General features: G+C 38.1%; 7 protein-coding genes across 7 annotated transcripts; 3 read left to right on the forward strand and 4 right to left on the reverse strand.

Moving 5' to 3' along the window:
- Positions 1–16,825: 16,825 nt before the first annotated feature.
- On the forward strand, positions 16,826–20,420 carry LOC137729831 (transcription factor bHLH62-like). The gene is made up of 8 exons (XM_068468875.1): positions 16,826–18,071; positions 18,396–18,623; positions 18,729–18,794; positions 18,973–19,041; positions 19,166–19,237; positions 19,315–19,518; positions 19,714–19,798; positions 19,902–20,420. The coding sequence occupies exons 1-8, from the start codon at positions 17,124–17,126 to the stop codon at positions 19,937–19,939; spliced, it is 1,710 nt and encodes a 569-aa protein (XP_068324976.1). The 5' UTR covers positions 16,826–17,123; the 3' UTR covers positions 19,940–20,420.
- A 7,423-nt stretch (positions 20,421–27,843) lies between these two features.
- LOC137727763 (probable xyloglucan glycosyltransferase 6) lies at positions 27,844–31,672 on the forward strand. The gene is made up of 5 exons (XM_068466579.1): positions 27,844–28,755; positions 29,062–29,370; positions 29,922–30,212; positions 30,292–30,405; positions 30,593–31,672. The coding sequence occupies exons 1-5, from the start codon at positions 28,030–28,032 to the stop codon at positions 31,226–31,228; spliced, it is 2,076 nt and encodes a 691-aa protein (XP_068322680.1). The 5' UTR covers positions 27,844–28,029; the 3' UTR covers positions 31,229–31,672.
- Positions 31,673–32,143: 471 nt separating this feature from the next.
- LOC137727764 (peptidyl-prolyl cis-trans isomerase FKBP62-like) lies at positions 32,144–35,779 on the reverse strand. The gene is made up of 13 exons (XM_068466581.1): positions 35,472–35,779; positions 35,286–35,372; positions 34,505–34,765; positions 34,336–34,410; positions 34,156–34,236; positions 33,870–34,064; positions 33,691–33,783; positions 33,436–33,611; positions 33,202–33,324; positions 32,970–33,116; positions 32,757–32,884; positions 32,542–32,662; positions 32,144–32,434 (listed from the first exon to the last, which is right to left on the reverse strand). Exons 1-13 carry the CDS (start codon positions 35,614–35,616, stop codon positions 32,384–32,386), a joined length of 1,683 nt encoding a protein of 560 aa, XP_068322682.1. The 5' UTR covers positions 35,617–35,779; the 3' UTR covers positions 32,144–32,383.
- An 8,157-nt stretch (positions 35,780–43,936) lies between these two features.
- On the reverse strand, positions 43,937–44,806 carry LOC137728339 (F-box/kelch-repeat protein At3g18720-like). The gene has a single exon (XM_068467151.1). The coding sequence runs from the start codon at positions 44,804–44,806 to the stop codon at positions 43,937–43,939; it is 870 nt and encodes a 289-aa protein (XP_068323252.1).
- A 1,137-nt stretch (positions 44,807–45,943) lies between these two features.
- Positions 45,944–48,790, reverse strand: LOC137728794 (peptidyl-prolyl cis-trans isomerase FKBP15-2-like). The gene is made up of 6 exons (XM_068467560.1): positions 48,656–48,790; positions 48,510–48,553; positions 47,854–47,916; positions 47,048–47,138; positions 46,377–46,481; positions 45,944–46,248 (listed from the first exon to the last, which is right to left on the reverse strand). The coding sequence occupies exons 1-6, from the start codon at positions 48,720–48,722 to the stop codon at positions 46,169–46,171; spliced, it is 450 nt and encodes a 149-aa protein (XP_068323661.1). The 5' UTR covers positions 48,723–48,790; the 3' UTR covers positions 45,944–46,168.
- Positions 48,791–50,950: 2,160 nt separating this feature from the next.
- On the reverse strand, positions 50,951–52,922 carry LOC137729855 (pentatricopeptide repeat-containing protein At3g25210, mitochondrial-like). The gene has a single exon (XM_068468902.1). It carries the CDS (start codon positions 52,893–52,895, stop codon positions 51,666–51,668), a length of 1,230 nt encoding a protein of 409 aa, XP_068325003.1. The 5' UTR covers positions 52,896–52,922; the 3' UTR covers positions 50,951–51,665.
- Positions 52,923–55,189: 2,267 nt separating this feature from the next.
- On the forward strand, positions 55,190–58,036 carry LOC137729357 (probable glucan endo-1,3-beta-glucosidase A6). The gene is made up of 3 exons (XM_068468291.1): positions 55,190–55,431; positions 55,519–56,817; positions 57,463–58,036. Exons 1-3 carry the CDS (start codon positions 55,377–55,379, stop codon positions 57,498–57,500), a joined length of 1,392 nt encoding a protein of 463 aa, XP_068324392.1. The 5' UTR covers positions 55,190–55,376; the 3' UTR covers positions 57,501–58,036.
- The last annotated feature ends 12,751 nt before the right edge of the window (positions 58,037–70,787 follow it).

The following is a 70,787-nucleotide window of genomic DNA, read 5'->3' on the forward strand; positions in this document are numbered from 1 at the left end:
ACTTTTATGAATTATAAAGACGAATTCATATATGATAAGCTAAAAATAAATAGAAAAAGAAAAGAAAAGATTTTATATAATTGAAGTCGTAGAGGTGAAAATGGATTACCGATTGTCGACTACCTGACACTTTTTTTGCTCTACTTTTATTCGGGTTTGGACTGACAGCGTAAGATAAAATTACATAGACAAAGTTAACGAGGCGTTCTAGAATTTATATTATCAATCTTACTTAATGGGATAAAGCTATGTTATTGCTTTTTAATAGAGAATTCAATTTACTGGGTAAAGCTAGGTGATGCCAGCCATCCTTGAGTAGGCATAAGGGACATGAATTCTTTCATATTTTTGTTGTGGTCTGGATGTTTTACGCCGCTGGTTTCACTACTTCTGGTTTTGGGCAACCAATGAATACAAACAGAGCAAACGAATAAAGTCTATGTATAATTATATTAATAATTTACATTGTATATTCTATGCAAAATAATTTACCTGTTAATTGATATTTTAACACAACCATTAAAAAAATGAAAACATATACATCAAAGCACTCCACTAGCATCACCTGTAAACCAGTTAATTAAACTAAGAAGCTCTCTCTCTCTCTCTCTCTCTCTCTCTCTCTCTCTCTCTCTCTCACTCTCTCTCTCACACATGTGTGCTTCAATTTTCTTTCTTCGACATACTTGTTAATTTTTTTAGGATAGTTATTAATTTCTTTTACTTACTTTGGGGTTTGGTTTTATATTTAGCCTACTTTCTACATGTAGTGCTAAGTACAAGACAAGGAACAGACCAGAAGCAATAAAAAAGCCAATTGATTACGCAAATGATTTGCTTGCTTACACAATGTAATTAGACTTTGTTCATTAACATAATTATATATTTTGCCCTTTACAAACCAATACTTACATTTCATTATTATATTCTCTTTTCCTTTTAAAAAAAATAAAAAATAAAAAATAAAAAATAAATTGGAGGAGTGAACCTACTCTATACCCGAGCAGGACATACTCACATCAAGTAATAATCCAATTATCAATTTTTATGTTATTTAATTTACAAATTTAATCTCCTAGCATTATCCTGCATAATTATATATGATGATTAGAGAATTACATTATATAACTTTGTGTGCTTGTCTTGCAATTGTGCAGTTAAGACAAGGCACCGGCCAATCAAAACAAAATGATTCGTATGTTCATTCGTGCTGCATAAGTGTGCTTACAATATGGGCATGTACAAATTAATGCCACAAGTTTTCTTTTAATCAGTAAGCAGGTTTGTCAGCACTTCCTGTTTGTTTATAAACGAAGCCTACATTAGTTTGAGTCATTTGGCCTTACATAGAAGTCATATATTTAATTAGTTCCTTAATAAATTAATCAGATATAAACTTAGATACACACACACACACACACACACAAATAGACGTAATATGGTCTTCTTGGCTAAAACAAAGTTAATGCATAATTTGCTATCACATAAGTATATCTGAGTGTGGGGTGTGAAAACTCTTAAATCTGATGCTTATTTCAGTACCATAATCAAGTTTTCTTTTATATAAGCGATGTTCACACTAATGACATGTTTATTTAACAAAAAATGGGATGAAGAGGCAACCGGAATAGAAATAGGGGAAGTACCCTAGTTGATCCGATTCTTAAATTTAGGGTATTTGATTAGGAATTTTAAAGAAAACTTACAATTTTCAGTTTCATACGTATTTGTAAACACATGGAAAAGCTAAACAGTTAAATGATTCTCATGCCTTGAAGCTGAGTTTGTGGGATTTTTTTGGGTTTGAAAATGGCTTTGGATAAGGGTGCTAGGAGGTTACTTGTGGAATCTGACCCTATTGTTTTAGTTTCATTCTTCAAATGTGTTTTGCATGATTTGAATCCCTTAGCTTCTCAATTTGATCGACGTGATTTAAGTCATATTTTATAGGGAAAAGAAAATTGATGGTTTGACAAAGCTGAGTTTTTCTTTGGATCTGTCTTGTATTATGTTGATCACCCTCCTCCTTTAATTGTTGGTTTACTATTAGATGATATTTATGTTGTTGCTAGGACTTGAGTTGTTTGGGTAAGTCCCTTGGGCTGATGTCTTTCTTTGGTTAGCGATTCTACTCGGGCTTAAGGTCCCTTTGTAACAAAAAAAAAATGGTAAATTACACATAACTACCTCAACTATTGGTCATGAATAGTTTCATACCTCGTCTTTAAAAAATTTCAATGATACCTTATCAATTTTCTGTCAATTCCTCTGTTAAATGCTGACGTGGCATGAGGCGGGGCCCACTTTATATTAAAAATAATAAAATATTAAAAATATTAATTAAAAAAAAACAAAAACAAAAACGAAACCCAGATCCCATCACCCCCCCCCCACAACCCCCATTTTCTCCCTCTCAAGCCTTCCACCCACCTCCCTCTCCTCCACTCTCTTCACCTTCCCTCCCATTCAAAAAAAATAAAATAAAATAAAAAAATCAGAAACAAATCTGAACCCAGATTGTCTAGATCGTCGCACCCCACCCAACCATTCCTTGCCTGGACCACCTCATACTTCCCATCAAAGTCTAACCACCTCATCCTTCCCATCGAAGTCGGACCACCTCAATTGTTTTTTTTTTTTTTTTTTTGTTAAATTTTGAATGGGAGGGAAGGTGAAGAAAGTGGAGGAGAAGGAGGTGGGTGGGAGGCTTGGGAGGGAGAAAGGGGGGGTTGCGGGGGAGGTGGGGGTGGGGTTCTAGGTTTGGAAAGAAGGTTTTTAGTGGAGGGCTGGACGGGAAGATGAAGATGATGAAGGGGATAGGGTTTCGGGGGTTGGGGGGTGGGTGGCGGTGATGGAATCTGGGTTTGGTTTTTTTTTTTTTTTTTAATTCATATTTTTAATATAAATTGGGTCACGTCTCATGCCACATCAGCATTTAACAGAGGAATTGACAGACAATTGACGGAAGGTATGACATTGCAACAAATTTGAAGATAAGGTATGACATTGAAACTTTTTAAAGACGAGGTATGAAACTGTTAATAACCTAATAGTTGAGGTAGTTCTATGTAATTTACCCAAAAAAAAAAAAAAAATCTTATACTTAGATATAGTAAATGCAGGAACTCAAAAATCAAAATGACTCCCAATAATGGTCTCATAAGTAAACATTATGCCCTAAATTCATTTAAAATACATGGACAAGGATTCAAACTTAGGTGCCAAAGGAGAGCACAATGCTTTGATTAACTTAGCAAAACTCATTTTTACAAAAAAATTAAAAAAGTTTTGGCAAACAAAATACAATGTGACAACTTTTCTAACAACCTTGCATTATTAGCAAACTAATCATTAAGCTGGACTTCTACAAACTGTTCTATACTGCTTGTATGACACTTTATTTCGATATTATTGCCCAAAAAGAAAAACTTGATATAAATTCAATTATTTGAGCAACTATTAAGAATAGTCTAGTTTATTAAAATAAGTCTAATCCTTTAAGTTTAGGATTATTTTATTATCAATAATTATCTCTTTAGTGACAAGATTCATTATAAAAATTAAATTTCCTTCAAATTATCTCTTTAATTATTTCTTCTCATTTTTTTATTTGTTGTTCTTGTTCATGTTCCTGCTATAAACCCTATTTATAGATTGTATTTTTAATTTTGTAATCAACATATATCACAAGTTAATTGTATTTATCTACATGTATGATAGATTCCATTTTATAATCAACATGTATCACATGTTAATATGCCTTGCTTGTAGGTATATTACATTTTTATACCATTTGGTTAGGTGTTATATGCTTAAAGGTATAATATACATGCATATATTTGTTACTTGAGGGTTTTTTTTTTTTTTTTTTTTTTTTTTTTTTTTTTTGTAAGGGAACAAATTAGTGGCAAGCCACGGTTATCTACCCCTTCCGGGCCCAGATAGGCTATGAAGAATTTCATCTTACTCGTGGCCACAGTCAAGTAGACTCACTAGCTCGAAATTTGTTACTTAAGTTAGGGTCATATGTTCTGCAAATAGATTTGTGTTCGTATATTGATTTTTTGTCAGAGGATGTTAAGTAGATTTATTGGAATTAGAAGATGTATGAAATTGGAAGATTTCAATTTATCTTGAAAATTAAAAATAGAGCAAATATAATACTGGACTTAACATACTAACCATTTTTTTTTTGTGAACCCAGATCTAAATGTCCCTTATAAAAATGATCATCACTGGAAACAATCTGTCTCACTTAGGAAAATAAAATCTACATTGCTGATAACATTCTTGACAAAAGAAACTAAAATGAACTCTAAGAACAATCGTATAAAGCTACAAACACTAGTACAAAAACATGTTTATGCGACAGCAACTTGCGCGACGAAGCAAACTTCGTCGCGCAAAGTATGTTTGTGACGCAAAACACAAAACATTGCGCAAACGGCCTTTGCGCAACCTCACTTTGTGCAACAAAGACTGCCATCGCACAAAACAGCTTTGCGCGATGTAGGTACACATGTGTCGCTCAAAACTGTTTTGCACAACGTCAGTCTTTGTCGCACAAAGGCCGTTTGCGCGACGTTTTATGTATCGCGCAAGATTTTGGTGCCAAACCAAGAATGCTTTACCTTTTTTTTCCCAACTTTGCGCAACATAGGTGCACTTATGTTGCGCGTTGCGCAGCGTAGATGCACCTGCAACGCGTAACGTAGGTGCACCTGCGTCCTGCAAAGAGTCAACGACTTTTTTAAAATCACTTAATCAGTTTGGGAGGTCTGCTGCAAACCAGCTACAACAGCTACCTCCTTCCCTCATCTCTCTTAAAAACCTTCTCCAATCCTCTCCCTTCCTCAATATATTCTTATCTGGTGAGCAATTTGATTTTGTATCCGTAATTTTTAATATTTATTTTTGTTTATTCTCCCTTCGATCTTCATCAACTCTTCCATCCTTTTCTTTGTTCCTTTCTCTTCTTGTTATTAAAGAAAACAAAATAATAACAAACATTATCAAGATTCAAGGTGCTAATTAAACCATCAATTTTCTCAAGAAAAAATGACCAAGTAAAAAAAAAAAATTGATACTAAATAGTTTCACATGAAATACAAATGCTGAAAAAATTAAGGGAAATGTCCCAGTTTGCACATACCACCACATCACGGCTCATAAGGAAAACAGAGTTATTAAAAAAAATAACTTGCACGACCCGATAATGGGGTCGTCGCGCAAACATACTTTGTGCGACGCACCAACCAATGCGTCGCGCAAAGTATGTTTGCGCAATGAACAAACTGCGTCGCGCAAAGGGTTTTTGTGGTCCACTAGTATAAATATTTTAAATTGATGATCGAATTAGTTCATTGTATTTATATAGGATCAAGGAGTATAGCTGTAAAAAAATCATCAAAATCGGAGTTAAAACTACCGTTAAATCGTGATTTTTTGTTTATAATTGTCAAAAAGTTTTGTCCCGTTACTTGATCTCTAAATGTTTATTTTTTGCAATTTTTGGCGTATGCGATCTCGAAGTATACAAACAAGTTTGACGGTTGGATCGTTGAATTTAGTTTCGTAGAATGCGTATCCCATCAAAACAATAGATTCACCAACACTTAAGAGTTTATTTATACTTTCATTATGTATAACATAAGATTTTGTGGTATCTAATAGTGTAAATATTTTAAATTAAAAATCAAATTCATTCATTGTATTCATATAGGGTCAAAAAGTGTAGTTGTAAAAAATCATCAAAATCCGAGTTAAAATAATTGTTAAACCATGATTTTTCGTTTATAATCGTCGAAAAGTTTTGTCTCGTTACTTGATCTCTGAATGTTTGTTTTTTGCGATTTTTAGCGTATGCGATCTCGAATATACAAACAAATTTGATGGTTGGATCATTGAAATTAGTTTCGTAGAATGCATATCCTAGCAAAATGATAACACTTAAAGTTTATTTATACTTTCATTAAGTATAACATAAGATTTTGTGGTATCTACTAGTGTAAATATTTTAAATTGAAGATTGAGTTTGTTCATTGCATTCATATAGGATCAAGGAGTGTAGTTGTAAAAAATCATGAAAATCGAAGTTAAAACTACCGTTAAATCATGATTTTTCGTTTATAAATGTCCAAAAGTTTTGTCCTGTTACTTGATCTCTGAATGTTTGTTTTTTGCAATTTTTGGCGTATGCGATCTTGAAGCATATGCAAACAAGTTTGACAGTTGGATTGTTGAAATTAGTTTTGTAGGATACGTATCCCTTCAAAACGATAGATTCACTAACACTTAGAGTTTATTTATACTTTTCATTAAGTATAACATAAGATTTTGTGGTATCCACTATTGTAAATATTTTAAATTGAAGATCGAATTTGTCCATTGTATTCATATAGGGTCAAGGAGTGTAGCTGTAAAAAATAATCAAAATTGGAGTTAAAACTATCATTAAATCGTGATTTTTCGTTTATAACCGTTGAAAAGTTTTGTCCCGTTACTTACTCTCTGAATGTTTGTTTTTTGCGATTTTCAGCGTATGCAATCTCAAAGTATATACAAACAAGTTTGACGATTGGATCATTGAAACTAATTTCGTAGAATGCGTATCCCATCAAGTTGAATAGTATATATATTTATTAAGTAACTTTAAATTTATTTATTTTGTACGTACAATACTTAAGAAATTAAATGGTATGTAAATTTATTAAGTAGCCTTAAATTTATTATTATAGTTCGGATTGGGTTTTTGTTAGAAAAATAGATTATTGTGGGTTTTATGTAAAAAAAAAATTGAATTTGAAAAGAGTAAAGTCACATTTTTAGTAAATTTTATAATTTAAAAAGGGAAGTGTTATTGGCACTCCAAAAATCTCATTATACACTCCTCACAAGTGTATTTTTCTTTCCAAATATAGAAAGTTTGGAGTGTAGAATGAGATTTTTGAAGTGTCAATGACAATTCCCTTTAAAAAATAAAATAAAATACATACATACATACACATATATATATATAACTAGTGCGACGCCACAGTGTGGTTGTTGCGCAAACAGTCTTTGCACGACGTCATAATGGATACATGCGTCACGCAATGGGGTAAAATTTTGGCGCTACAATTGTAAAAATTAGGTGCTGCAATTTTCAATCATCTAGACAGCTCTCTTTCACTCGGTCTCTCACTTCCCTCTCTCACTCCGGTCATCTTTGTCTTCCTTCATCTGCCACTTCCTCGAGTGATTTTCGAAGACGCTGGACATCCACCTCATGCAATACAGTGCATGAGGAATTCCTCGCCGTTACCCACCCATCATTAGACGAAGGTAAAGGTAACTGGGTAATTAGGAAACCCTAATTATCATATATACACTTAATTTAGGGTTTTATTTGTTGTTACTTTGTTGTTAATTTAAGTGTAATTAGGGTTTTATGTGGTGAGTGTTGCAGGAATCTGTGTTTGCTTTAATCCTAAATTAGGGTTTTATTTGAAAGCTCTGTGTGTATTGAAAGCTTTGGTTGCAAATCTGTGATTTTTTTAATTGGTTGTGGGGCAAATGCAAAGCGAACTGGGCTCAGGAAAATGGTGTGAAGGAAAGCTTTGAAATTAGATATTGCTATTATTATGTGCTAGAAACTACAGTACCCTTTTGTTCCTCCTCTGCACACTTTTTACAACTACTTTATTTTCAACATTGTACCTCATGGTCCAACTTTTGGAAGTATCTTCACACAGCTTGTTTTAGTTTTCAGACTAGATGCTAATTAATGTAAGATAGAACTTGTGGAAAGTAGCTTGATCTTGTGCATATTTAGCATAAGCAGAACCCTTGCAAAACATGGCATATAATTAATAGTGCAAAGGTGCAACTCTTCTGGTGTGATTTGATTATTTACTAGCGTAACTGAACCGGCGATGATGGGGTTGATTAGGCTTTGTTGTCTTGTCAAGTCGGCCAAAGGAATTTGCAATCCTTTTAGAAAAACATATGTATATAATATAATACATGTAAGAATTAGTGCATTCCTATAACAAGTTGGAGATGGACTGGAACCAAAAGCTGTTATGTTCCACTATGAGGAGAAAGAAATGTATAACCAAACTTGTAAAGCAAGCAAATGAAAATTACTAAATGAGAATTTGAAAATAATAAATCATGATAAGAATTTGAAAATTACTAAATGAGAATTTGAAAATAATAAATGAGAATTCGCAATGCGCCTATGTCGTAAGATACACTTTTAGGATTAATAATTGGATTAAGGCAGATTTCCATTATATAAATCATGTACCAATTGCCAACTATGACGACCTTTTATCCTTTCGAACTTTCTCTCTACCTTAGCTGGCTAGCTATGAACTTGATGATATTATCATGATGTCAATCAATTTAATCATTGAATTACTGCTTTTATTTCAAATGGTAGCTACAAGCCAAACTTGATAATATTATCATGATGTCAATCAATTTAATCATTCCATGCACTTAAGCTTTCAATTTGCTTTGAGAACTATTAAATGTAATGAACTTTGGTATTGCCTTTGTTACCTTAATTTGTATATTGCCTTTGCTTCCTATATCTTCTCTGCAACCTATTGGAGTCTAAGTGAGAAATGGCTCATTTCTTATGTTTTATCACATGGTAGCTCATTTAGAACAAAGAGGGTGTGCTTTACCACAAGGATATTTGTCTTGCAAAGTAATACTTTCCCATCCAAAAGTTTGGTACGTCCTGGAGTCCTCTCATGTTTTCAATTGCTCTAAATTTTTATTACTTGGTCTTCTCTGAGTTCTATTTCCCTCCAAATTGCAAGTGTTTTGTTTTCTCATGTTTCTTGCTTCGAACATTACTAGTGAACAACGACTGATTCCTAAACATTTCTTTAACTATCAAGGGGGGCGCTTAAGAGGGTTTGACATGTAGGTGTAGATTTTTTGTCCCCAAGTGTCTATCTTTGCCTTTGTTTCCTATATCTTCTCTGCAACCTATTGGAGTCTAAGTGAGAAATGGCTCATTTCTTGCATTTTATCACATGGCAGCTCATTTAGAACAAAGAAGGTGTGCTTTACCACAAGGATATTTGTCTTGCAAAGTAATACTTTCCCATCCAAAAGTTTGGTACGTCCTGGAGTCCTCTCATGTTTTCAATTGCTCTAAATTTTTATTACTTGGTCTTCTCTGAGTTCTATTGCCCTCCAAATTGCTAGTGTTTTGCTTTCTCATGTTTCTTGCTTCGAACATTACTAGTGAACAACGACTTATTCTTGAACATTTCTTCAACTATCAAGGGGGGCGCTTAAGAGGGTTTGACATGTAGGTGTAGATTTTTTGTCCCCAAGTGTCTATCTTTGCTTTCTCTTTTTTAGAAGAACTTGTTGCTTTTCAATGATCTGGTATTGTGATTAATGGGAAGCAAATGTGAGGATGAAATATAATTGCTATTTAATACTTGTTTGTGACATGTGGTTTACTAGATGTCACTTGGTTCCATTTTCTATTCTGGTTTGCTCTGCTTCTGTTTTTTTGTTGGTTAGTAGATATAGTGGACTAGGATTGGTTACACAGTGTAGACCATAACTTCCCTTATGCATTTTGAGCTAATTTATTGATAAGGATTCCATATGCATACATCTCCTTTCTGTTTCCCCACTATAAAGAATCAAATATCTCTATACGTTTTGCTACTGATTGGTTCAGACTGGTTGATGCCCTTGTTGACATCCAAGTTCTATCTTGTATGTGAGTCGAAAAGGAATTTGTTGGGTGGCATCTTTTTTACTATTTTCTTCTTTCCACATGTTTCTTGTGTGAACTTTACAAGAACCTCTTTTGATTGATTTTCTTCAAGTACTACTACCTTTATCTTTTTTGTTCCGTGTAATTTTCAAACCTAGACCTCATGCCATCATAATCACATGGATCATTCCACATGATTCATTTACTAGAACACTAGGATTTTCTTTGTGTATGAGACAAACAAACAAAACATTGTAGGGTTGAAAAAAATATGAATGCAAAGACCTAGAATATTACTTTGTATTGATTGAATCGAATACCCGTTACTTTGTTTTTTTTTTTTTTTTTTTTTTTTGTTCTCTGAAATGATTTGTTTCAAATGCACGAAAGGATTAGTTTCTAATGTTATATTTGTTGGATTGTGAAAATGTGTTGCGGGTTGTTAATTACTGTTATTTTACTGTTTTAAGTTTTTGGGAAATGATATACTATTAGGGGAGGTTTTGCCGAATTTTTTGTAGAAATTTAAGCTTAGGGTTTTCACCATTTATGTTTTTTTGGGCAGCTAAAAAAAACACCTGGGGCCTAATCGAATGCAGAAGCTGGCACAAGTGTACATCTGTCCACCTCCTTGATGAAGATTGCGCATGACTCGCGACATCGTGGAGCGGCTACCTCACACAGCATAGCAGTGTCACTACTAGTTATGGTTATGTTATTCGGCATTGTTGTCATGTGCAATTGTAGTTTTTTCTTTTTTGTTCGGACAACTTGTGTCACATCCTAGCCCGGGACGAATCACTTCCTGGGCCCGCTCCACCACCGTAGCACGATATTGTCCACTTTGGGCTTACCATCCCTCATGGTTTTGTTTTTGGGAACTCACGAGCAACTTCTCAGTGGGTCACCCATCATGGGATTGCTCTAGCCCCCTTCTCACTTAACTTCGGAGTTCCTACGAAACCCGAAGCCAGTGAGCTCCCAAAAGGCCTCGTGCTAGGTAGGGATGAGAATATACATATAAGGATCACACCTCTGGGCGATGTGGGATGTCACAACTTGTATGTACATTTTCATATATTTTATAATTAAATATTTTTTCTTGGTTTATTAATTATTGTTTAGAATTTAATTACAATATTTATTAAAAATTAAATAAAAAATATTTTTGCCAAAAAAAACAAGGGTTTACGTGACGAAGAAGGAACATGAGTTGTGCAGAGTGTCTTTGCGCGACGAGGTTCGTACAAACCCTACTATCACTGCCTTGGCGAGACAGTTGGTGTGCAACCAAGGTTTTGTTGGGTTAATTTTTGTGTGACGTTTTTTGACTTTGAATAACAAAGGACTTGCGTCGCACAAACTATTTTTTGTACTAGTGAAACTTAATTACTAGTGCTCATTAACTAATTATAAGATCTCTAGCTCAAACTGTCTTTTGTACTAGTGAAACTTAATTACCAGTGCTCATTAACTAATTATAAGATCTCTCCCATGTTAGCAAAATACATTTATTATAAATCATGAGAAATATATGATATCTAGATTTTTCTGCATATTTGATTATAATTAAGGGCATGGTCCATGTAAAAGGGAAATGAAAAAGTGAAGCCTACCTCTCCAGTTAAGTTGAACATAACAGAGAAATTATATACTGCACATTTGTCCCCAATATCTTCCCCTCACCAATATTAATGTTCAAGGACAATCTTGCGTTGAGACCTAGGACGGTGGAGCTGCCCGGTTTACCATACCACGAAATTGATAAATTAAGTAGCAGAAAATTTTTTATTACATTAATTTTGACCAGATTAATTAATTTCAAAGTCATACATGACAATTATATTACTAATTAATTAACTAGCTCCCTGGCTTAACTAACCTAATAATACTACAATTATTTTCATGGTTATTTATGTTGCAAGTGTAAAACCAGGCCATGTGATGTACCAGCGCCATATATTGGTGCTAATATTTTGTTCCATAGATAATATTTATGTATATATATGTAAGGGAATTGTTATTAGCACTTCAAAAATCTCATTCTACACTCCAAACTTTCAATATTAGGAAAGAAAAATACACTTGTGAGGAGTGTAGAATGAGATTTTTGGAGTGCCAATAACATTTCCCATATGTAATATAAATTGTTTATCTCTTTTATATATAATCTTAGCTTCAATGTCAGAGGCTACTTCAAAACAAATATGCCATTCTCAGATGTCGGTTCAAATATTAATCGAAATGGTATCCAAAAATACATATAGTTAGATGCATCATAACTATGTTCCCATACAATGGCTAGAATGTACATCGATTGATCGGTAGGAGATTCATAAATGAGCAGTCAAATATATCTGCATCTGCTTGGCCCGGGAGGGTAGGCCAAAAATCTCATGTGATGCACATTTTTTGTGCCCTAAATTGTGTGGGGAAGGTGCCCAGTTATTGCATGCGATGCCAGGTGCCGGGTTAGACAACGAGATTCCTTGACCTTAACTGGAAAATTTTGGGCGATCAAAGTCCAAAAAGTGGTTTTGCCGCATGCATAAATGGATGCTATCCAGTTATGGAGATTGTGGCGTCCAAATTGAAAGACACATGCATGGAGAAAATAGACATAATGACGATGATATATCAAATATTCTTATAAATGATTGAGTTACTGTTTTTAACTTAATAAGGCATAGTACCTAGGTAGATCGAAATCTAAAGCGGGTTTAGTATTTCTTTTATATTGCTCATGGAAAATGTTTCTAAGGTTATGATTTGCTCATTGATAATTGTCAATTCTTCGGCATCTTTTGTGCATGCGGGGAAAAATGTGAGTCAAACAATGCCTAACATGTTGACGGATCAAAAATGCAACTCAATGTGCTAGTACAATAACTTGAGGACTCCTAGTTTGGGAACGATGTCCAAGTTCATTTTGGTCGATTTGGAATACTGATCGACTCAAATCCAACTCGTTTTTAACATTTTGAGCTCATGGTTTTACAACTAATTAGGTTTACGATGTCAATATGTTTCTCAAAACAAAACAAATGAGAAGCATAAAGATTGGCAGTGTACAGTTTTGGGCAAGAAGCGATAGCGATGTGAATTTGTTAATGACAGTGACAACTAAACCTAATAGAATGCTAGTTTACTGTCTATACAAACCTAATACGATGCTATGGCCAAAAACAATCATGCATGTCATCATCTATATTGTGTTGTACATGAGATTAAACTCAAGCTTTTGCTAGCAAAATAGAGACTGAGTGTCACTAGACCAAATAATCATGTACAAAGCAACAAAAACTATAGTGAACAACAGGATGACCGTACCTTTTTACCATTACAAAGGAGTGAGTAATTCCTAAGGAAGTTACCAAATTTTGGTGGACAAATGTGTGAAGTAATTAGAAAATAGTAGGAAAAGTTTCAATTCAACGCCTCCAGGCTGGGAATAACTTAACAAGAAGAAATGCTTGAGCTTCTTCCATTGTATTTCTTGGAAGGTGGGTTGATGTTGGCCAATAAATTGAGTCAGGCTGAGAAGTTGGCCCCTTTATGTGAACCCGACCAAATCCGGGTTAACCGTTGAATTGCTCTATTTAATTCAATCATTGACCATCTCAAAACATGTTGAAGAATATAGTTTTTTATTTTCCAAAAGACGAAAAATTAAATTAAGCAAAACGACAGTTATTGTATTAGCATTTTAAGAAAAAGTACAAACTTCAAATAAGGTTTTTTGAATTAAATTTGAAAGATCCTCAAATAAAAAAATAAGGCCACCTTGGCCAAACACCTTATCAGGTGATCTTTGGGTGTGAAGCATGAGAGACTCTGTGCACAAAATTGCAAACAAAACCAGTAAGGGAGCACTAATTTGCATACAAGCAATACGAACTCTGAAGAGAAACTGCAAAAGAAACAAATAGTGACTACTACCATGGAACTATGTGCTCAAAACCACCAACGAAGCTACCAGTTGCATCAGAATGAACTCCACAAATGCCATCATGAGATATGAACAAAAGGCACAAACCCAAAAGGGCATCACAAAAATTTAGAAAACTCACATCACAAAAATTTCAGCCTCATCTCTTGCCAAACCAACAAAGAAGGAGGATTTTGGATTGAAGTGAAAAAAAAAAGAACAAAAATAAGTGATGGAGATCTAAAATATAAGCAAATTTAAACTTAAACTTAACCACCACAAAGGGAACTATTATTGACCACAATGAGTAGAAAAATGAAGAGAGAGCGGAGCATAGGAGAGGAGGAGAAGCAGAAGTGCTTCTCCTTCCTTCTCCGGTTCTTCTCCTACCGCAACTTTTGCTTTAAAAAAATTTTGGTTAAGTATGAACTGGGACGAAATTAATTTAACCTTTCATCAAGAAAGTAAATGCCAATGTAACTGTTCAATAGAAAAAATAGTTAATTCAATTTTATTTTTAACCCAAACAATCCCTTGTGTTGACCCAAATGATTGCAGATTAAAAAATTTGGTTTCTTAAAAATTACATTAACAAAGGGAGAGGAAGAGGAAGAATTAAAAAAAAAAAAAAAAGGAGGGAATTGGAGAATATCTACATTGAAATTAGCCCCTTCCCCCTTTAAAATTTATATTATTTTAAACTACGTGAAATTAGCAGGTCCAGCACATATGTCACGGATGATGAATTTTCCTATTTTTAGGTACCAAAATAGCCCCCCAATCACAACCAAAGATTAACTAATATGGTCCAATTGGCATCCATACCTGATTATAGGGGATTCTCTCTATAGATTCGGATAATTACATCAAGAGTGCTAAATTCTTTTCTTTTAATAATTTGATTAAGTATTAAGGAGACATGAAAGTCTACCATAAGATAAGAGAATTCGAGCTTGACGTTTTATCTTGTAAGGTATTGGTGCAATGTAAGAAGGTATTATAATATTTTTTGAAGAATTCATGTTTTACGTTTTATCTTGAAAGATGACGGTGTAATTTAAGAATATTTTCCAGCTTAATATGCCTAATGTTAGACAACTATTGTATTTGACTTAGAATTCTAGCATTATGAAGCCAATTTGGTTGGAAGAGGAAATCATAAAAAAATAAAAACTCTGAGTGCTTTCAACAAAGTTGGAAATGGAAAAGCCAAAAATCCTTTAGAATCCAAGCCATGATTAATAGTACCCCAAAATGGTCCAACCCAAAATGATTATCATGGTTTATGTACGTGATTACATGCGTGTGTATTATTCTACCTACCAAAAGTTTTGTCTTTCACTTTGTATCAAAATTTTTGCGTTCATTTAATATCGTGTGGCAGAGCTATAATTTTTTGTGAGAGATGGTCTTTCATATATGTATTAAAAAAAAAATTAAAATCTGCAAAATACTAAAAGACCCGTTAAATTTAATTGAGAGAATCAAAAGAAGTGTATAATACAACTAAGTGGGTGGTAAAGAGCACAATAACCAGTAAAGAATTTGAAATTTATAGAAGACAGTACAAAGAAATTTGGTTTGAATTGTTTGACAGAAAAAATAAAGGCAAAGAGGAGGGCTACAAATAATAGTTGATTAGGTTGTTTTAGAAACATTAAAGTCGATTTTAAAAACCCATCCTTGAATTTCACTAAACCACAAAGTCAAAACAAACAAAACCATTAGAAAAATATAAGACACGGCATTATTCGACTCAATTTTTTTCTTGAGGACAATTCATCTTCTTCCTCATGTCTCACGGTTCTACAACTGCATGCTTAAAGTCGCTAGAAATTTCTTACACAGTGATCAGGATGCGTCCAAAATCACTCTGTTATCTTAGTGGCCGAGCCCTTGACTCGTTCAGAGTTTTTTTCAGTGATTTAAGAGGCCTCTAAATCTCTACTATTATATTAGTTAGAACGCTGCTCCAATTGATGACTAAAGTTGGAGCATGGACGGAGGGAGGGAAGGCCTAGTGGGGGCACATGCCCCCTCTCATCCCATTTTTTTTCATTACAAATTATTCAATTAATCATTTCCATTTTTTTTGCTTTGCAGATTATTCAATTAATCATATTAAAATAATGAAAATCTTCTTTTAGTTTTTAAATGTCCCTCGGTTTTGTATATTTTTTTTACGCACTAATGTCTAAACCTTGTTGAGTTGCATGTATTTAGTTAATTAGTACAAATGAGCATTAGATTGTCAACAATTGAAGACAAAAGTAGACAATAGAGTAATAAAATTAGGCATTTTGTAATTTAATTTTTTCAGCATTTGTAAAAGAACTAGCTTTATTTGTCCAAAAAAAAGAGCTCAAATTTTTTTAAAGTGCCCCCTCTTAGTTAAATTTCTAGATTCGTCCCTGAGTTGGAGTCACGTTTTATGTCCCGATATGAATAGAATTCTCCCGTCTCAACCAAGTTCCTAAAAAACAAATACATGAGTAATGAAATTTTATAAAATTAGAAAACAAAAACCGAAGAAAAAGTAGAAGGCAGGGTGAGACTGGCAGTGGTTCCCAGGCCCTTGTTCCAGGGGCAGTGGACGCGGATTTGCTTACATCGAGAGGGGAAGTGGGGACAATTACGTCCAAGGCCCGGCAACCATCCTCCTTCCCGCCTTTTGCGGAGGCAGACGAAGTAAAATTACCATTTACTCCTCCCTTTAACAACTTCAAACCAAACACTCAAACACATGTGTCACTTTAGTACCATCATCTGACGGTATCTCTGTTTTATAATAAGAGTTTTTAAGTTTAAATTTTGTGAATTACTAGTTTGATCCTGATTTATTTCTCATATTCTTTGATGTATATATATTGTTGTAACGAATACATAAATTAGGAGGACATATTATATAGCATGACTACAATTACAATAACATCTCGTGAAAATAATACAATATTATGTGGACAAATTTACAATGATAATATTCTTTTATTGCGTAAATCTTCGTAAATTAGAGTAGTTTTAAGACGACGTTCTGTCGACACACTCCCAACTTAAAAACCATAGCACAAAAAGTCAAACCAACCTTCGTCTTTTTCCTATCCCTCTTTCCCCTATTTAACTTCTTCACCCCCACAAACCCACCCCCTTCCCCTTCGCCTCCTTCCCTTTCTCTTTTTCTTTCTGTTTCTCTTCCTTTTTTTTCTGTCTCTCTGCTTTTTGCTTAAGCTTTTTACACACCAAACCATTCACTCATTACTCTCCTCCTCTCTTCCCACAATCTTATATATCCAAACCCCACATTCTTCTCTCCACACCCAAATTTTCACTTCCTCTGCTTCTCTTTCCGAAACCACCTCGTCGCCTTTCCGAAAAACCGGAAGAAAAAAAAAAAAAACAATCTTTTCAGCTGCAGCATTATAAAGTTTCAGTCTTTGGTTACCAATTGACAATTTGGCGATCATGGAGAATGATTTTTTCCTAAATGCCGGAATCCCATCTCCGCTTCTCTTAGAACAAGCATCCTCAATGCCGGCATGGCGGTCTTCATTCTCGACCGCCGTGGACATCCAGGCCGCTGCCACGGACCGAAATTGCGCTTTGGAGCAGTCCCCGGACTGCTTCTACAATCCCAATTGGGACAACAAGTCAACCGACCAGAACATCCACTTCAAATCAGCCCTGAGTTCAATGGTGTCATCTCCGGCGGCGTCCAACTCCAACATCTCCAACGAGAGCTTCGTGATCAGGGAACTGATCGGAAAGCTCGGAAGCATCGGAAACTCCAGCGATCTCTCGCCACATTCCCAGTCGTTGCTGGGAATTCAAAATTCTTACATGGGTAGAAATGGAAATGCAAGTGCCAACACTTCATGCTACAGCACCCCGTTGAACTCGCCGCCCAAGTTAAACCTGCCCGTTCCGGATCACCATTTGGAGAAGGAAAAGCAACACAATTTAGCAAACTCCATGGCCTTGAATTCCAGCCTGGCGGATTTCTCTGCCGACCCTGGATTCGCCGAGAGGGCGGCGAAGTTTTCATGTTTCGGAAGCAGGAGCTTCAATGGCAGAACATCACAGCTGGGAACGAATAATAACAACAGTACTGAACAACCGCCGTTTAGATCCCATCCCGCAGCGGGAAATGGCGGCAAGCTTCCTCGGGTTTCGAGCAGTTCGTCGATTAAGGCACTCGGATCTCAGACGAGTATGCAGGAAAAGATGCGTGCTCTGCTGCAGGATCGGAGTGAACTCCCCAATTCCCGAGAGGAATCGACGATTTCTGAGCAGAAACCAAACGGGGAGATCAATTCCATGGATATGAATTCTAGGAAAAGAAAATCAGCTTCCAAAGGAAAAGCAAAGGACCATCATCCTCCTCCAATATCCCCATCTCCAACTTCCACAAAGGTACATACAATACCCATTTTCTATTATTTTTTCTTCGACGAGAAGATATTCTAAATTATACGGCTGAGATTCGAATTTGAGTGGAAAAAGAAACGAGCGGAGCACATTGACGCAATCAACTGACATAAACTGATTTTCTACATCATTTTAATTATTATAAAGCAACTTACTTTTTTCAATTCTCAACCCGGAGAGCAAGATTTGTGCTCAAAGTGCAAAGGGCGGGCGCACTGACGTGATCATTAGGCCTAAATAGAAATTTTAGATTTTGAGTTTGTGCATCATTTTAGTTAAAGCAATTAACTTTTTATTAATTGCATTCAGGGGGCTGAAGTTAACGAAAATTCTAATGCAAAGAGAAGCAAGCCAAGTGAAAACAATGGGAATGACCAAAATGGGTCTGTGAAAGCTGAGGAGGATGCAAAGGGAAGCACCAGTTCTGATGAGAAGCAAACCAAGATTGGTCCAAAGCCACCTGAGCCTCCCAAGGATTATATTCATGTAAGAGCAAGAAGGGGCCAAGCCACTGACAGCCACAGCCTTGCTGAAAGGGTAAGAAATATGGGTTGAGTAGTTTTAATTTAATTTAAATTAATTTCCTCCATTTTAATTTCTAGCTTTGTTGTGACATGGGTTTTTTTGGTGCAATTTTGATAGGTAAGAAGAGAGAAGATTAGTGAAAGGATGAAGCTTCTTCAAGATCTTGTGCCGGGTTGCAACAAGGTATGCGTTAAATACAAAGTTGCAATATTCTAAACAACTTTAATTTACAGATATATTAATTAATTAATTAGGGTGAAGGGGCATAACCCTAATGTACGAAAAGCTTTTAACTTTCTGAAGTGCATGAATGTGCCACTTTTACTAACGTGACTTCGATATTTTTTTGGCTTTTTTTTAGGTGACTGGAAAAGCACTTATGCTTGATGAGATTATAAATTACGTGCAGTCATTACAACGCCAAGTCGAGGTAAAAATTGACATTTTTCTTATCAAAAAGTCAACACAGATATCTAATTGTAAATTTGGATTGCAGAATGCAGATTCCATGTCATTTCCCTAATCGGGTATATTTCCATGTTCTTTGTATGCAGTTTCTCTCCATGAAGTTGTCTTCTGTGAACACCAGACTGGATTTCAACATGGAAACCCTAATGTCAAAAGAGGTAGGTTCATTAAAAACATAATTAAATGAATATTTTCCAACTTTTCTGAATTGTTTTTCTTTCCTTTTTGGTTTTAGATATTTCAACAAAACAATGGCTTGCCACAGCATCCAATATTCCCATCAGATTCCTCGGCACAAGCCATTTATGGACACCAACGCCAGCAAAATCCAGCACTTTCTAATGGGGCAGTGGACCCCTTGGATAATACCTCACCGTGCCAAAGCCTTGGGATGCAATTACCTCCTCTCAGTGGTTTTAGTAGTGAAGGCATTCCTCAGGTAATTAATTTTACTGTTTTACTTCCACAATATTTTAAGTTTGTCGAGGGTTCGGTCAGTTGGTTAGATTAGTTGACTATCCTTTTACGCATAAGTTCGAGTTCTCCTTTCTACAGGTTAGGTTGTTTAAGAAATATATTAATTGTCCGGTAAAAAAAAAAATTTATCCAACTCTTTCTGGTTTACTTTTACCAGTTTCCAGCATTTGGTGAAGATGATCTGCATACCATTGTTCAGATGGGTTTTGGCCAAAATCCAGCCAGAGAATCAGAATTGCTTGGTAAGGAAAAATAAACCAAAAATACAACTCCTCACATTCCTATATATAAAATTGTAAAACACAAATTCATATGATGGCAATTTTTCTTTTATACATGATGCAGGTTCAAATCAAGTATCGCACATGAAAATTGAGCTCTGATCACCATTTTGTCAGTCCATAATAATGTGGACAGAGGGGATGTTATTGTAAATACAAGATATAAAAAACATTTGAAGATTTGCATGCACTGTGCTGATACCGAGCCTTTTATCCTTTGCTTGGTACCAAACCCTTGACGTCTATTCTATTCAAAGAGAAATATTTGGTAGGGCTGCATGATTAGAGCAGCTTGATTGGGATTGCTTGGAGTCGGATGGAATTTCATATAAGAAAATCTCATACTTTTATGAGAGATGTCTTAAAGATGAAGTCGTCGCGCATCCCACCACAAGATTTTCTCCTATTGGAGAGCCATTAATTTTTCTGTCTTCCTTTCATCTTCGTTTACTCAATGTAATTTCTTGTTCCAATTTTTTTCCTCTTTTGGGGAGAGCTGTTTTATCCACTGTAAAATCCCAGAAGCAATTTCTGTAAGATAACAATGCTAATTAATTAATTAGAGGGAAGAGCTTTGTCATCATTTCAATGAGAATTTTGTAATTTTCCACAAAAGTCATGTCAATTGATCACAGTGAAATTTGCATAATCTTTTGGATTTGATTCTAATTAAACTTGGGTTGCAACTAGCTGTAGGAGTGGGGTCACTTGCTCTCTAAGAAAGTCTAATTTGAATGATTAAGACAATTGGCTATAATCTTGAGCTGGGGTCAGCCATGATTTCTGCCACATTTTGTGCTCCTGTAATTTTCACAGATTATCCAAAAACAGAAGCTTCTGTTCCCTTTTTACTGCTCTGAAAAAAAAATAAAAAAAATGAGCAGAGAGGTTAGAACTTACAAGTTAGAACCACTCCATTAAAAATTGTTTAGATTTTTTTTTTAAATTTTTTTATTTTTACAATATACAACAATACAAAGAACATCAAAAGAATCCCAGGTTGGCAGTGGTGAGATTCTGACTAGGCCCAATGAACCAAAGGAGCTTTATAATCTTCAACCACTTTTTAAATTTATTGTGTAATTAAAAAATAAAGAAAAAGGGTTGTGTAGTGGAGTTCAGGTTTGGAAAGATGCCCTTTAAAATTATCCTAATCTTTCTTCTCTAAGAGGTGGTTAGTAAAAATCCAAGTTTAGGGTTGAGCAAAAGATCTGTGCATTGCAGCCTTAATCATTTATTTTAATTGAGGGGTCTATTATTTGTCTGCAGATTAGTGTAATATAATTACCAGATGAAAAAGATGCTTTGGTGGTTTCTGGTGCATAGCATTCTGAACAGTTACATGACATATTATATATAATTTGCAATGATAGGCAAATAAATAATTACAATTAGAAAATTATAGCCTGACAGTTTTGTCTCCATGAAATTCAAGGCCAATTGCATGGAGACGTGTATGCGATTGATATTTGTTTTTGTTATCTTTTTGCATTTTTCTTTGTCAGCTTCTTTGATCCACTTTTGAAGTTGTTTCTTCGGATGCTTGCTTGCTTGTGGTGGTCTTTTCTGATTAATCTTTTGTTCCTCATGTTTTGCTAATGAGGTTGAGATAGACAACTCAGAAAATGAGAATAAAAAAAGGACTTAAATTGACATGGACTTGGCCAGTTTAGGCTGCACTGGCACCCAATTTCAATGTTCTTAATGTTAAGACTTAGCATTCTAAAAGGAACTTCGAATTCTAAAAAAAAAAACTTTAGAATTCTAAACCTTGACAATTGCTTGGTTCAATGTTTGTGAACTACGATCTCATGCAAAAGTCGCGCATAGTTTTGTTGTATGAGAAGTGCTAAGGAGATACTCTCATGCATAAATTTGGAGTTGGTTATCAATTAATCTATGTAAGTTTCACAAATCAACAATTGACAATCACTCATACTACATGCAGGCTTAGTTGACTGTCAAACATTAATGTAAGTAGTTCTCAAAAGCCCTAAATGTCACTCGCACATTGTTATTGTTCTATTTATAATTTTCCCACGCATGGGCAAGTATTGCTCGCACAACTCTTTTTTAGGCTTGGGACTTCGTTCTATAATGAGCAGCCTAGTGAGCCTACACATGTATGGTTGGTTGTTAATGGTTGCTACAAGTAGATCTTAGAATTAATCAATTCACCACGTGATAAGTATTTATTAGACATAAAGTTTATTTTCTAAATACAAGTAGATCTCAAAATTCATCAATTGAATGAATGACGTCATTGAAACTATTTCTTAGTTGATATCAGTGAGTCTCACAATACATCAATGACTAACTGCCATCCACATGCGTGTTGTGCATATGTTTTTGTCCATGTAGATAGCTGAGTATCACTAACACGACTCTTGTATAATTAGTTGTCAATTGTTAATGCAAGTAAATCTCACAATATTTGTACAAAGCTCGTTGTTGGAAAAAAATATGTGGGTGGTATGTCATAATCAAATCCCCAAATCTATGTCCATAATGGAAGGGAAAGGCTTCGGGTCTCCGCGAGATACATCTAGCTTACCCTTTGGATTTTGCAAATTGCAACCAAACCAAAGAGAAATGAGAGACCCTACCCAGCTAACTCCTCACCTAGAGCTAGAAAGAATGTTTGGAGAGATTTCAAGTCTCAAGGACAATGGGTGGCTTAAGGTCAATTATGCAGGGTGACCCATAAGTATTAGGGTAGGTGCCCTACTAACCAAGTTGTCACTATTAAAATCACTCATTTCTCATTAGGGTTTTTTACCTTTGGTTTGGTTGTGTTGTTTTTGCTTTTTTTTGGGAGAAAGAAAGAAATTGACAGTCATCATTTGCTTCACCAAACACTTGCATATGCATTATAATTTCATGCTCTCCAACTGTAAGCGTGTTTGTCTCTTTTTTTCCCATGCATTCTACAGAGGTTATTGCTTCTTGTTGCAAATTACACATTAATCAACGAAATCAAAAGCATCTTATGCCATTTCCTTTTCATAAAATCTAGCTCGGAAAGTATATAGATTTAAGTGTCACAATCGCACCTCATTTTCCTTCTCTTAATGGTGGACAGTTTTTTTTTTTTTTTTTTTTTTTTTTGTCATGGGCAAAGTGTTCAGCCCCAAATGTCAAACAAGAAACTCTTGGAGAACTTCAAACTTTTTTTTTTTTTTTTTGAAAAAAAATACCATTGACTTCCTTTTCTTGTCCTACTTATGCTATCAACTTTTTTACTTGCTTTTACTTTGTGTGTGTGTAAAAATATTTTACTTTCCTTGGCACTTCTACAAAAATTTTGTTAGCAAAAGCGATATTCTAATATACTCTAATTTATGTAAAAGAGCTTTGAATTTGAGTGCAACGAGACGGACACACTGATCTAACCAACTAGCATATAACTCAGTTTACAAAGAAGAGAAGAGAAGAGTGAATGTCAAACTCTTAACAATATGTAGTGATTTAAGAGAAGAGAAGAGAAGAGCGAGAGTCAAACTCTTATTATGGGTGCGTAACTCATGTGGGTGCGTAACTAGCTCTAACTTGTTAACACAAATCCAAATTAAAACCCTATACAACAAATCAAGTAAAACAATCTCATTGCAATCCGAACTGAATTCCAACTTTAAATTGAAGATTGTAAGTAGTAGAATTCATATACTGTGGGACTCATTGCATTCATCCCAAATATGATTAGGCAGGCATTACCCAAATGAACAACTCAAAAAAAAAAATCTGAAATTTAGGCCCTATCAGAAGTTGGGTTGTAAGGTTGCAACTCGTGTCTAGTTGGGCTGACAAACCCAAACAAGTTCGCCCTGGCCGATGAATCATGTCAGATACTTCATTTAGGGCTCAGGCCCAATTTGATCGGACTTGAGCATTGTAAGTCAATCTAGTGAGTTCATTTGGTATATGTGAAGAAACAAAGCTTATTTGGGTATTGGTTTTAGCTTAGTTAATTGTGCTTTATGCCCAATGCAGGTTTTTTTTAAATGAAGCGATATTTAAAATTACTGTAACCGCGTAGATATGAGGTTATATTAGTGAAGGATAGAATGAAAAATGGGAGCTTGGACTCAATGAGGAGCATAGTAAATTCACCACTTTTTAATCAAGATGAGAGACGCATCAAACTGTGCATCTTCATCTGCATTCGCTTCCCGCCCTTATCAAGTAGATCAATTATTTTATGAGTTACGCATTCTAATACGGAGCCATTGTTGTCAAAGAGACAAATGACATATTATTTGTTCAACCAATTAAGCAGACACATAATTCGTAACTAGATAAGACATCAGTTGGTCAATTAGTGAATCGAACCAAATGGACAAATCACAATTGGACAAATGACTGATTTTATTTTCCAACAACTTCCTAAAATTTTAAAAGTGAAAAGGCAGAAAATGATTTTCAAAGCAGACAAACCATTCCAGGATAAGAAAGTTTCCACCTTTCACCGAAATAACTACCAACAACAACAACCAAACAAAACTTTGGGGTAGAAAAGCACAAACAAAAACAACTAGTTCATTCACTGTGAGACCATCTTATTTGGTAACTATTTTCAGTTTGTAAAAAAATTAAAACTAAAAACCAAAAAGTGAAAACTCAAGGCCATCTTTTTTTTTTGAACAATCGATATTATCTAAGTTTAGCCTCACAATCGACTAGCAATAATGTGGTTCAAATTTGCCTTTGGCAAAAATCGAACCTAAGACCTCTCACTTACAAGTGAAGAGGAATACCACTAGACCGTAATACTAAGTAGCTATTCAAGACCAAATTTTAAAAACTTAAGAAAGTAGTTTTTGGTTTATAATTCTTTTTAAAACAGTACTAAAAGTAGTTACTAAATAAGATTTCAAGTTTCAATTTAAAAAAAATAAAAAAAATAAAAAGTGAAATCAAAAACTAAAACTGAAAACAAAATGGTTATCAATCGATCCCTAAAGCAAACTATTTCCAATTGATTAAGAGAAAAGGAAAAACAATACGTTTACAACCATCAAAATTTTGAGAGATTTCTAAGAATGATGATAATGGTGCTAGTAATTTACGTTAATGCCTTTACATGGTGTGAGAAAGGCCAGCGATTTAAATTGTTTTTTAGACAACAATATATATTTATAATAAGAGACGAAAAATTTTAGTTAAGTCACACAATGGATTAGTCATACTAATTTTAACCCTTCAAATACTCTTTTTTTTAGCCTTTGTGTTATGTCTAAAGTAGAGTGCCTAACTTGCTTCCATTAATAATTTATGTCATAATATGACTGGATTATGCGTTTTCACATTAGGTATACTATTAAGAAATGTATGATATTAAGATGACAACATTTTTGTACTGTATCACCTCTCTTTTTGGTCAGAAGGTAGAGAACATTCATAAAACAAAGTCCAAACGGATAGATTACATCGTAAGTAGCTTTAGAATGGACCGGCATACATAAAGAAGACGCCATTTATGCAAACAACACATAAGTAAAGGTTCCTTGCAACAATTACAAATAGTACATAAAGGGAAAAAAAAAACATGAAATAGTTTTGACCCAAAAACAAATACTCCACGAGGGCTCAAGCAGTAGGAGCCCAAAGGTGAGGGATGACCCGCTGCAGTTACGTAGAAACCAGAAGCGGCCAACACCCACATCGTCATTTTTGCACCAAAACAGCAATTGTTCACCCCTGCATCGTGCCTTAAACAAACTTACAAAACCCCAACAAAACAAAAAACAATGCTAAACTACATACCAACAACATCATAAAACTTAAAACAAAATTCAAAATTATCACTAATAAATCTGTAGACCGAAAGGAGTAGCCAAACCTCACAGCTATAACCACTGCTTGGGGACCAGTAAGAACACAGTTCCAATGCTCGTGCAGTAGGACATGAATTCAGAACCAAAGAATGAGGCAGGGCAAAGCTCCACATGCAAACCCTAAGTGTCTAGTTTCACACACCTTCAACTGAATGAGCGGCGATTTGCTCTCGTGGTGGGCAGTAGACATAGAAGCTCGGTTAGACTTCTCAATTGAAAGCGGGCAAATTGACCACAAAGGATAGTCTTGGGGTCTGGATCTATAGAATGGGTTAGGGCATTGAGGTTTATTTGAGGCAACAGAAATCTGGTACACAATAGCAAGATGGAGAAATTGGAGGATAACCAAAAGTGGGAAATCAAGCTCCCGAACCACCATCTGAGGAGAGATAGGGGAGGCCACCATCTTTAGAAAGATGGGATACGCTACCATCGTGTGAGGGATGGGGCACAAAAAACCAGTAAAAGGGAAAAACGGAAAAGAGAAAAAGGTAACAAAATGGGAGAGAGGTGAGAAGGAGGAGAAGGTAAGCAAAATGGAGTGGAAGAAAAAAAAGGCAGGGGGTGCTAAGGAAGAGAGCCGGGGTGGGGGAGTAAGGCGGAGGGGTGGTGCGGTTTGTGGGAGGAAGAGGAGAAGATGGGAGGCGGTGGGAGGAGAAGGTGTGGTGGGTAGGGGTGGGTTCGGTTCAATTTTCTTTCGGTTTTTTTTTTTTGTTTGGTTTTGTTCGTTCAATTTCAATACGGTTTCGGTTTTTTATTTTATTTTATAAAATTTGATCGTTTTTTTTTTTAATATGGAATTTAGAAAGGAGGCTTGCATTGGTAAACTAATAATAAGAAAATAGGAAAAGTAGTTGTATCTATAAATTAATCATATTCTATCAACAACCTCAATTACGAAGAAAAATGATCACTGTATCCATTCAAAAGCAAACAAATATAGAAGCTCTTTTAAGTTCCAAAGCCTTTCAAAACTTTCCTCTATAACCAATCAAATATCCTCAATTGAACCAAGTATGCTCCTTAAAAAAGCCCTAGGCTTGGTTTCAAACTTGACAACAAAGTTTTACAAAAGAAACATCATGGGCATACATTCATAAAGTGTAAAGGGATTTGGTTCGATTTGGTTAGACGGTTTCCAAACCTCCAAAACCGAAACCGAACCAATAAGGTTCAATTAAGTTCGGTTTGATTCGGTTCGGATTGATTTTTTCTTTTTTAGTTCCGTTTTTATTTCGGTTTTCGGTTTTAGTTAAGTATTTGGTCCCATTTTTTTCGATTTTCAGTTTTTTTAACCCATCCCTAGTGGTGGGGCTGTTTTAGTAAACATTGTCGCATGGTATATCACCTCTCTGCTACAAGTAAAACTTACATGAATATGTAAGCTTCACTTAATCACTATTTCTTTTTTTTTGGGCTTCACTTAATCACTTGCATTTGATAGTTGCTATCAAGGTGGCATAAAAATGTTAGGTTACTAGCACCAACGACAACGATAGAGCGTGACAATGTTAAAAATTCACCATCCAATAATTGGTACACATGTCGAAAAAAACTTGTAGAATAAAAATATTCACTTTTATAGTCGAGATCCCGAGTTTGCTCCCAATAAGCAAAAATGTAGATATGAAAATAAAAGTGAAAAGTCACGTTGGCTTACTCGCACTCGCAACAAACAATACACCACAGGCTTTTAAATTTGAGTAAATTGTAGCACTGATATTTCAACTTTAATCAAATTGAAATAATAGTTTTTTAATTAAAAATTTATTACTATTAATTCTTTAACTTATTAAAACGTATAGCTATGGTCATGTTCATCAACTTCATTAGAATTTTATTAAAATGAGTTATGTTGGAAGAATTATTGCTACAATTGGGTTAAAGTTGAGGGATCATTTCTCTAATTGGGTTAAAGTTGAGGGATCATTTCTCCAGTTGGATTAAAGTTGAGGGATCATTGGTAATGAATTTTTAGTTAAGGAACTATAACTGCACGTTTTGATGGGTTAATAGATAAATGGTAATAGATTTTTAGTTAAGAGATCATTACTTCAATTGAATTTAAATTAAAGAACCATTACTACAATTTAATTTTTAAATTTAGGCAAATATAAAATACAAAAATGTGGGAAGTACGAAAAATCAAACAAAAATGTCCGAGCAGAAAGTCCCTTGCTAAATTTAGCGCAAAAAAGCTCCCGCTCCTCCTTCAGCGCCACACACATCACGGAGTCACAATTTTACACACACAAAAATTACAGAGATCTGCGAAGACGACGACGACGAAGAAGAAGAAGAAGAAGTATATATATTTATATTAATTATTATTTAATTTAATTTGAATTACTTAAATTAATGTCTCGAGCTCAAAACCACGAGTTTCAAGAATGGTGGAACAAGCAGAGACAGACCAACCACGACCTCCTCCTCTCCTCCGATGAATCCAGCCAACTCCTCACCGTCGATATCCACAGCCCCCGCCCCGATCGTACGGTCGGAAAAGACCGGTCCCGGAGCGCCCGCCAGTTGTCCTGGGTCTGCCGCCTCAAATTCCAGCAAATCGCCGCCTCCCTCGCCTCCGTGGCCAACTCCTTCCTCGTCCTTCTCCGGACCGCCAATCGCCGCGTCACCACCCCCGATTCGCCCGCCGACTCTTCCTCCTCCCGCCTCTACCGCGCGATCAAAGTTTTCCTGATCGTCGTGCTGCTGCTGCTCTGCTTTGAGCTCGTGGCTTACTTCAAGGGATGGCATTTCAGTCCGCCGTCCGTGAGATCGGGGGAGCTGGCGGAGCTCGTGTACGCCAATTGGCTCCACGTTCGAGTCAATTACTTGGCGCCGCCGCTGCAGAGCTTCACCAATGTCTGCATCGTGCTCTTCCTGATTCAGTCGGTGGATCGCGTCGTTTTGGTGCTCGGATGCTTCTGGATCAAGTTTCGGAGAGTCAAGCCCAAGGCGGTCATGGAGTACAAAACGACGACGTCGCCTTCGTCGTCCAATGTGGAGGAGGGAAATGCTGAGAAAGTTAATTTGGAGGATTATCCGATGGTGTTGCTGCAGATTCCTATGTGCAATGAGAGGGAGGTAAGATGATGTAGGTTTCTCGTCCCTGAAACGACACCGTTTCGATTTTCTTTGTTGTGCTTCAGTTGTGTTTTTAGCCATGTAAGTTAGAATCAAGCTTCAATTTTTATCCTTTTTTGATACAATTCATGAGCTAGAAAGTCCCTTCATATTGTTAGATGTTAAAAATAAGAACTTGGCATCATTTGTTACCGTTTCAGATATAATGCTGCATTGATAGGCGAAAAGTATTTCGCATGCTCTCCGTAGAAACCCCTTTGTCACTCATTTGGGTACTGATATGTGCTCGTATTGGGTAATGAACAGGTTTACCATCAATCAATTGCCGCGGTTTGTATTCAGGACTGGCCGAATGAGAGAATGCTTGTACAGGTTTTGGACGATTCTGATGATATAGAGGTTCAACAACTTATTAAGGCAGAAGTAAACAAGTGGCAACAACGGGGTGTTCCCATATTGTACAGACATCGGCTTATACGCACAGGGTATAAGGCAGGGAATCTGAAATCTGCTATGAGCTGCGATTATGTTAAAAATTATGAATTTGTGGCCATATTTGATTCAGATTTTCAGCCGGAACCTGAATTCTTGAAGAAAACCATTCCTTATTTCAAGGTAACTTTTCAATCCCTACTAGACCACACTATTCTGATAAACAGTTGAATGTTTCGGATAAATATAGGGTTTACGTACATAGAATGGGACCATTCATTACATCTCAGCTTATGTAAATGATTATGCTCACAATACTTGAAAAACAGTGTATATATATCCATGTTTTCTGCATCCACTAAGTCATGGTTTACAATCTTCTTTAATGATGTCCAAAGTATGCAATTAGGAGCTCGCCATCATTCTCAGGCTCATACTTTGACACTTTGGTATTGGTCATCATATCTGGGTTGCCTGAATATTTCAATCACACACATGGCATATGCATATCATATGTTTTTTTAATAACCTGATCCATATCTCATTTTCATACACCACAACTGTAAGCAAAAATATCAGTTTATGTCCAACTTAGCTCTTCTTGTAATAATGTCGCCAATGTGGGGCAGTGGGAATACTAACTACCTCTTGACCTGGGATTATGTAGTTTTCAATTTCGTCGCCTAGGCTTGTTGTTTACTGGACTGAAAATTGGTTTTATATTTGTCTTGAAGGGGAATGATGATCTAGGATTGGTCCAGACAAGGTGGTCTTTTGTAAACAAGGATGAGAACTTGCTTACTAGACTACAGAATATAAACTTATCTTTCCACTTTGAGGTTGAACAACAGGTCAATGGTGTGTTTATCAACTTCTTTGGTTTTAACGGTACAGCTGGTGTGTGGAGGATTAAGGCCCTTGAGGATTGCGGTGGTTGGTTGGAACGAACGACCGTCGAGGACATGGATGTTGCAGTTCGCGCTCATCTGTGTGGGTGGAAGTTCATATATCTGAATGATGTCAAGGTGTGTGTAGTTTTCACGGTCGGAGTTTCTTTGCACAATATGAAACTTGTATTGTTTGCTGAACTTGCTGCTTTTGCAGTGCGTTTGTGAACTTCCAGAGTCCTACGGTGCATACAAGAAACAGCAACATCGCTGGCATTCTGGTCCAATGCAGTTATTCCGCATGTGTTTCTTTGACATACTCCGTTCAAAGGTATAGAAGTTCATTTTCTGTTAATTATTTTATTAGAACAGTATGAAAAAAGAGACCTCAGAATTATAACAAAAAGAGACTCGCGTGGTCATCTAAATCTCGTCAGGAATTATTTGGCTGTTTAATATAAGGGTTCTTTCCAATTTAAGTACACATGAATGTAACCTTTAGTATTTTCATATTCCAGGTGAGTGTGACCAAGAAAGCGAATTTGATATTTCTCTTCTTCCTCCTGCGGAAGCTCATACTGCCGTTTTATTCATTCACTCTATTTTGCATCATTCTTCCACTGACAATGTTCCTGCCAGAAGCTCAGCTACCAGCATGGGTTGTTTGTTATGTTCCCGGAATTATGTCTGTCTTGAATATTCTTCCTGCACCACGTTCATTCCCATTTATCGTCCCCTACCTTCTGTTTGAGAATACCATGTCAGTGACCAAATTTAATGCCATGATATCAGGATTGTTTCAGTTTGGGAGTTCTTATGAGTGGATAGTGACAAAGAAACTGGGAAGATCATCGGAAACAGATCTAATTGCTTTTGAAAGGGGGTCTGTGCCTCTGGTGCCAACTACCGGTCTTCATAGGTCAGCCTCAGAATCGGGGCTTGAGGAGCTGACTAAGCTAGAGACAACTAAAAAAAGTGGGAAAAAGAGAAGAAACCGTTTATACAGAAAAGAACTTGTAATTGCCTTTGTACTATTGACTGCTTCAGCAAGAAGCTTGCTCTCTGCCCAAGGAATTCACTTCTACTTCCTACTGTTTCAAGGGATCACCTTTCTAGTTGTTGGTCTTGATTTGATAGGAGAGCAGGTGAGTTAACTTCCGAGCAATGCTTTTGAGTAGTGTTGAGCTCTTCCCCGGAATGTCCCATGGGGTGCGTGCAGGTCATTTTGATCGGAGCTTTGAAGTCTATCTCGGGCACACTGATGAAAGGGCTGTCACTTTTAGTACCCTGCTGTTTCTGGCGGTCGGCTCCCCAAATGTAAGCAACCCCGTCGGTTCTTACACGTATTGTAGACCATAACCACAGTTTCTTCATGCAAAACTGTATGTACCATTGTTGCTGTTGTGAAGCGACATTTATTGAAAGTTGTCTCATTGATTTAGGCAAGGGGAAAAGACCCTCAATATAATTTGTAGTAGTGGATTCATTGGCTCATCCGATTTGTAGGCAAATTGTTAGATCATCACATTTGTTATTCTTTATTTTTGTTGTAAACAAATTGTGTATGATATAATAGGCGTTGCGTTATCTGTTTGAAATTTTGTTTCCAGACTTCTTGTACTACTTCCAGTGTGAAACACTGAATAAAAATGCTATCACCTCAGGCTTTCTATTCAATGCCGCGCATTGCGCCACGCATCAGCTCAGTGTATGTTGTATGGCTCTTAAAACGACCTCAACTCCGTCTTTCTCCCCCTCCGGTAACAATGGAGGCAATCGAACATCTGATCTACTCATCTCCTAACCCACCACCACACCCCACCCACAATTTCTGATGACCAAAATTCCGGTTACACCTGAGGCAAAGAATTCCGGTAATGGAGGCACAATCAAACATCTGACCTACTCATTTCCCGATCGACTGATGCCGCTTGGTGACCGGCATTCTTCCAATCAAAGTACTACCCCCTTTGTACATGCCATTTTGGGACAGAGAACGAGACGCGGACGGGCAAAGCATGTCAAAATTCATCAAGTTCATCGTAATTATGTAAAATCTCCCGGAAAAATGTTATGAGCTAAAATAATAGATTCTATCCGAAGCAATATAAGTTAGAGCAGGTGCTCAATTTGGGGGAGAATGCCCTTAATACTCTTGAAAATTACCAATAAAATCCCATGTCCACAATCCAGGTGAAGAAAGCAAATCAATTACAACTTTGTGCCAAGACCGAGTAGTCCTACAGCTCAAAAAACTAGGGATTTACTCCTTAATGACACAATATGAAGTCGAGGGCGATGCAATCCCTTTATGCCTTGCTGTCTACGCTCATGGGTTCGGCATCTTTAGCTGCTTCTTTCTGCGGAGCCAAAAAACATGAACCACCAAACGACATCAGACGTTTAAACCCTGAAAGCACGAAAAGAAAAAAAAAAAACACCACTAGGTGACCAGAAGGATGCTTACATTGCTATCAGGAGAGTCTGACTTAGTCAATTTGGCAAACATGTTGCCGTAGAACTTGGCCTCTTTTTTATTGTATTCTTTCATCTTCTCCTTCAGTGTCTTGTACTCCAGCTTCACATCCCTGTTTCAACAAAGAAACAATGCGTAAGCATTTTCACTTCTCAAAGAAACAAATTGAGAGCGGGAACGAGAATCCAGACACAAGGTGCACAAACCTGTTGTTAGGGTCTATTTCAAGAGCCTTCTTGATGTCAAGCTCAGCCAAATCCAAATCTGCCAGCTGAATATATGCCTGAGCCCTTCGGTACAGAGCCTTCACATTCCTACCCTCAAGTTCCAACACCTGTGTACATATCGACGGTTGGTCACTGTAAAAGCCAACAATAAACAGGGGAGTTGCAAGCATTTCATAAATTCATATTCCAAACCTTGGTGCACAATTTTTCAGCCTGTTTATAATCTTTCAGCTTCAGCTTGCAAGCTGCATCGTTAAGATTGCAAGCAACCTTCAACACCTTGGCCTGTTTTTTCTCCTCTTCACCAAAGCTGGTATCGTAGTCAATGTACTTCACAGCCTGCATGGAATAAGGTAAGCTTCAGTAAGCATAAGAACAAATGACAAACCATCAGATTCTTGAGCCAATATGTTTTTCATCCTACCTTCTCATATCTCTTGGAAGCTCTTGCATATTTACCCGCCTTAAACAAAGCATTCCCTTCTTCCTTCTTCTTACCCGCAGCTTCAATTTTTTCCTCAGTATTCATATCCCATGATTCCTTATCCTGAGGGTCGTAAAGACTCAAAAATTGTTAGAAAACAAAACACTATCACAATAATTTGATACCAAGGGATACATGGTGCACAATGTAATCTGAGCGGCATTATCAACCTACCTTCTCAAAAGATACAAGCTCAACCTCATAGTTGACAGTTGAATTAGGAGGTACCACAGCCAACTCCTGCTGGGACTCCAAGGAGCCAAATGCATACTCTGGTGCAATAGTCAGGAGTGCTACCTCACCCTTCTTCATTGTCCGTACAGCTCTATCAAGCCCGTCAATCACTTGCTCTGTCCAATACAAACAATGGTTCAGCACCACTGAAGGCCAAATACACAAAGAAATGTAAACAAAAGCATGCAAGTATACCTTCATCTGTCTTAAACTCGAACAGGTCTTCTCCTTCAACATGACCTTTCTTCAAAAATTCCTTCCCATCTTGCAGCTTCCCAGTCAATTTCACTACCAGACAAAATCAAGGAACGATTTAATAAAATTCTAACATGCTATAGATTGCAAGGTACTCATCCCAATGAACAAACACTTACATTTAACAACAGCCCCTTCATTTGGACGCTCATATCCCTCCCCTTCTTTCAAGATCTTCTTAATAACCTTCTTATCATCTGTCACTTCAGACACAGTTCTCCATGATACCAACTCTAAAGTGATATGAAGAGTTGTGTTTGGAGGAACTGCACCCTCAGAGCCAGAGGCAGGCTTTCCCTTGTCCCCATATCCATCTGTAACCAACATAAAGGTAAGATATACGTTTTTAACTATTGTTATTTTCGAATTTCAATAAAATAAGTATGATGGCTCAAGGCAACTCACATTGTGGTTTCACCGTTAATAGTACCTTCTCCCCCTTCTTCATTGTTTTAACAGCCTTTGATATTGCAGGACAGAAGTAACCTAATTACAATAATTAGAAGATAACAAGTCCATTAAACAGCCAAATTCTCTATTAAAAAATAAAACAAATGAATTGATATATAACATGAGAAAGGATACCATCTTTGACAGTGAATTCCACAGCTTGATATTTTGCAACAAGTGTTTTATCTTCAAGCTGCGCCTCAAAATTAACTGCATAACAAACAGGGAGGGAACGAAGTTAACAAACAAAGGCAACAGATAGTGCACGAGCAAACAACAACCAATGTCAAAGAGAAGCTTTTACCAATAACTTCATCGAGGTCTTTTGGGTTCTCCCACTTTTCTCCCTCTTTCAGGATCTTCTTGATTATACCACCATCCTTGCATATGTCATTGATACTGGTCCACGATAGCAATTCAACATCAAATTGCAATGTAGCGCTGGGTGGGATCGTTGGAGGTGATCCAGACTCGCCATAAGCCAACTCAGGGGGAATGGTAAAAAGGGCATCCTCGCCCTTCTTCATTGTTCTAATACCTTCATCCCATCCCTTAATCACTTGCCCTGCACCACAGCATCACAAGATTCACTCAGTAAGAGAGAGCTTACCCTGAACGATGATCTTATAATATCATACGATCCAAAAAAAAAAAAAAATTGATAAAGCAAGCTTAACAAGGAACATCATATTGAAGATCAATGCTACTACTGAAACACAATTCCATCTTTTTAACAGATTAAAAAGGGGGGACCTGTAACGGGGATGCCACTGTAATTGTATCCCATAGTGATCACGCAATGCCACATGCTTTAACTTTTGCACATGACATTGAGTGATTAGTTTGAGATACCATCACAGTGAAAACCCCGTTGCATGAAAGTTTTCCCCAATCAAAGATATGCCTCTACTTGTCATCACTTCTACTAAAATTGCATCGGTATATGCTAACAATAAAATTCAAGTCCAAAGGAACTGTACATTTGTGCAAAACTAACACACCAACTAATCCGAATCAGCCAAAAACTTAATCAACTTCATAAATTTCATCAGATTGAAGCTGAAACAATACCAAAAAGCCCTCACCTTGTCCGAGAGTGAACTTGAACGGTGTCCCCCTGTCCCGGCTCGAATCGAACTTAGTCCCGTCCAGCAACGTCCCAGTATAATGAACTACAACCCACAAAAACCCCCAATCAATCCCAATCCAAAAGCACCAAAAACAATTCCAAAAATCCAAAATTTCCAAAAAAAACAGATAAAAGCGCCAACCTTCGACCTCGTCGCCATTCTTGGGGTTGTCCCAGCCTTCGCCTTCCTTGAGGAGCTTCTTCTTCAAGCCCTGGTTGCCGATCTCCTTCTCCTCGCCGACCTTGAGTGCCGGCCCCTCACCGGGGAGATCGAAGTCCTCGTCCATTTTCTCGAGAAGGCGAGATGATAAATTCAACGGTTTCGACTGCGTATTACAAGATTCTGAGATTGAAGAAAATTGGGTAAGTGTGAGAGTGAGGAAGACGAGGCTTTTATGGTGTGAACTTTTCGAGTTCTAGAGCCTTCCGCAAGGGTTTTGGGTTGCAGCGCGAGACTTGTGATGATTTGGTGCTTTGTCGATTTGTTGCTAATCATGCTCCGGTGTTTAATCTGACGGCTCGGATTAATCATTCAGCGTGGACATGTCCTCCTATTTGTGGGATAGAATTTTCTGGGCGCCGGGTATTTAAGTGTTACTTTACACGTGCTTTTTATTTCTCACACAGTTTTTATTAATTTTTGTCATTGATTTTCTTCAATTCATTTAAATTAATAGTCAAAAAATTAAAAAGATGTGTGAGGGTATAAATGGCACACCCTTTAATTTTCATAATTGTTTAATTCTTCTACTTTTATTTGCAATCATTCAGAGCTTGTTTGGTACTCTACTTGAATCCAACTTTTTAAACTCAAAATTAATTTTCAGGTTTTAGGCCTTAAAAACTTGTTTGGTAAGATTATTTTAAAAAACTGAACTCAAAACTAACTAAAAAATATATTTTATTCTCTAAAAACATAAAAAATGAGTTTTTAAAGTTTTAAAATTGAAACTCACTCCTCTTTTTTTTCTCTCCCTCCTCCCCTCTCACTCCAAATATGTCTCTCTTTTCTTCTCTCTCTCCTCTTTTTTTCTTTTTTTTTTTACCTTTTTCGTCTCTCCTCCAATTCATTATCTTCATTTTCTCATTTATTTCTCTCACTCATCTTCATCTCTATCTCGTTCGATCCCCTCTCTTCTTTCTCTTTTCTTCAATCATCTCTTACTTTCTTTTCTCTTTTCTCATCTTTCTTCTTCCCATGCGACCCTCTTTTTAGATCTCTTTATCTAGTTTAGTCATAAGATTTAAAATTTTTAAATCGCAAAATCAATTAAGTTTTTAAATCCCAACAGTTACTTATAAATTTTTTCCATAAATACTAAATTTTTTCTTTTCTTACAACACCATGTTCTATACAATGTTTTATTTTCTCATTCCTATTTTGTTTGTGCTTACAAAAATGGCATTTCCATCGAAGGTGGAGTCGAAGCCGGAACCGCAGGTCGACCGCCGAAGATGTTTTCTTGGGTGGGCGTTGGAAAGTCATTACCCAATGGCCAATTATGGGCAATGAGCAAAGGTGTGCTAATATATGGAAGAAAATTCATAAAGATTATGTCAGTCGATATGGCAATAGTCGTAAGGAAGGCGCACTTACTTATGGGATGAAAGTTTTGAGTTTTGCATTAGGCAAATAGAGAGACGCTCATACGAAAGCGGTGGAAAATTATCAAAGTGGCACAAATCTTGGGGATCAAGTGACAATTTTCTATTTCTTTTTATTAGAACATAATTTTATTTTTTAAGAGAATAACTTTTTTTTTCCCACTTTATTTGTTTTACTTGATGCAAGTAAACAGTTGGTACTTAATTTTGAGCAAATCCACCAGAGGTTCAACCATTACGAATGTTGGGAAGTTGTGAAAAATTGTCCAAAATACCGAATTATTAAGAATGCTTCCAATGTTATTTCAAACAGGACGTTGCTACATGATTCACCGAAGAAGGAATTGCCAATGGGGTCCCCAGTTGAAGTGGAGTCACTGGGCTAAACTTCCCAACCAAGGCCAATTGGGAAAAAGCAGCTAGAGCAAGAAGGAATAGGGGTGACAATCCCCCTAGTTCAAGTGCATAATTCTTGGAACAAATTGTTCTACAAGGTGAGAGAAATATGGAGAGATAAAGGCTAAAGAGATGAGGTTGACAAGGAGAGAGATGCATTTTATAAAAGTCAAGTTGAGGATGCAGTGCAACTTGAAATTGATAAAAGTGATCGGGAATCATGTCCTTGAAGGTTGATAACAACGCATTTTTGAACACACAAGCATTTTGGAGGCAGCATCGAAGGGAAGTGACAAGGAGAATAAATCTTTTAAAGATGTACCACAAGGCTTGCCCTTTAATTTGACAATAAAATTTAATTTTAGTTATTCCATTCATTTATGAAAAGAAACATAATTGAACAAAGCGTTTTTATTAAACATAATTCAACAAAGCTTAAAAAAAAGCCTAGCGCCATAATTCAAGAAGAAGGCATTAATAAAAACAACATAATTCAAGAAGAAGGCATTAATAAAAACAACATAATTGTGTAGTTAATATTAAAAAAGCCAACTGAGAGCCCTCCTTGCTCTGCTTCCCCATCCCTCAATTATTTCTCTTCCTCCTGAAGCCCAAACTGCACCCCGTCGCTCAATTCTTTTCAGCCATCCCTCAACTCTTTTCAGCCTCCCTTCTTCTTCTTGCTCCCTTTTGATTCTTCTTGTTCTCTTCTGATTCTTCTTCCCCATTTGCCAATTGTTTTTTCTTTCTCGTGAAGACCGCACCACACCCCATTCCCCAATTCTTTTCAGCTTCTCCGTCTCTTTTCTCCATCTTCTTCTTCTTCTTCTTCTTCCTCCCTTCTGATTTTTCTTCTCCTTTGATATTGGTCACTGCCCACAGAGACACAGAGAAGTAGAGAAAGAGGTGGAAGGGAGACGAGATGAGGGTATTTTGGGTAGGAAAAGAGGATTCAAGATAGAGGCTTTCTCCCGAAATTCAAATCCCACCTATTGTTCGAGAGACCGGTTCCCCATATTAGATGGGTCCCACATACATTTCATTCACTCGAGTGTTGGTAAACACTTGAATAACCGGAGAGGAGTGTAATTCCCATTACTCTTGTCCTACTCCCCTTACGTAAACGAGCCATAAGCATGAATCAAAGGACAATTCAAGCTTCATAATTTTGTTTCAATCTCCAATTGTATTCTAAAACAATCTCATATGTTTAATAATTACTAAATAATTGAATTATACATTAAAATAAATTATTATAAATAGTAACAATTATGTTAGTTACTTTGCACAATAAACGGAAAATGAATATTAACAGTCATGACAGTTTACTATTTAAGTAAATAATAACTGTCATAGGTATAGTCCTAGATCCAAATCCACCAAAATGGATGGAAATGCTCTTTGAAGCATTCACAAAGAAAAAGAAAGGGAACTGGTTTATGAATAGTACTTGATGTACTAAAACAAAAGGAATGAATTCTCAATTAGCAAATAACTCACCATCTCATGATCTCTAGTTAAGCTACCATAAACTTGGACTGAACCAACTTAATTAGTCCACACTCTGTTGATGTTGCCACTCTCATTTAACACAATCAGTAATCCAAGAGGTTGTTGAGAAGAATCAAAATGGAGGATTCCATTTGCTTCAAAGTAAATACGGGTGCCTTTCAAGCCTTTGAAATCACTCGCCAGAAAGATCAAGGCAGAACCTTTCTTTCCTATGAACACTATCTGGTGCCCTAAACTTTGTACCCTAAGGCTGGAGCGTCATTCTCTGGGTCAATCTTGTAAACTACAAAAATCATTAGTCCTCGCGTAATCATCATTTCCATGATCTTTCATATAAACGTCGTGAAAAAATCCTTGAACTGATGTATCAACAAGACTTCATCGTCGGTTGTTGATTCTAAAATATACGAATAGTTCTCACAAATTTATTTGCATCATACTGACCAAATATGATAGAATCCTTCATCTGATGGATCAACAGGATTTCGTTGTGGGTTGTTGACTCTATCAAATATGACTCGTGTCTGTTTTTGAAGTAAACACCAATACTGTTAGACAAATAAGGAATATGGTTGGAGTCCTTGTTTAATTGTATATAATATTATTATTGGAAGAATAAGCCGTCCTACAGCCGTCAAGCCGTCCTACCTTGTCCTACCTACACACTAGCCGTCCTACAGCCGTCAAGTCGTCCTACAGCCGTCAAGCCGTCCTACAGCCGTCCTACCTTGTCCTACAGCCGTCCTACCTTGTCCTACCTACACATTAGGACGGCTACCTTGTCCTCTACAGCCGTCCTACCTTGTCCTACCTACACACTAGGACGGCTACCTTGTCCTACCTACACATTTGTATCATGTATATATATCCTTATAATCTTGTAGAGAAAAATTAATGAGAAAAAAGCATTCTCTTCCATATTTTCCACAAAGCATTCTCTTCCATATTTTCTACATGGTATACAAAGCAGGTTTATAACCCTAGCCCTAATTTTTTTTTTTCGGCAGCTTTCTCTGCCGTTCCCATGGTTGTTCGTGACCCGTCCCAGCCCTCCTCTGCTCGTCCTCCCCTCCACTGCACCTACTGCAATTTTGATTATCATACCCGAGACACCTGCCATAAACTTCATGGCTATCCAGTTGGCCATCCCCTCCATGGCCAACCGTGGCGACCACCGCGCCGTGCCACTGCTTCCAGTTCTTCCCGCAGCCATGCACCTTCCAGTCCTCCCCGGCAGCCACGGTTTTCTACTTCCCGGCCCTATAATTTTACCCAGGCCCATCACGTGCAAGGCACCCAGGCCCCCGCCTCCTCTTCTACTCCAGCGACCCACCAAGTGCACGGGGCCCAGCCCACTTTGCATGACTTGCAGCTTGCCATGCCTGACCTCTCTGCCGAGCAGCACTCCCGTGTTCTAGCTGCTCTACGTGACACCACCACCCCTCCTCAGGCCAATGCCGTTCTCACTACTGATTTTGCCCAAGGTTTGTTACCTGTCACCTCTCGTCATGGTCAATGGATTCTTGACAGTGGTGCTACAGATCATATTACTTCTTCCGCTTCATGTTTGGTTAATCGTTCTCCTTCACATTTGCCGCCTGTTTCTTTGCCTAGTGGTGCTTCCGCTCCCATTACTTTTACCGGCACTCTTCCTTTAAATTCATCAGTTACTTTGAAGGATGTTTTATGTGTCCCTACTTTCCAAGTGGACCTTTTATCGGTTGGTAAACTTACAGATGGATTATCGTGTTCCATAACCTTCTTTCCTTCTTGGTGTATTTTGCAGGACTTGGTTTCGAAGGCGATGATTGGTGTGGGTAAGCGACGTGGCGATCTGTATTACCTTGTGGCCCTTACATCTTCTCTCCCCACCCGTCCACCTCTCTGCAACATCATTACCATCCCCTCCTCCCTCTAGCATAGGCGTCTTGGTCACCCCTCCTCCACTCGTTTGCAAGCTTTAGCATCTAGCTCTCTTAATTGTACTTTTGATTCTAGTCATATTTGTGATGTTTGTCCGTTGGCAAAACAAACTCGTCAACCTTTTCTTTTGAGTTCAATTTCATCAACTTTCCCTTTTGCTTTAATTCATTGTGATATTTGGGGCCCGAATCGTCAATCTTCTCTTTCTGGTGCTCATTATTTCTTAACCATTGTGGATGATTTTTCTCGCTTTACGTGGGTCTTCCTCATGAAACATAAATCCGACACTCAACAATTAATTAAGGATTTTTTTGCTTATGTCACTACCCAATTCCGCACTACCATCCAATGCATTCGTACTGACAATGGTGGTGAATTTTTATCTCTTCGTAGTTTTTTCTCTGATCATGGGGTGCTTTTACAAACTTCTTGTGTTTATACCCCCCAACAAAATGGCGTTGTTGAAAGAAAACATCGTCATCTTCTTGAAACCACTCGCGCTCTTCGTTTTCAATCCCATCTTCCTATCAAGTTTTGGGGGGAATGTGTTCTTACCGCTACTTATCTCATCAATCGTCTCCCTACCCGTCTTCTCCATCATAAATCCCCATTTGAGGTTCTCTTTTCGAAAACCCCATCTTATGACCACTTCCGCGTCTTTGGTTGTCTGGCATATGCCACCTCTGTCACTTCCACCACCAAATTTTCCCCTCGGGCTCATCGTTGCATTTTTCTCGGTTATCCTCATGGAAAAAAGGCCTATACCCTTTACGATCTCGACAATCACCGCATTTTCACTAGTCGAGATGTCTTCTTTCACGAAACTACTTTCCCTTATGCCGTTTCTCACCCTCCTATCCCATCCTCTTCGCCTACCCTACCCATCCCACCCCCTATGGACTTTACATATAACCCACCCCTTCCTGCCCCGACGCCTCACCCTCCTCCACCTTCCTCCCCTTCCACGCGTCCCACAGATTCCCTTGCTGCCCCATTACCCGTTCCTCCCCATGCCCCTGCCCTCTCGACATCCCATCCCCCCCCCCCCCCCCCGCGCGCTACTTCCTTACCTTTCACCCTTTTACCCACGGACATCCCTACCCCCCCCCCCCCCACTACCTACCAATCCTCCCCTTCCCCTCACCTCTTCCCGTGCCCATAAACCTCCATCCTATTTAAAAGACTACGTTTGCTCACAGGTGATTCTGCCATCCCACCCATCTTCGACTTCGCAACCCGGTTCTACACAAGGTACGCGATATCCACTTTGTAATTTTCTCTCTTATCACCGTTACTCTCCCAGGCATTTTTCTTACATTAACTCTGTCAGTCGGACTGTGGAGCCTTCCTCCTTTGCCGAGGCTGCCACTGACCCCAATTGGCAACGTGCTATGACTGAGGAGCTTCAAGCTTTACATGTTAATGGTACTTGGACTTTAACTTCCTTGCCCCCTGGCAAAATTCCCATTGGTTGTAAGTGGGTGTACAAACTCAAGCACAATTCCGACGGCTCTATTGACCGCTACAAAGCTCGTTTGGTTGCTAAAGGCTTCACTCAGGCTGAAGGTATTGATTATCATGACACTTTTTCTCCTACTGCTAAGATGATTACGGTGCGTTGTCTTCTTGCTCTTGCTGCTAGTTAGTCTTGGTCTCTTCATCAGCTTGATGTTAATAATGCTTTCTTACATGGTGACTTACATGAAGAAATCTATATGTCTCCTCCTCCTGGTCTTCGGCGACAGGGGGAGAATCTTGTGTGTCGCCTTCACAAGTCACTTTATGGTCTTAAGCAGGCTTCTCGCCAATGGTTTGCCAAATTCACTAGTGCCATCATCTTTGCCGGTTTTCAACAATCCAAAGCTGACTATTCATTGTTCACTAAAAAGTCTGGTATTTCTTTCACAGCTTTGCTCATTTATGTGGATGATATTGTGATTACAGGCAATGATGCTAGTGCCATTAATTCTCTGAAGCCTTTTCTCCGTGATCATTTTCGGATAAAAGACCTTGGTGATTTAAAATATTTTTTGGGTATTGAGGTTTCTCGTTCCAAACAAGGGATTTATATTTCTCAACGCAAGTATGCATTAGAGATTCTCAAGGACTATGGTTTTTTGGGAGCACACCCCATTGCTTTTCCTATGGATGACACAAAATTATCTGATAAAGGAGAACTTCTCAAGGATCCTGAAAAGTATCGACGATTAGTAGGTCGGTTAATATATCTCACTATCACTCGGCCGGATATCACCTATTCTGTGCATGTTCTAAGCCGTTTTATGCACGAGCCAAGGATATCTCATATGGATGCTGCGCTTCGTATTGTTCGTTATTTGAAGGCTACTCCAGGTCAAGGTTTATTATTTCGTTCTGACAACCAGACCAAGTTAACTGCGTTTTGTGATTCTAATTGGGCAGGTTGCCCTATCACTCGCCGTTCGACTACTGGGTATTGTGTATTCTTGGGCGGTTCTTTGATTTCTTGGCGGACGAAACGACAGAAAACCGTTTCGCTTTCTTCAGCAGAGGCGGAATATAGGGCCATGGCAGGTGCTTGTTGCGAGATAGTTTGGTTTCGTTTTTTGTTGAAGGATTTGAACATTCCTTTGGATGGTCCTTCCATTTTATTTTGTGATAATCAAGCAGCGTTATATATAGTTGCCAATCCTGTTTTTCATGAATGAACTCGTCACATTGAGATGGATTGTCACTTTATATGAGATAAGATTGTAGATGGCACAATAGAGACCAAGCATGTGGGTACGGCACAACAGTTGGCAGACTTGTTTACCAAACCTCTTGGGAAAGAAAAGTTTTCGGGTATGTTACGCAAGTTGGGAGTTCTTGACATCCACTCTCCAACTTGAGGGGGAGTGTTAGACAAATAAGGAATATGGTTGGAGTCCTTGTGTAATTGTATATAATATTATTATTGGAAGAATAAGCCGTCCTACAGCCGTCCTACCTTGTCCTACCTACACACTAGCCGTCCTACAGCCGTCAAGCCGTCCTACAGCTGTCCTACCTTGTCCTACCTACACACTAGGACGGCTACCTTGCCCTCTACAGCCGTCCTACCTTGTCCTACCTACACACTAGGACGGCTACCTTGTCCTACCTACACATTTGTATCATGTATATATATCCTTGTAATCTTGTAGAGAAAAATTAATGAGAAAAAGCATTCTCTTCCATATTTTCCACAAAGCATTCTCTTCCATATTTTCTACAAATACTAAAACGTTGATAGCGAGGATCCGCGTTAAAACGTTGCCATTCTTCTTCTTTGTCATAAACCAACTTCAATTCCACCTCGTAACCATCTCGAAGTCTTATGGTGCGAGCTATAACGCTGCCATTCTCATTCTCAATCTTATGATTTTTAACCAAGGCGTATAACTTGCCACTCGACGAAAACAATATATCTAAGGGCTGGTCAATTTTATAATTCAGTATGGTCCATCTTTTTTCTCCTGGCCTGCACAATCCCAATTCCATCGAAGAGAACATTGCTGCCACTGTGCATTCTGAGATATCTGAACTAGATAAAGCAATTTTCTGAAGAAAATAGTCAGCTTCTCCACCTCGTGGCGTTTTATCCTCTTTGACAAAGCCTAGGAAAGATGGAATTGCGATCAAGGATGGAAGCTTGTGTCTGGCTCCTGAAATAGGGTTTAGTAGAAATACTTTAGAGTTTAGTACTTTTTCCTTGACCATAATTAACCAACCTTTGGAGGAACTATGGTACCACCCTCGATTTCTCTTTTGCAACGCTAATTTGATAACCTTACCCTCAGATGGGATGGACAAGTCTAAGTATTCTGAACTCTGTTGAGTGACTACTAACCACGGGAATTGCGGACCACTACGGATGTCTCTTTGCATAGCAATCGAACTCCAAGACTTGCAGACGATGAATAAGCGAATCCGATCACTTATGTTCAGGCGCTGTACAACATTCTCCATGATATCAAAAGGGTGTGTCTGCCAACGGCCTTGGTTGTTGATGTCGTCTGGCTTTCTCTTCTTCTTGAACATTCCTAGTTTTCCAATTGAAAATCAATGTACTATACGAGGGAGTAAAAGAGAAAAGAAAAACCTACGAACTAGAGTTTTTGGCTTCTTCTTTTGCGCTTTTATGTAAGAAATTATAATGGTCATTTGACAAAAAATTAACCCTAGGCCTTAACTTGGCTTCCAAGCAATTGAGTAGTTTGGCTTGGTTAGAATTCTGATTTCATGATCCCAATCCCGATTAGATAAGGTGTCTTGATCCGATCAAAGATAGGAAAAATCCCCATCGGATAACAAGGATACTAAATTCGACCAAACATCCTGACTGGATAGGCAAAGGCAAAGGCAAAGGCAGCTCCAATAGTTCGAGTTAGACTTCTTAGCTAATTTTTGGATCATTTTATGCGGCTTAGCCAAACTCTCCCCTACCATTAGTATAAAATATATAATTGTTCTAAAAAAAAATTTGGATCATATAAGCTCAAAATGAATAATCCCTTCAAAACGAATGATCATTTTTAGATCATGCAATTATTTCAAAATATTGGATTTCTTTTGGGATTGTAATCCTTTCAATGTTAATATCAATCCTGAGTTTTTTATTTTATTTTTTATTTTAACAAACAATATTATTTATACTAAGAGGGAGGGGGATGTGCTTAGTCTCATAATGAACTAGTAATAATGTGGTTCAAATTTGCTTTTGGAAAGAATCGAACCTAAGACCTCTCACTTACTTACAAATGAAGAGGAATTCCACTAGACCGTAGTACTAAATGGCAACATCAATCTTCAGTTAATCTTAAGCACAAATAATACCATCTGGACTGAACTTCAGCAATCAGTTTGTTTCGAGTCATTTAAACCTCTACAGGCAATTGGGTTGAAGAGACAGGCTTTGCCAAAAGCATGCCTAGGAAAGGTTCTACCGTGTAACCCATTATTTATTCCCTCTGTTCTCTCTTAATTGGTATGGTATAATTAACAGGTTACAACATGAAACCAAACAATAGGAAAATACACATCATTTTTAACCTCTCGCACTCATGTTTAATTCTGACCGTTGTTTATGTTTGATTTACTCAATCCGACGTCCAAAACTAAAGATGGGCTTGTGAGAAGCTAAAAAGAGTAAAAATCATCTTCCTAACAATATGGTGGTGAAATATGAAAAAAAAATCTCTTAAGCTTTCATGAACATTAACAATCTTACAACGTATCATGCCTTGACAAGTGAAGCCACTTTTTTTTTGGTCAATAGTGAAGTCACAGACAAAATACCCTGATTATAAAGTAAAGACATAAAGCAAAATAACGTTTTGGCTCCACTGGGTTGTGGATACAAGGAACTTCTTCAAGAAAACTAAGAAAGGAATCACTCCCCACCTACAGCTCTTCATCTTCAGCTTTTGAACTTCTCCCCAGAATTTCCACCAACTCGGTGTCGAATATCAGTGTTGCACCACCTGCAACGTTCAAAAAACAACCTCACTCGTTTAAGATTTTAATTTCATAAATAGCGGATCTTACTGCTTTTACACATGTTTCACATTAAAAGAGGTCTGGACACATGCGGATTGGAATAATTCATTACCTGGGATGGTTGGTGGAGAACCTTGCTCCCCATAACCAAGTTTTGCAGGTATTTTCAACTTCCGCTTCTCACCTACGCACGTTCCCAACAATCCTTGGTCCCATCCTGCAAAGAAGAAATCCTTTCATATGCTGAAATTGAATTCTGAAGGTAATATTATACCAAGTTTTCAATAACAATACATATGTCCACCTCTGGAGATCTTAACCAAAATATTCAGAGTGCAGTTAAGCTACATGTATGGTTCTAGTAAAAGGCTACAATGCCATTACATGCAGCATACCCATCACCAATTTAAAATTGAAAGGAACCCAAGTTATTAAGACCACGAGTTGAACATACTTTAGTCCAAAAGTACATTCAGTAAAGTTTTAGAAAACAGTCATAGTAAGCCCGTCATTAGTAGACGAAGCAGGTTAGAATATTGACAAGCTGAAGAGTTCATTAAACTCTTATAGCCAGTAGAAACAACTAATGAATGTAATTATCTGAAATTGGTTACTTATGCATATAGGCTTAGATATATAGAATAAACAAATGCTTCCTATATGAACAATTGTCAAGCTATGGGTTTGCCTACAACCTGCTATGTATTCCAGCATAAGGTACTTTTACAAGAGTAAGAAAACTACATTAGAATATGGACACGAACTAAATAGTGCACCACGGACCTTTTATAACTTGACCAGTCCCAAGCTCAAAGGAGATTGGATCGCCCCTTTCAAAACTAGAATCAAATACAGTTCCATCAGTGAGTTTCCCCTGCAAAGGTTAAAGACAAAAACTATTAGTCTTTTCAGTCTTCATTATAGGATGAGAAATTGGCTAAAAAATCTGACTTATGGTAAGACAACTACATGAATGCGGGTAGAATTCATATATTGAATGAAAAAGAGTACAAGCAATTAAGAAAAAGCTTCTGATGAACTGAAACTGAGAGTTGAATGTCAAAGCGTATTATGTGACACAAAGTCTGTCAGAACCTGAACATTCTCAAGAGATCTTGCAGAGGATTTGCAAATATCAGTTGGTTTACCCCATATTCACACCGAATACTGGCAGGGGTAGGGGGGATCTGGCTGATAGAATAGACTGGCGGAAAATACCAAACTAATACCCACAACGTACGTTAACATCAGTCTCAACCAGATGCTATTAGGTTTCACTTCAGCGGAGTATGAGCTCTCTATTAACCAGAACATATAAAAAGACGTACAAGACGAGTAACGGATACATAGGCAGCATAATTTACACAAGAATAGATCCAATAAATGATGAAATAACAAGATTTGTCAGGTTTCTAAAGCAAAGAATATGATTGCAAAGCTTGACCTTTCTTAAGAAAAACAAAAAGTATGCTATGTTTGGTAATCACATTTAATAACAAAATGCTAATCTGATTCTGATTACAAGAAAGTATTTATATGCATATACCATCATACATATCACCGTCAGCTGTTCCATAGATTCAACTTACCCGATAGTGTACCCTGACTGTATCACCTTTACGAGCCTTAACTTCACAAGATTCCGGCTTATACTGCAAAATAAAATCAAGTTCCAAGTATCAATAAAGGTTAAGGAAGGATGAGCTCCAACTTCCAACCAATTCTAGCAAACCCCTCTTCGTCCAAGGTTCAATACACGAGCAGAGAAAAGCAAAGAAATAACAATAAAATCTTAAAAAATCTAACCCAAGAGTCAGGCAAATCAAAGCACTTCATAGAATAATGATAGGAACAATCAACCCTTCAAAGAAAATGACCCAAATCCAAACCAAGCTGATCAACGAAAGTAACCGGGGCAAAAAATAACCCAAAGGTCTTAAACATAGCATGCTATTAAAAAAGATCGTAACTTGCATATGTGAGTTAGACCAGTTGGCGAGGACGCTCAAACCTCCGCAGATTGGAGTAGATTAGAATACCGCTTTGTAAAGAAGAGATCATAATTCAATGACTCATCAAGTAAGAAACTTTAAACTTAACCAAGCAGTTGCCCCACACACAAATCACCACAAATCAATCAGCTCCCGCAAATCATCCACAATTTCGACATAAACACATCGTTTCTGATTACAAATTGGACTCGGAAAACAGCTAAATGAAACAAAAAACGAAAAGGGCAATTTACCTTGACGCCAATCTGCAACTCTTTGACCTCCTTGGCCGCAAAAACTAGAGTTCGAAAGCAAAAACAAGTTAGCAAATGAAATTGACAGTTTTGAGCCCATATGAAATCAGGAATTCGTAGGATTCCGTGAGTGATTTAAGACCTACCGGAGCTGGAGAGAGACAGGAAGAAGAAGAGAATGGCAACGAGTTTCATTGCAGCAGCGGTGCTCATTTTTCGCGATCTCGCTCAGTCCGAGTCTGTCCGAGGAGTGGGTCTCGGCCCTCGGGGTTATAAATGGGTCTCAAATATGGATTCTATTGGTTGTGAATACGTCGACATATTTTTGGCTTATGTGGCAGTCAATGGTCCACTTTGTAAATATTTTTTCCTTTTTTACTCATTCATTTACGGATTTACCAATGATTATATATTAACAAAACTAATGAAAAGAGTTTGAAAACTTTGAGTTTTAAAGGTAAAGATAAAATAAAAGGTAAAATAAATAATAACAGGTTTGACTTTTTAGTGTAAAAATATAATTTTTCATTAAAGTGAACAGTACAACAGATTTTTCGTTAAAACTTCCTTGTATATTTTCTCTATGAAAAACAACATGAAAAATTTTGTGTGAAAAATTGAATATCATTTTCCATTTTTAAAGGCTAATTATAACTACTCTCATTATTAAGATGTACTCTCTATCTGCTGTTACTTTGCTCAAGCAAAATTTATCTAATAACTTTCATCCTTTTTATATAATTGTGACTAGTTGTAAGAGAATGATGGATAGTTTGGTCAGATATCAGGTGAACCAATGTTTTCAGGAAGCGAAATTATGTTGCTAATCAAATGACGAAGTAGAGCCTTGTTTTCCATGATCCTCCTGCTTGGATTGTGTCTGCTCTTAGGGAAGATGTGCTTGGAGTTTGTAAAATGAGATATGTTTGTTATGAGGGTTTATGTTAGGTTGTCTATGTTTTTTCCCCTTGTTTTATCAAAAATAAAATAAAATAAAGGCTAATTATAGTTGATTTGATCTCTCCAAGAGAAATCATGACTTGTATAAATTTAGTTATCATAAAAATAGTTATTATTATGTGATACTAGAATATCGTTGTCACATCCCGACCTGGGGGGCCACTTTCCGGACCCGTTCCATCATCATAGCACGATATTGTTCGCTTTGGGCCCCGACTACGCCCTCACGGTTTTGTTTCTGGAAACTCACACGAGAACTTCCCAGTGGGTCACCCATCATGGCAGTGCTCTCGCGCGCTACTCGCTTAACTTCGAAGTTCCTATGAAATCCGAAGCCAGTGAGCTCCCAAAAAGCCTTGTGTTAGGTAGAGATGAGAAATATACATATAAGGATCACTCCCTTGGGCGATGTGGAATGTCACAATCCACCCCCCTTAAGGGCCCGACATCCTCGTCGGCACACCACGACCAGGGTTAGGCTTTGATACCAAATTGTCACATCCCGACCTGGGAGGGGCCACTTCCCGGGCCCGCTCCACCACCATAGCACTATATTGTCCACTTTGGGCCCCGACTACGCCCTCACGGTTTTGTTTTTGAGAACTTAGACAAGAACTTCCCAGTGGGTGCTTAACTTCGGAGTTCCCATGAAATCCGAAGCCAGTGAGCTCCCAAAAAGCCTTGTGTTAGGTAGAGATGAGAAATATACATATAAAGATCACTCCCCTGGGTAATTTGGAATGTCACAATCCACCCCCCTTAAGGGCCCGACGTCCTCGTCGGCACACCACGACCAGGGTTAGGCTTTGATACCAAATTGTCACATCCCAACCTGGGAGGGGCCACTTCCCGGGCCCGCTCCACCACCATAGCATTATATTGTCCACTTTGGGCCCCGACTACGCCCTCACAGTTTTGTTTTTGAGAACTTAGATGAAAACTTCCTAGTGGGTCACCCATCATGGGAATGACCTCGCGCGCTACTCGCTTAACTTCAGAGTTCCCATGGAACTCGAAGCCAATGAGTTCCCAAAAGGCCTCGTGCTAGCTAGAGATGAGAAATATATATTTAAGGATCACTCCCCTCGACGATATGGGATGTCACAATCGTCATATGGTAATATTCAAGGACAAATTATTATTTTCAAGATGGTAGATGTTTTGATTTTCTGAGGTCATATTTTACGTCTCATTTCATAATTATTAGGTATTGAACTCACCCTTTATATGAGTCTAAAGGTGCATCTTGGATGGGTTTGACGAGTTAGATCGTCAACCCAACTTTAAACCTACATTCCTAATTCGGGTTTGGCATGCGTTTGGGTTCATGCGAGTTTGCCCAACTTTATCAAGTTCAATCTTGTAAATAAATCTCAATTTTGAACCAAATAACATCAAAATTATTTAAAACTCAGTTTAACACATCATCATCTATACAAAAGATAAACCAAACAGTGTGGAACTCATTTCTAAAGTTTCAACCATTGAAAGTTTGAAATTAAATTACAAGACAATGCCAAGCATCAATAAAGATCAAGTAAAAGCTACACCCAAGAATCCGCCCAAGGTAGGGATTGCCGTGGCCAAGTCTCAATAAAGATCAAGTAAAAGCCTGGAACGAATGCTATGTATTTTATTAATAAATCGCTGAAAATCAGTTTGCATGTTTAACATCCACTATATCATTGTTTTGAAAACTCATCCAGTTAGATAAGAAAACGGAAATAAACTTACAAGCTTCTTCTCCTGGGATACAAATCTGGACAACAATATGTTCAAGCCATGCAATATAACCCGCAAATCGTGGTAGCATCGCTCTGCAAGATCACTTCCCCCGAGTCTCTGAGAAAGAGTTCACTTAGCTCCGACTCCTTGGAAGTTGACATGTTTACAATGCAGCTCCAGCATACCTGTAAACTCTGCTATCCTCCAAATTACACTTCGACTCTAATGTATCCTTGAAAGGCAGAACTTAAACGTTCTCAGCAATCCCAACTCATCCTCAAAAGTAATGAAAAAGAACCGCCTAAATGTGTAGCAGAACATACATGCTATACATCTTCAGGCTGATAGTGGCATGGTCACATTACTACATCCTCTCAGCATCGACCATATGAGATTCCCTATCTCATATACGAATCCAACCAAGGAAAAGGCATAGACGTCTTGAGCTGAACTCAGAGTATAAGAATTGGACTACTCTCCATTTACAAAATGCAAAGCATTTAACAAAGTCTTGTAAGTCCTTTCATTCATCATACTATCCTTCCTCCGGAAATCCTCTAGTAAATCAAATGCCTCGACACCCTTTCCATCCCGGCACAACCCTTCCAACAACGTTTTGTAAGTTAACAAATCAGGAGACATAGCATTACTCAACATATCAAGCACAACCTCAGTCGCATCATCATACTTCTGTCCCATAGCGAGACTGCAAATCACAATCACATACGTACTACTGCTAGGCACCAACCCTTTTCCTCTCATTTCCTTGTAAAACCCTAAACCCTGAGCAACCCTCCCCTTCTCACACAACCCCTTAGCTATGTAGCCATAAGTATACGCATTCGGCTCACACCCGTACAACCCCATTTCGCGAAAAACCTGCATTGCATCATCAACCTGCAAACACTTCGAATACGCCTTTATGATCATATTCAACACAAACGTATCTGGAATCACACCGCACGCCTTCATCTGCTTCGACAAAGACCGCACGGCGCGCAAGTACACATAGCAAACATGCATATTATTAAACCTCCGAAGCAACGAGTTCAGCAGCAATGCATAAGTTTCAAGATTCGGTTTACAATTCTCGGAATTCAACATTTTCTTATAAATATCAAAAGCACGATTGAAAAGCAGCTTTCTTCCGCAGCAAAATCGAATCATGGAATTGTAAAGGGGCACGCTAATTTCACAGGCTCCGGCGATTACCTCTTCGACTAGGGTTTCGGCGTGGCGGTAGCGTCTGCCGTCGAGCAAGATCCTGATCATGGTGAGGTAGGTGGCGTGGTTGTGCTTGTAGTTCCGCTGCTGGGCGGTCCACCGAAAAATGTCGAGGGCGAGATCCGCGTCCGATTGGGCTTTCAGGGCCTCGTTCACTTCGAGTGGCCCGAACCCGGGTTTGAGCTTCTGGACCCACGTCTCGAAGTGCTTTTCAAGTGGGGTTCGGGTTCGGAGCGGGTTTGGAGGGATAGGGTTTTCGGTGGGTGAGGAGGACAGCAGGCGGTGGTTGAGATAGAGTGACGGATGTGAGGACGGAAATGAGGGGTGGGGATGTACATGGCGATAGGGGAGAGGTGGGCGTGGAAGAAGGTGAACATTAGGGTTTCTGATAGTGGCGGTGACGCCGGTGAGAAGGCGGCGTAAAGTCACCGGCATCATCAAAGAGCGACGGAGGAAGAGTGTAATGTTGGGGAGCATTCACTATTCAGTGATGTGGGAAACAGGGACGCGCTACGGGGTTTGAAACTGGAAAGAGTGCTTTTGGTCTGGGCTAATGTAATTGGAGGAGTATTGGGCTGGGTCGAATGTCCACTATGGTCAAATTAATGACTTCGAGTAGAACCGGGCCGGTCAGGTGTGGGTTATTTCAGTACAAATCGATGAGAGTTAATTTGCGTTTTTGAGAGTTAGAAAATAATTGGAGAGAATCTCCTTTGTTTGTTTTGCGTTCTTTACTAGTTTAGTTTGGGGTTTTGCAATTAGTAAAATTTGAATTGTGAAAGTTAAACACTTCTTTGTAATACTCGTTTGTTTAGGAAAATTTCTTGCCGTAATTCATTCGTAGACGTGTTTTACATTGAATTGCATTAATCTCTTATGTTCTTATTTTGAAATTGTTTGCTTCTTTACTTTCATGTACAATGTTGATACTCGGAACTTTGTTAAAATTTACTTCCACTTACACATAAAAGTACAATAATAAAAATATCATTAAATTGTAATATCAAGAACATGAAGTTATACATTTGATTGTTATAATGGTTTCAATTAAAGAGATATGTTAAGGAGATTCTCTCAAAAGTATGATTCTTCATAAATTCTCTGTCACTTCATATTTTTGACATAATATTTTATAATATTGACACAAAAATTAATGTTAAACTGTGAGATAACAAAAAATTTATAAAAAATTTCACTTTAAGATCTCTTTATAATTCCTCTTCGATTGAAAATTCAATGCCCAAATTTTTATACATTGGTGTGGCCGTATGGGCAACTTGTTCCGACGTTGCGTTCCAGTTTTCTTACCAAATTCCTTGGTCTTTTTATCGTAAAGATATAAAAAGAAGTATTAATTGGACATTAGTGACCCAAAGTGGACTCGGGCATTGATTTTTTTTGGGTAATAGGGAAAAGACAAATAGAAAATGAGAAAATAGTACGTTTACATAAACGGATACAACAACGTTTTGATTATGTTGTCTTAAAAAATTTAGGTTATAGCTATCTTGTACAGTTATAAATCTTTGTCTTTGAAGCATGCAATAAACTTTTACAATTTTGCTTGATCTTAAACTCGAACTTGATTAATTTAAGATTTAACTTTTTAATGGGAGAATGTTCGAATTAAACCGTAAAAGCTAAACCCTATGTTTTAGATGGTTATATCTGAGAAAGATTAGAGTTGGAGTTCTATTTGGTAAGCTATTTTTTTGTGTCTCAAGTAATAGTGATAATCGGTTTTAATTACCAAGGGAATAAGGGATTCTTGTAAAGAAAGTAATACTATGGACTATAATATTTTAGTTATAGGTTCGCTAGGGTTTGTTGAATCCGTAAGTAGGTAAGATTCTAGAAGCATTAAGCATTAGGGAGGTGATTTCTACACACCTATTTACCTTTCGCACAACTTTTTCAATTTTCGGTCGTTGGATGGAATCAATAAAGAAGATCAATAAGCAAAATTAACAAGAAGCGTGGAAGGTAGAAAAAGATATGTGGATAACATTACCTTGTCACTATATAAGGTTTAGATCCCTGAACATACTGCTATCACTGTCACAACCTTAGAATTCCCCATTAGTTGGTGAAGAAGGAGCAATAGTGCATAGAACAGCCTAAACCTATCTCGTCCTCAAGATCTCTCTGCAAGTCCAAGACGTCTTCTTTTTCAATTGAGTGATTATAGTGTTTTGATAGGAGTATAGTTCTCTTCTCTTCTAAATTTTATCATTTTTTCTTTCTTTTTATTATACAATTACGATTAAGCCACATCAACTATTTGTATTTGTTTTTTATAAATAAAAAAATAAAAAATAAAAAAATAAGTGAGAAGAGAGAACGAAAGAGAGGAAGAGAATAGGAAGTGAGGGAATACTAGCACGTTTTGATAAGGGAGACATATTAAAGCTTATAGCCCTACCCAATATTTTCTTCATATGTAAGCTATATTCTGTAAGTGGCAGGAGAAGCCCTCTGAGCTGGAAATTTATGAAGCTGCCAACACTCAAACGGCTAACTGTACTTTTCGTCCGTATCTAATTAGACCTTTTTGCCATATGAGTCGCCATTTTATTCCACCTTTCCTCACCTTCATGGAAACCAAGCAAAATAGTAAGCCTCATTAACTTAATAATAAACCCCAAAAACAGTAACACAGCTACTGTAACCTTTACTCTCACTCTCTCTCTCTCTCACCCCTTTTTTCTTTTCTTTATTTTTTCTATGAAGTTATTCCTAATCTTCTTTCACTCCTCACCTACTACATCGCACTCCTTCCTTTTATACAAAGGGGTCCAATAGTCAGCAGCTCAGTGCCCTAGTTCCTTCATTTTCTCTCTTATTTTTTCCTCAAAGATCCAATCTTTGAGCTCCAGATCACTTCTTTCTGCTTCAAAACTCACATAATTAGCAAAAGCTCATCTTTTAGTCACTCTGGCAGCTCAAAATCCACAAAAAATGGAGCTGGGTTTTCTCCCCCTGCTCATCCTCTGCCTTTCAGTTTCCATTTCCAGTAAGTTTCTTCCCCAAAATCTCAAAAATGGCGACATGGGTTTTTTTCATTTGGTATTTTTCTCTCACCCCTTTTGATTTTTTTCAGGTGCGGAGCTCGCCCCCAAGGTGGGTGTGAACTACGGTCAGCTGGGCAACAACCTCCCACCACCGTCGCAGTCCGTGAAGCTCATCCAGTCTCTCAAGGCCAAGCGAGTCAAGCTCTACGACGCCAACCCCAAAATCCTCACCGCCCTCCGTACAACCGACCTCCAGGTCTCCATCATGGTCCCCAACGAGCTCATCAACAACATCTCCTCCAATCAGACGCTCGCCGACCATTGGGTCCACACCAATCTCGTCCCCTTTTACCCGGAGACTCTGATTCGGTACCTCCTCGTTGGAAACGAAATCCTCAGCCAACCCGATAAACAAGTCTGGTATAATCTCGTGCCGGCAATGCGGAAAATCAAAGCCGCTCTGAAGACCCACCGAATCACAAAAGTGAAAGTCGGAACCCCATTGGCCATGGACGTCCTCGAATCGTCGTTTCCGCCGTCGAACGGCACGTTTCGGTCCGATGTTTCGGGTTTGGTCCTCAAACCCATGTTGAAATTTATCAACAAAACCAAGTCTTTCTTCTTCCTCGATGTCTACACGTATTTCCCCTGGTCCTCCGACCCGACCAACATCGATTTGGCCTACGCTCTGTTCGAATCCAAGAACATTACAGTCACTGACCCGGTTTCCGGCTTAACTTACCACAACCTCTTCGATCAAATGGTGGACGCTTTGATTTTCGCGATGAAAAGACTCGGGTACCCAGATACTCGGATATGGATCGCCGAAACGGGCTGGCCCAGCAGTGGCGACTACGATCAGATTGGCGCTAACATCCGCAACGCCGCCACTTACAACCGAAACGTTGTAAAAAAATTCAACGCCAAACCGCCGGTCGGGACGCCGGCCCGACCGGGTGTAGTGCTCCCGAGCTTCATCTTCGCTCTATTCAACGAGAACACCAAACCGGGTCCCAGCACGGAGCGGAATTTCGGGTTGCTATACCCGAACGGGTCGCATGTGTACCCGATTGACTTAAGCGGGAAGACGCCCTTGTCGGAGTACCCGCCGTTGCCGGCGGCGAAGAATAACAAGCCATATAAGGGGCCGATTTGGTGCATGGTGGCGAAGGGGGCGAATAGGAGCGCGGTGGCGTCGGCTCTTTCGTACGCCTGCTCGCAGGGGAATAAAACCTGTGACCCGATTCAACCCGGAGGGAAGTGCTTTAAACCGGATTCGTTGTTTTGGCACGCGAGCTATGCGTTTAGCGCGTATTGGGCTCAGTTTAGGAAGGCTGGTGGGAGCTGTTACTTCGGCGGGCTCGCTACTCAAACCATCAAGGATCCAAGTAAGTCAATTTTCTCTTTTCTCTTTTCTATTTTTGCTTCATTAATTAGTTGTTCTAGTGATCCAATTGTTAATTATTATCATAATTGTTATCGTTTAATTCCAACATAGTCTAATCTAATCTAAATTATGATGGGGTACTCGAAATTAAGTTTATTGAAAAAGCACATTGCTATAGCTAACTTGACAGGAATTCTCCAACATTGGATGGCAATACGGTATTATATTGTTTTGTAGCGGAAATTCACCAATACGAGATAGTTAAGGGATGTGAGTGTTTGGTTCACCGGGTGCATTGTACTGATCGACCGGCCACTCACATTTGGCGGTATTTATCCCGCATTGTAGAAAAACCTTTGTTTTATAGTTGTATAAGAATTGTTTGATAATTGCTCTGCTAATCTTTTTTCTATGTCAACGCTAATTCATGAGATTCAAACTCAGGACCTCTCCGCCAACAAAATGCAGACTAAAAAAGCTACTCTTTTGTTCGGTGATTGTTATAGTATGGTGGCATCATTAGCTTTTATAGGATAGCTTGATAGGGGGGATATGAAATATGAACACCAATTATTATTACAAGTTCTTTGTGGTACAATTACACTCTGCGTCTCCTTATGGGTTCTTCATCTCTCTCTCTTTTCAGGTTTTGGATCCTGCAAGTTCCCTGGTGCCAAACTATGAGCGAGGAAGGTATGCAACAGCCGTGCACACCTGTCTCTTTTCCTCCGTATCAGGGTGAATAAACTGCGCTGTTCTTCTCGGAACAGTTATTTTAGGCTCTCCTTCCATTCTTAACATTCGTTCTATTCGTGATTTAGATAAATTTATCGACGGTCTCTTTTCGGTAACTAGAAGTTTAGAACATCCCAACTGATCCACATTTTGATGCAATTCCATATAGTGAAGTTGTAGTTTCTGCAGGCTTCTATCCAACGGCTATTGTTTCGTTCCTCTGTGATCGTTGTCTTTCTTTGTCCTTGTACGTTCCCTTATGGTTCGTAATTTATTGCAATTTTTTTAACGGCAACGGCTATATGGAGATGTCCCTTTCCTACTTTATGTTTTTTCACACTTTTTGCTTGGGCCTCTCTGAGTGCAGCTCTAGTGCTTGTCATGCTGTGATCTGCTCCGTCACCTTTTCTGGATGTGAGAGCGAGACCCCTTTGTAAAAAGAGAGAATATTTTCTCGCTCTATAAGTCAGATATTGTTGGAAAAATTAGGGTCTATTTGCTATATTAAATTATATGAAAAATTAACAAAGAATACGTGTAATTATATATCAAAGTAATGCATGCACATGAGTAACTAATATTAAATGAACTTGACATAATGAATTAAGAAAACTTGAAAATACAGAGTGTTGGACACTTTGTTCTTAAGATAGTTTACTCCTCAGCACGGTACTCATGGTTGACCGGCGCTTATCTTCTAAGATACAATGATCACGTTTTTTTAATAGTAGTAATCCAAATCACAAGGCTCCAATGAACCCGATTGTATTGAATACTGTCTCATATGGATTTAATGAGACTCTCTAATATGATTATGTTAAAAAATGAAAAGTTATCTTATGTTTATAGGGAGGCTTCTCTATTTATAGAATTTGAGATACTTCTTTTGAAAGCATGTGATCATTCTTGAAAAGTCAAAAGTTACAACTTTTTATTAGGATAGACACATTTTTACCGAAAGGCATCATTTTTAATTTTCATTTAATTAATTAATTTAATATAATAAAAATAATATTAAATTTTTCAACAAATATCTCTTTGTGTCCATAACACTATTGTTCCTAATGTGATCTCACACGTGATTGGTGACGTCGACACGAGATGATTGAGCTCTAGAGACAACACTTTTTCTCTGTTGCAATCGAATACCATCCTGATTTTTGGTTCAATTTTGATCAATCTCTAATTTTACTAGAATTTAGTCTAGGGCTAGTGGTTTTAAACCTTTTTTTACAGCACGGAGGCGTACCACCTTCTACTGGTGCAACCGATAGCCGTACCATCTTCTATTGGTGCAACGAGTATGCTATTATGGGGTGTCTTAAATTTGCGAAGCAACTTCATGTAAGAAAGTTGAAACACATGACAGTGCTTATCAATTCTGAACACTGTTGTGGTGGCGTACGTAGTGTAGATACGTCTCTCTCACTTTTATGTTTCTTCACAACACATCATGAATGCTCACCCAAAGTGCATTTCTGCTGCTGCATGATGTTAATTGCCACTTCTTCAATTCAACGTTCCCTTGAGTGCTATTTGGATTATGACATTGGAACTCTTTCAGAGATGACATAAGATTGTGTCTACCACATGGTCATCGCTCAATACATTTGGATTAGCATAAACCTTTAAAAGAATAAAAGAAGGTAAATAATCTAGGGGATGAAAAATCGTTTTTCTTTGAGGTGTGATGTCTATACAGCCTTTTTACTTCTCACACCTTTCTAATTTTTGGTTGTTGAATCGAATGAATTGAAGAAGATCAACGAACATAAATTAACAAAAGGTGTGCAAGAAGTAAAGTTAAGTACGTGAATAACACATCCCTTTTCTTTTTGTGAATGCCTTCCGGGCTACATCCTTTTTCCTTGTCTTGCTGGGCCTTTAAGCATACAAAAAGAGTTTTGCAGACTTCAGCTTCCATAAACAAAGTTCATGGAGTTCAATCGCAACAAGCGAGATTCCGTCTTATCATTGAAGTCAAAGATACATGATCCTGACAATATTTGAGATTAACATTGTACTCAGGATTTTGCATCTAATAGGAACAAACTGGATGGTGATTCACAAATCTAAACCGTATTAGAAAAAAAAATTGAATCAACGGCTAACATATTCACGTTAAATACAAACTCGCAAGATAAAATTATTACTGGAAGTAGAATAATTTTCTTTCGATTTTCAATAACGTTTTCGTATACAAATAATACACCCCTGTTGCAGTCCTATTAGATTAGGAATGTGATTGTGTAAATCTTAGTAAATCTAGAAATATCTTTTATATTTCTATTAGGAGTTGATTACCTATTAAGAGTTGTAATTCTAAAAGGTTAAGGAATTAACCTTCCTTACTACTATAAATAAAGGCACAATAAGGTGGAATATAACACACTCACAATTACACATCTCTTTCTTCTCTTTATTATTGCCGCACCCCTATCTCTATGACCTTCATAATTGTTCAGTAAATTATGCTTACAACACGTTTTCAGTACGCCCTTGACGCTGCGCTAAATAGAGTTTAATATTTAATTGGGGGAGTATTACATTTTAATCATTATTTTTATGATTAATTTATTATTTTATTGAATTAATCTACATGCTATTGATTCAATTTAATTTTTCTGTGTTGAACATGATACAACACATTGGAGATGCAATTTTGGCTTTCCGAAAAAGATCTTCAACAAAATCAAAGGCTTTTATTGTTTTCTGCCAATTAGGTACGCTTAAAATAAAGTGAGATATTTGAAATGACCATGAAGCATGAAAATATTTCCCATGATGCATGAACCCCATACATTTATATTTACTTTCCGATATATATTGCATTACGGAATTTTTTGCTACGTAGAATTGTAAGTCAAAGAAACGAAATAAAATAGAAGCTTAATTATTTTTGGATTTTGAAAACCCTAATACTAAAATCTGAAAAAAAGAAAGAAGAAAAAAAAGAGAACTAGCGCCGACTTGACGTCATCTTGAAACAGTAGCAACTTTGCTGCGCGTGTGAACCAGGCCTTAGGCCTTAGACCTGCATGGGCCTACTGCCCTTCCAAGCACACATAGCCAGTACTTTTTTCGCTCGGCTTTCTCACGATCCAGATCGCGCCAGACCAAGCCAGCTTGAGCTGGGCTTCCCCCGCGAACTCGGCCCAACCAATCCAGCGTGGTTTTTTTTTTCCCTCTGCTGCTGGGCTGTTCCTCTTGGCCCGTGACTGCAGCAAGACTGCATGCTTATTTTTGCAGATTGTTGGGCTGTCTGCAGTAGCCTTACACAAGCCCAGCCCGCAGCCTAATACTGCAGGGCCTTGCCTAAAGCAGCAGCCAGCAATTTCAATGCTGGGCTGCCCTTGTTTCTCGGCCCAAAGACGTTTTCGGCTTGTATTTTTTGGCCTGCACCCATAAAAATAAAAATAAAAATATTTTTGATGCACGATTTCACTGCCTTAGCCAATTTTAAGGTGTTTCTTTTTGTATGGCCTGCAACCATCTAGCCTAAAAATATGACCTAAAACTTTTTATTATTTTGCTTCCATGATCGATCATGTTTAGTCCCGATCTATTAAATTAATTAAAAGTGACCAGCAGTCTATTAATCTGATAATTAATCTAAAATTATTGGCCTGAAGCTCATTTTTGGACATTAACGATTCAATAATTTATTTCTCTTCTTTGAACCGTTGACTCACTTTCGTAGTCCTGAAGCACTCAGACTTGAGTTCCTGAAGAAACTCAAATCCACTACACTTAAATCAGCATATTGTATTCTGTGTTCTTTCAGGAACCTCTTTTTTATGAACTAAATGTTCATAAACTAATTGAACTTGTAGTTTCAAATTTAGTGCCTTTGAAACCCGAAGTTTTCAAAAAACAAATACACCCATAAAAACCCAACATATTTCATGAAAACCATGTCTTAGAACTCGAATGTTCTAACTTTGATGCTTATGGACGATTCATTCCCATAACACCAATCACAATCTTGTTCCCTCTAATTCAGTGGATTGTCGAACCGTCACAAGTTCGATTTTCTTGATTTGAATGTTTCTTATAGAAACCACTTTATGTGGGGTAAAAGACGTTAAGCTCCACTTAACTATCAAGTAGCTAAGAAACCATTGAAGCCAACAATGGCATGAAAGAGCTGAATAAGCCTTTGCCATGATATTTATTGGAAGACTTATGCCCGAAGCATTACAAATGGAAGTCCCTCCCGAACGAGGATTCCATGGCTCTTTGGCTCGCTCCTACATACTATCTAATCATGAAAGACATTACCTGAAGCACACCATGATTACGTCTATGAATGAGTACAATTTTTAAGTTTATAAATCCGATCGAATTTTGACTGGGGAATACTTTTCTCGTCCTTCCATATTTCTAACTTGCCCCTGAAGTAGCAGTGTAGAAAGCGTAAGTTTACTAAATTCTTGGATTTGATTACTACCATAAATATATGGTAGAATCAGGGCCTACCAAGGTGTGGGATCATGCCCAAAGCATGATCCTTGGCAACTAAGACCTAAAACTTCAAGAATAGGGGATAGTATTCCTAAACCTTAACCCTGCAGAATCTACTTCCGTCTTGATGGAATAGATCATTGGTTATGCACTTGTTCGTGCGCCTACCAATGTCGTTGAGGAGTACCATTCTAGTAGTCAATATGTGAGACTAATTTTGCTCCATCGAACACCGGTGGAAGAGCAGAATTTTGACATGGATAGCCTTGTTGGCCGAATCCCCTTAGTAAACCATTTACTTTGTGAACATTTTTCCATGTTCTTGGATTCAAGTTTGGTGTATGTTTTACTTATGGATAATCTTATTGATATTGTCCTCGAATATTAGTTAATTGAATCATGTTTCTTAATACATGTGACCCAATTCAATTAAACACGTGATTAGGTAGGAATGTGGGAAAGTTAATTGTCTGGATGAATGTGATATTACGCAAACTAACTTTACACATAAATCACATCTCTAACAACAATTTCAGGTCTATCAAACCTGATTAAGAGCATTGGCACGCTCCTCGTTGTATGAATGACACTGAATTACCATTTAAGGGACCTTAAATTCTCCTTATCGTTGAGTTTTTAAGGATATTCGAGATGACAATGATCATAAATGAAACCACTAAAGAAAATAGAATGAAATATCTTTGCACCACCTCCAAAAATGAGCCTGAAGATTTGATTTGGGGCTAATGGGTTGTCTCCCAAATGGGAATACACCACATGTGGCCGGTCTAGAGCTAGGTGATTGAGCAGTTTACTTGCTTTGGCACGACCTTTTGGGACACTTAGGTCAAACAATGATGCTATGACGCATCTCCTTACCCAAAGTAAGGATATTATGCCTACAAACACACTTTGCCAAGCTTGCTCATTAGGGAAATTGATTTTCTATATCATTCCTCGCAAAGATACGAAATCACCCCTTTTTCACAGTGGATTCAAGGGAACTTATATGGACTAATCCAACCAAAATGCGGACCATATAAATACTTATGATTTTGGTTGATGAATCAACAAATTGGTTACATGTTTCTCCACACACATTGCTACTAAGCCTTCTAGCCGATTAAGGGTTCACCACCCTACTTATCTCATAAAGTTTGGGAGACTGGATAATGCTAGAGAATTTATATCGATAGTTTTCGATTAAGTATTGCATGTCTTTTGGGTTTATAATTGAACTTCGAAATCCTATGTTCACCCTAAATAGCCTCACTTAGCGGTCATAAAGCGCAATTTAAATGATCGCCCGGATTTTGGTAAATGTATCAAGTTTTCGGTTTCTTCCTAAGGCTATGCAATCTTGTACATAGTTATGTTGGTTCGCCTTGAGGCCAATTGCCACCTAACCTATATGAAGTTATATTTAGTTACTGGGTAACAAACCTAATGTTTTTTGTATTTATGCATTTGGGTGCGCATTCCATGTGCCAAGTTGCGTCGCAACGTACCAACATGGGTTCTCAAGAAGGATGTGAATCTTTGTCGATTATTATTCTCCTTCACACTAGCTCTTTTAGAGCCCTTGCACATGATCTCTTTACTGCTAATTTGCAGGTTGTCACTTTAATGAGACAGTGTTCCCGCCATTAGGGGGAGATAAGAATGTCAACGTTCCTGGAGAATGGCGTGAATTTGCGTGGACGTTGCCCACTATGTCTCATCTTGATCCCTATACCGCACAAGTGTGTTAATCAAGTGCAATGAATTCTAGTTTTCAGAATGTTGCTCCAGACGCATTCCTCTGATCTAGCTAAAGTGATGAGATCATATACCAGCTGCAAACATACTTGCAAGGATAGATGTACTTAATGGATATTGAGTCAACATCCCTGGAGGGTGTGCTGCCCCTGTTGGACGGTTTAGACGCCTCTGCTGGACGGTCTGGTACACCGGCGGATAACCAATCAATATGTCTTGTCTTAGAGCATGACATAACACTTGATTGCTAGGATTTACTTCCCTAGAAGAGGAAGATAGGCACAACAATGAATCCATACTTGATCGCTATCTCAAATCAATTCCATCTCATGAGATTAATCCGGATTACTCCCGAGACTTGAAGTTCTTGGTCCAATATACTAGTTTAGATGAGCTTAATGGAATTGAAATGAGATTATCATCGATAATGTTTTCACTTATATGGTAGGTACCGACATAAATGAAAAGCGACGATATCGAATCGTGTTCCGTTGATTAAGTGACAATGTAAAACTGATTGGACAACCAAAATAACAATCTAGGTCAAATTCCTTACCAAAGTGTGTATTGGACCTGTTGTTCCTACACTGCCCAAGGTAATCTCGTTGTGTTACAAGTGGGAAAGGAAGCATTACGAGATGAATGAAGTAGTGCGATATGATGCACGCCTTACGGATCAAGGTTTCTCTTAAACGTCCTATGATTGATAACAACATTATGAAATGTGGTTAGTGTTTCTCCATGGGGATATAAATACGGAGATTTACATGTAAGTTCCCAAAGAATTACATGGACTGGTTCAAATAGTTCCAAAACCACGGAACACCTTCTTAACTTGTTTGAGGCGTTCACTTATACTCCGACAGATGTGGTATACCCGTTTAAGTAATTATTTGATTAGTCAGGGATATGAATGAATGCCATTGTGTGTTAAACTATGAAGTCTTATTCCGAATTACTAAAGTTACAGCTTGTGTCGTTGACACAAATCTCACTAAGACTCTAGAAGGGTCTTAGGAAAACTCGTTTATGCCTCGACCTAAAGTTCAAGCATTGTTTTGATGATAACTTGGTCTACGAGTCAAACTACACCCTGAATGTGTTGCCTTTGAGTATACATATGGTCGTTCATATGTTATATGCAAATGAGAACTTTGAAGAGGTTATGGAATCCGAAATTCCATATCTAAATTCAACTTTGTACTTCATTGTACTTAGCTCATTGTATTAGACAGGACATCTTCTTCGCTGTTGATCTATTGGTCAAAATGTAGCATTGCGCCTACACGCAACCATTGAATTGGTATTAAAGACGTACCCTAAAGGTACTACGAGGGCAAATCCTAACGCATCTCGAGTGAATCCTACCCCCTTTATCCTCGAAATGATGCTTACTTGTTATTATACTGATGCAGATTACTTATCAAACCCGCACAAGGCAAAATCCCCGAATGGTTATGTCTTTACCGTTAGGGATATCGCAATATCTTGGAGGTCCACAATATGACTTTAGTTGCGAAATCTTTGAATCGTTCCAAGACTCACCTCACTTTACTATGCCACAAGTAAGACATGGTTAGGAGTTCTTGTTAAGCATATTCGAAGTACTTGCTGTGTTTTCATCTATCGTTGAGTCCCAAAGACGATCCATGAAGATTATGCCGCATGTATCCACCCGACCAAGACATGATACATCAACAAAGTCAATGCCAAGACATATTGCGTCTACATCTACATCAGTAGAGGATCAGGAGATTGACGTCATGCAAGCCGATCCTAGACAACCTTGCCGACCTCTACATGACGTCAATACCAAAGTCAATCTTCCAGAAGCTTGTTCGAGGAATTGGTATGCCTAACTATCATATGCAATGTTTGCAGTTCTCATTTGGAAGTTATGTGAAACTCAGGGGCAGTATCCAGAAGTATACTCACTTGATCTTAATGTACTATTTTTCCCGACAATTAGGAGCATTTTTCCCACTGGGTTTTTGCTGCCTTACTAGGTTATAACGAGGCACCCATCCTGAGCTAATCATACTCTTGTGAGTTCTTCTACTTGCTCCAGAAGACGTATAGTTTTAACTTAATGCAACTTCTCACTTTTCTTCTTTGTCTATAGGTTTTTCTCCCACCTTGTGTTTTACCATAGCGAGGTTTTGTGAGTTTTACTTTTTATACATTCTTTCGTTGATTTGAGGATCGCATTCGCTCATCGTGCCGACAACTTCATCAATTGTACTTACTTCATCATTGAAGACCTGATGTGCCATTTACTTGAGTATTTACACACTCAAGGGAGAGTGTTGCAATCATATTAGATTAGGAATGTGATTGTGTAAATCCTAGTGAATCTAGGAATATCTCTTATATTCCTATTAGAAGTTGATTACCAACATCATTAACCCTTTGTGATTGTGGCCCTTAATCAATTACCATCGCCGCACCGATTTATTTTTGGGCAACTGCGGTTATAGTGGTTTGTGGGTTGGGGTGGACTTTTGGGGTTAGTGTTACAACCAGGGTGTGGCCCTTGGGTCTTTTGCATAGGTCGAAGACTTCAAGGTTTATGTGGTTCCTTTCAACTTTAACTCCGGAGTTTAGCACCACCATGCCAAGAATGAGGAAGCAGATGATGAATGACATCATGTTTGAAATGCCCATGATTTTTATTTTTAATGTGTCTCTAATAGTTTGTATTTGTATTCCTTAATGGAATAGATGGAATAGTCAATTTATATGAGTTTTTTTCCACGGACGAGTCAGATACATTGGGTTTTAACGGATTTTTATGTTTGTTTTTACATGTATATTTGTTGTTGATCTTAAGAGGTATATGTATAACAACAGTTCGAATACAATACACGCAATAAACATGTAATTAGAATCTTGAAAATCTCTCAAAGATTTGTCATAACTATTTTTAGTTTTTTTTTTCTATTTGGAATATATCTTAAGGAAGCTGAGGTGGAGCAAGTACGCCCTTTGACTTCAAACATGGAACAACCTGCTATGTGACCATGAAAAAAAGTTGAGGTTCCATTATAAACCAATTGGCAATACGGAGAATAGCTCAATTACTTATAAGCTTATGCAATATCCATTCTCCATCAATGCGAGATTCATTCTCATCATTATGTAACAATAATAGGTTTTCTTGAATGAAACTCTAGATGATTAATAATTGGTTTCAAGTTTGATATTAACAGATTTAAGAAAAGAAAAGAAAAAGAAGATCAACATAAACAAAAAAAAAGAAAGAAATTATGGTACGTTGCAATCCTATCGGATTAGGAATGTGATTGTGTAAATCCTAGTATATCTAGGAGTATCTTGTAGTTACCTATTAGGAGTTGATTACCTATTAAGAGATGTAATCCTATAAGGGTAATGATTCTACTCTTCCTACTACTATAAATAAAGACATAAGGGGGTTATACAACGCACATCTTAGAATTAAATCTCTCTCTTTCTTTCTTGTTGCCGCCGGCCCCCTCTCTTTATTCCTTAGATCGCTCAGTTAATTAGGCCTACAACACGTTATCAGCACGCTCTTGCCATATACTGAGGAATCGACGCATCGTAGGAGGAGGCTATCTTCTACAAATTCAAGGGCTCTCCATGATTGTCTGCCAATCAGGTTCTTCTAAAATAAATTAAGATATTTGAAAAAATCTTGAAGCATGAAAACATTCCCCATGATGCATGAACTCTCTATATTTATATTTTCCTTCCAATTATATATATCGTATATATGTTCATATATTTTGTCAATATATATAATTGTTCATGCATTACGCATATATGTTATGTGGAATGGTGAGTCAAAGAATTGAAATTAATTTATAAGAAATTAGGGTTTTTAACCCTAGAATTCTAAAAAAAAAAATAAAGAAAAAAATAGGAATTTTTGCAGCCGAGCTGCAACACCAACTGCGTGGACCACTCTAGGATAGATCGCTCGCAGCGACCCTTTAGGCTTGCTACATTTGCACACGACCACCAGGCTTCAGCCTGGGTTGAGTTTCACATGAGCCTAAAAACTCGAGCCCATTAAGCAGGCCTGTAGCCTTGCTAGGCTGAAACCTTGCAGCCTAGCTCGATATGCCAGAAAACTTTCATGCTTGTTGGGCTTTGTTTTAGCCCCGGCTCGCAACCACAAAGCCAGCCCAGTAGGCTGGGCTTATTCCCTTGGTCCAAAAACTGAAGCCAGCCAATGGTTGGGCTTCACGCAAACATCCTTAGGCTAGCTCCCGAGCTAGGCCCACGTCATCCACACCAGTTTTTGGCTCAAACCACGCCAGCAGCTTGTTGCTGGGCTTACTGTCTCTCGGCCCCGTGGCCTGCAGCCATAGCTCGAGCCCAATAAACCTTATAGGGCCTTGCCCTAGTCACGGCACCCATGCCACCGTGCTTGGGCTATGGTTTTTCGAACCTAATGCTAATTTTTGGCATTCTAAATAATTTTAACCCAAATGTTATAATTATTTTTGCTTCTACGATCGACCTTGAATCGTCTTAATCTACTGAATTAATTAAAGTGACCAGCAGTCCACTAATCTTACAATTAATCCAAAATTATTAGCCTAAAGCTCACTTTTTGGCATTAACGATTCAATAAATTATTTAATCTCTTTGAACCATTGACTATCTTTCGTAGTCCCGAAGCACTCACACTTAAGTTCCTAAAGCAATCCACAAATCCACTACACTTTATTGCTGTGTTCTTGCAGGTACCCCTAAATATGAACTAAACGTTCATAAACTAAATCGAACCTGTAGTTTCGAATTCAATGCCTTTGAAACCTGAAGTTTTCATTCAAAACTTACCACATGAAACCTGTAGCTTTCATCCATAAATTAAACCAATATATGTCTATAGAACCTGAATGTTTTACGATATATGTCTATATGACTATCCACATTTTGGTGTACCCTCTGTCTTAGGGACATGTCGAACTTGAACAAGTTCAATTTCACCGCTCTAGAAGTCTTTGGAAGAAATTACCTGAAATGGGTTCAAGACGTGAAGCTCTATCTCACTGCAAAGAGTCTTAGAGCTACCATCAAGGAACCAATCGACGATGCACCCGTTGACCAAGCTTAGAAAGCTACTGCCATGACTTTATCTGAAGACATATCCATCATGCACTGCAGATTGAGTACCTCGCAGAGGAGGATCCTCGTACCCTCCAGCTCGCTCTGGCGGATCGTTTCCATCACCAGAAAGACATCTTTTGGCCTGAAGCAAGACACGATTGGTATCATTTACGCTTCCAAGACTTTAAGTTTGTGAATGAATACAACTTTGAAGTTTGTAGAATCCGATCATTGCTTAAGTTTTGTAACGAAGACTTAACCGAACATGATCTCCTAAAAAAGACCTATTCGACCTTCAATGCCACCAATATTGTCCTATAACAACAATATAGAGCACAAAAGTTCACCAAATTTTTGCATTTGATATCTGTTCTATTTCTTGATGAAAAGCAAAACCAGATTTTGATGAAGAATCATCAGGCTCGACTTACTGGCTCGAACGCCGTGCCTGAAGCGCACGTAACAACGTCGAACAGCCACAACCGATAGAGATCCCATGTGGCCTTGGAAAAGGGTGGCAAACTCCACCACGGGCCCAAGGCCCACAGAACAAAGGCCTATCTAAGGGAGGAAACTTGACCCAGAAGCGTTGACCCTTTGCCCCGAAGACCCCAAACTTCAAGGACAAAGGAAAAGCTACCTTTCAATCAGATTCCACTGAACTGGACATGTGCTACTGCTGTGGATCAAGGGATCATTGGTCATGCGTATGCCGAGCTACCCTCGAGACCATTGCCAAGTATCATTCCCGTCATGAGTCCAACTTTGCGCATGTAGAAATCCCCGAAGCGGCTACTACAACTCTGGAGGTTTCAGATTTTCAGGAGACATCCGCTCCTAAGAAAAACGAAGATGGAGTAAAGCGAAAGCAATTTGTTAAATTTCTAGCAAATTGTTAAACTTATATGAAGGTCTCAAAAAATCCAACACAAGCTAAACAGAGCAGACTACTTATTTAGCAGCTTGGATGACCTTGGGCTCTCTAGCAACCATCGTGCCTTTAACAGCCACTCGCACTCAACAGTTTGCTCACTCGACATTTCATCTTCAGCAGCTCCGATCTTGGCAACACCATCTTCGATTACTTCATCTACTATAGCTGAGGAATTAAACTAAAGCTATTTCCCCATTCTTGGCAAAAAGCACAAACGTGGCAGCCCAAACCATGGCCCACGACACACTACTTCTTCTGCATATGCCAAGCCAGACTTTGGCTCTGGCCAAGTCGAGCGGCCCATATGGAGTCGACTCCTGGCCTTTGCTAGCGCACGTGCCGCACCACCTCGACAGCTGTTCTACGTTGCACCACCTAAGAAGAAGACAAAGAAAATTAAGCTTTTCTTACCTCGGTACGGCGTAGAGAAGACAAAGAAACTAACGGAAGACGGTTCTTTGTGCGCGCAAGCAAAGTAGAATGATCTTTCATCTTCTTCTGCTAAGCTATGTGCAGATGTGGTAATGGTTTCTCGATGAATTGCGCCGGGTACTACGCAATCGGGCTGCATAACTCCATCAACGCCTCCATTGAGATTGAATCCGAGAACAAAAACAAAAATAAAAATAAACTTAAATTCGGTGATGAAATCGATTCCGCTTAAACAATGCGAAAAGCTCGTCAGGATTTCTGACCTGGTTTCGCCACTTTCGTTCATTACCTAGGTCTGAAAACCCGGCGAATTCATCAACTGGGTAGGAATTGGACGTAATGGAATTTTTAACGAAATAGTGACATAAGGACCGCATCAGCACATAATAGGTTTCGTTTCACTGCTTTATGCTATGTGCCATATTAGCACATAACTGAATTTTTAACGGAATAGTGATGGAAGAACCATATTGATTTGCGATACTTATTTTTAGGGACTACATCGATTGAGTTTAAATTTTAGGGACCACCTTAATGAGATGAGTCAA

The sequence above is a fragment of the Pyrus communis genome, chromosome 3 (genome assembly GCF_963583255.1).
Source record: "Pyrus communis chromosome 3, drPyrComm1.1, whole genome shotgun sequence".
NCBI classification, from domain to species: domain Eukaryota; kingdom Viridiplantae; phylum Streptophyta; class Magnoliopsida; order Rosales; family Rosaceae; genus Pyrus; species Pyrus communis.

What these genes read in the sequence shown, in the direction of transcription:
- LOC137729831 (XM_068468875.1), top strand. Translation starts at nt 17,124, where the DNA reads ATGGAGAATGATTTTTTCCTAAATGCCGGAATCCCATCTCCGCTTCTC. An exon ending in AAACCCTAATGTCAAAAGAG is followed by an intron (nt 19,238 to 19,314) that starts GTAGGTTCATTA and finishes TTTTGGTTTTAG; the next exon opens with ATATTTCAACAAAACAATGG. An exon ending in CAGAGAATCAGAATTGCTTG is followed by an intron (nt 19,799 to 19,901) that starts GTAAGGAAAAAT and finishes TACATGATGCAG; the next exon opens with GTTCAAATCAAGTATCGCAC.
- LOC137727763 (XM_068466579.1), top strand. Translation starts at nt 28,030, where the DNA reads ATGTCTCGAGCTCAAAACCACGAGTTTCAAGAATGGTGGAACAAGCAG. An exon ending in AAACCATTCCTTATTTCAAG is followed by an intron (nt 29,371 to 29,921) that starts GTAACTTTTCAA and finishes TTTGTCTTGAAG; the next exon opens with GGGAATGATGATCTAGGATT. An exon ending in TTGACATACTCCGTTCAAAG is followed by an intron (nt 30,406 to 30,592) that starts GTATAGAAGTTC and finishes TTCATATTCCAG; the next exon opens with GTGAGTGTGACCAAGAAAGC.
- LOC137727764 (XM_068466581.1), bottom strand. Translation starts at nt 35,616, where the DNA reads ATGGACGAGGACTTCGATCTCCCCGGTGAGGGGCCGGCACTCAAGGTC. An exon ending in AGACCTCGATGAAGTTATTG is followed by an intron (nt 34,411 to 34,504) that starts GTAAAAGCTTCT and finishes TTTGTTATGCAG; the next exon opens with TTAATTTTGAGGCGCAGCTT. An exon ending in CTGAAAAATTGTGCACCAAG is followed by an intron (nt 32,885 to 32,969) that starts GTTTGGAATATG and finishes ATATGTACACAG; the next exon opens with GTGTTGGAACTTGAGGGTAG.
- LOC137728339 (XM_068467151.1), bottom strand. Translation starts at nt 44,806, where the DNA reads ATGTTCAAGAAGAAGAGAAAGCCAGACGACATCAACAACCAAGGCCGT.
- LOC137728794 (XM_068467560.1), bottom strand. Translation starts at nt 48,722, where the DNA reads ATGAGCACCGCTGCTGCAATGAAACTCGTTGCCATTCTCTTCTTCTTC. An exon ending in CAGTCAGGGTACACTATCGG is followed by an intron (nt 47,139 to 47,853) that starts GTAAGTTGAATC and finishes TAACCTTTGCAG; the next exon opens with GGGAAACTCACTGATGGAAC. An exon ending in TTCTCCACCAACCATCCCAG is followed by an intron (nt 46,249 to 46,376) that starts GTAATGAATTAT and finishes TGAACGTTGCAG; the next exon opens with GTGGTGCAACACTGATATTC.
- LOC137729855 (XM_068468902.1), bottom strand. Translation starts at nt 52,895, where the DNA reads ATGCTCCCCAACATTACACTCTTCCTCCGTCGCTCTTTGATGATGCCG.
- LOC137729357 (XM_068468291.1), top strand. Translation starts at nt 55,377, where the DNA reads ATGGAGCTGGGTTTTCTCCCCCTGCTCATCCTCTGCCTTTCAGTTTCC. An exon ending in CCTTTCAGTTTCCATTTCCA is followed by an intron (nt 55,432 to 55,518) that starts GTAAGTTTCTTC and finishes GATTTTTTTCAG; the next exon opens with GTGCGGAGCTCGCCCCCAAG. An exon ending in TCAAACCATCAAGGATCCAA is followed by an intron (nt 56,818 to 57,462) that starts GTAAGTCAATTT and finishes CTCTCTTTTCAG; the next exon opens with GTTTTGGATCCTGCAAGTTC.